The sequence below is a fragment of the Nannobrachium achirus genome (genome assembly GCF_963921795.1).
Source record: "Nannobrachium achirus genome assembly, chromosome: 16".
Classification (NCBI taxonomy): domain Eukaryota; kingdom Metazoa; phylum Chordata; class Actinopteri; order Myctophiformes; family Myctophidae; genus Nannobrachium; species Nannobrachium achirus.
This window is the reverse complement of record NC_137823.1, coordinates 42,244,630-42,316,718: the sequence shown is the minus strand read 5'-3', so window position 1 is coordinate 42,316,718 and position 72,089 is coordinate 42,244,630. Positions and strand designations below refer to the sequence as shown.

The 72,089-nt window shown below is 41.7% G+C and overlaps 1 protein-coding gene across 2 annotated transcripts; it reads left to right on the top strand.

Annotated features, from left to right (window-relative positions):
* Positions 1 to 21,532: 21,532 nt before the first annotated feature.
* Positions 21,533 to 52,887, top strand: map3k7 (mitogen-activated protein kinase kinase kinase 7). 2 transcript variants are annotated; one of them, XM_080744413.1, is made up of 18 exons: positions 21,533 to 21,821; positions 25,078 to 25,194; positions 25,336 to 25,446; positions 26,006 to 26,071; positions 26,359 to 26,404; positions 27,236 to 27,374; positions 30,084 to 30,212; positions 34,245 to 34,369; positions 35,387 to 35,517; positions 37,850 to 37,931; positions 38,259 to 38,389; positions 38,552 to 38,702; positions 39,816 to 39,896; positions 43,440 to 43,507; positions 44,715 to 44,814; positions 47,328 to 47,389; positions 47,766 to 47,881; positions 49,672 to 52,887. In XM_080744413.1, exons 2-18 carry the CDS (start codon positions 25,102 to 25,104, stop codon positions 49,850 to 49,852), a joined length of 1,812 nt encoding a protein of 603 aa, XP_080600539.1. In that variant the 5' UTR covers positions 21,533 to 21,821; positions 25,078 to 25,101; the 3' UTR covers positions 49,853 to 52,887. The 2 variants fall into 2 exon arrangements, with proteins under 2 accessions (XP_080600539.1, XP_080600540.1); XM_080744414.1 differs by lacking the exon at positions 39,816 to 39,896.
* Positions 52,888 to 72,089: the final 19,202 nt, after the last annotated feature.

Genomic DNA, 72,089 nt, shown 5'->3' with positions numbered 1-72,089 from the left:
CTTTAATTGAACTTTAATTTAAGTGTTGACATTATGCCGAAATAGTATTTTTTATAAAATAAGATGTCAGTAGAAAAAAAAAATTACTTTAGATTTCTACAGGAAATGTTGATATCTATGGAAGTCTGAAATGTGAAGTGACCGGCAAAGGTCATACTACCTATAAAGTTAAATGATTATAAAGTGATTAAGTGAAAACGTAATTTGTAATAACTGAAAATCAATAATAAACATAGTTCAGGGCATATTTATCTAACACCATTTAGCAGCGGAAAAATTATGTTGTTTAGTTTGAGTTACTCTTTTCATGAAATAGTGCCCATTTCTTTTTCCATTGTTACATAGGGGCCAACAGCACGAGTTTATTATTGTTATGTGTTCTTGGAATGGAATTCCAAACAAGATAGAGGCCTGCAGTGGTTGAAATGTAACTGCTGATATTTTTACTCAAATAAGTACATTTGGAGATGCATTTGTTCTTTTTCCAATCAGCCCATGGGTTAGTGACTTTCATTTGACTTTGACTCAGACTCATTTTTACCTTATTCGCTACTCGAACGACTGAGCAGGCAGGTAGGGAAACTGACATATTTAAAGGTTATAATAATATATTTTCTTCTTGTAATAATGCCTTTTCCTGTTTGATATATCATGGATTCAATCATTAACCTGAACTTTACTTTTATTCCCAGTGACCACTACGGGGCAATGATCAAATTAATAACCATATACTGCGCCTTATGGAGGTCCGAAGGACTCAAGTGTCTTTTGAATTTTGATTTACAGGGGATTTGACAGAGGACACTGAGCAGTCCAGCATTTTGTATGCCTTTTAATCTCAATTTTTTTTCACAGAGAAAGCTGAATCATGGATATTGTCCTGTGACAAACACAGGAAGTTTTGTGTTGTTGTGGTTGTTGTTGTTGTTTCCAATTACATCTTGTGTGTGCTAATTGAATAATGCAAATGAATTAACCAGCTTACTAACCTAACTAAACAAACCCAATCATATTAATTCTGAAAAATGATTATATACAGTATGCATGCAAAAGTGGCTTTGTGTGCCATGTTCATCAGTTTGTTTGACAGCGAGGGCCCAGCAGAGCAAAACAACATTCTGCATGTTAAAGTGTGCAGTAAATGGCTGGAAAATAAGGATCAGTCCTGATTAGAGCTTCAAATATGGATAAGGCTGTCATTGTGAATCTTCTACCAATCCAATGGAAATATATGTTTTCCACATGATGTGGGAAGTTTGAAATGGCACATCAGTCACCAGAGATATGAATCGTCTGGGCTGGATGCAGTTGAATGTGCCTTGCAGTCTCGAGCGTTGTTTTCGTGTGGAATATATCGTTGGATACCTGTTATTCCTCTTGCTGGCTTGTTTGAAGACAAAGGAGAAACAACCGTTGTTTAACCGGGCAGTGAGATTTTGAGGAAAAGGGGGGCTGCAGGTTATTAAACCTCGCCCCGGTTTTCCGGTCTCTTTCCTGAGAAGTGCAAGGAAGGGTGATGTCACCCTTGCCTCTGTTTCCAAACGTGCATGGAAATATCGTTGGAATATATCGGTCAAAATGGAGATACCTTCTTGTTCTTTTCCGCTCGAAACGGAATATGTTGTGACGGACAGTCATAACATGGATGGACTCTGAGCTTGTTTAAAGACTCTATACACACACACACACACACACACACACACACACACACACACACACACACACACACACACACACACACACACACACACACACACACACACACACACACACACACACACACACACACAAACACAAAGAAAACAGAAAGGTGGTGTCCCTTCCCCCCCCCCCCCCCCCCTTCCCTTCCCACTTACACACACACACACACACACACACACACCCCCGGCCCCGCCCCTGTCCCAGTTCCCATTATGTTTTTTATTTTTTGAAACATTCACACATACACAAACATGTTGTTGTTTGAAGGCTGATGTTTGTCAATTGATAGCGAGCAATGATAATAGACACTCTTGTGTACCTGACTAGCAGGTCACGGCTCGATTAAAATGGTGGTATAACGAGGGTGATGGGTGACTTTTCCCTGCAAGATAAAGCAGGTTTAGACCTCATCCACAAATGCGTCGATCATTATTGAACCACGATCAATTGACATTCAGTTTTTATTAATTTGTTTTGTTGTGATTAGTGTTTTGTGCTTTGTTTCAATAGTTCATGTACCAATTTTTCCCAATGATGACTTTGATGAGGTATTTTTTTTCCATTAGATGACATTCATTTATCTAACATATAATTTAGCGAATGTCTGTCTGAGTGTCTGAGTGTCTGAGTGTCTGTCTGTCTGTCTGTCACAGCGTTTCTCCTCAGTGGCTGGAGCAATTGATCTGAAATCGCATCACCATTAGCATATGAACACACCTGACACAACTGTGAAGCCCTTTTTTCACTTTCACAAATCGTTTAATTGATATTAATTTATTAGTGAATTAATTTTTCCCATTGACTTATAATGGGAATCGCAAAAACTCACATTCAATATTTTTTTTCTCGCAAACCATAGGGGCTACAGTTACAAAACTCTGAGAGGAGATTTATAATGATATCAAGGATTAAATAAAAAATAACTTTGTCAGTTGGCCTCATGGTGGCGCTATAACAGTCCACTTTACGTTTCGGCCTGTAACTCTTGAACCGTAGGTCGGAAAATTAAAATTATTTTTTCCCTGGATTCCGTGGGTCGAGACGCATCTCCCGATATAGGCCACGCCCATTTGCGCCAGGCTAGATTTTCCGCCATCTTGAATTTTCTCCAAAACACACTTTTTGCTCCTTTTCCTACATATTTTCTTCAAATGTCGCAAAAAGCGGTATACATGATCTATGAACCCATGCAATGAATATACTCAAGGGATATGTCGATAGTCTGTACCGTTCGTTCGTAACGGGCTTCCAAAGTTATTAGCAGGATGGGAACGCAAACAATAGCCGTAAAGCACAAACAAATTGTCGAGTCAACACTGAATTTTAACCAAGGGTCGCGGGTGGCATACTCAACGAATCCCCAAAAGCATTTCCACTCTGCCTCATGGTGGCGCTATAACGGCCTACTTGCCTTGTAACTCTTGAACCGTAGGTCGAAAAATTAAAATTCTTTTTTCCCTGGATTCCTTGGGTCAATACGCATCTCCCCATATAGGCCCCGCCCATTTGCGTCAGGATAGATTTTCCGCCATTTTGAATTTTCTCCAAAACACACTTTTTGCTCCTTTTCCTACATATTTTCTTCAAATGTCACGAAAATGGGTACACATGATCTCTGAACCCATGCAATGAACATAGTCAAGGGATATTTTGATAGTCCATACCGTTCGTTCGTAACGGGCTTCCAAAGTTAGCGGGAGGGGCCCGTTTTGCAAACAATAGCCATAAATCACAAACAAAACGTCGAGTCAACACTGAATTTCTGCCACAGGTTGCGGGTGGCTTACTCAACGAATCCCCAGAAGCATTTCCAATTCCACCCGTAGAGGGCGTCACAAACGCGCAAAACGTAACCGTTTCGTTCCAAAACGCGTTTTTCAGGCGGACCGACCCTCTCAAAAAGAAACACAGACTACTCTGCGGATGGTCTCACGGTCCAAACCGCTGCACACACACACACACACACACACACACACACACACACATAGCCACCCATTAAACGAAACGGGTATTTCTTACATTGATGCTCCTACATATTATCATGCAAGTACCAGTTAAAGTTACTTTCCATCCCTCATATACCGTGTGCACAGTGCACATCCCATAACCCACACACTGCACATCATTTCGGAGCTCATATCTTTGAACGGGTAAGGACTAGTTATATATTATTCATTAGATGTTTATAAAGATTGTAGTTAATTATCAAAAAAAATAAAAATAAAATACAAGTACAAAAAGGGAGGAATTGCAGTAGATTAGAGTTTATCATGATTGATTATGTATGACGTTATAGAGTAGATCATGTATTCATTGATTATATTAATATCTAGGTCTGTACAGTATGATGATACTAGTACTTGATAGTTAGGAGTCGAGAGGTCTTCAGAAGGCCTCAGTAACTATTGTTTTGGTAAAGCCTATCTTGTTATGGTACAGCTCGTTCCAGAGGCCTTGAAGCCACAGTATAATTCTAGTGTTTGACCATTCTTCTTGGCAGAATTCTTTTACCACTGACCAGAGTGTTAAACTGTACTTCTGTCCATGATATCATGTTATATAAACTTGACCACACACCACCTAATATACATTGTCTTGTCTCCTCATTTCTCATGATTATTGATTGATCTGAATTCCACCACAGGCTCTATGCACAGCAGACATATAGGAGAAAAGCTGGGTCTCTTCTCACTTCCTTCAAAGGTGTTACCAATGATCTCCATGAAGGCTCTGTTCCATTTCATGTAGCACAGTGGTTCTCAAACCTTTTATTTCAAGGACCCCCATAATAACTAAATGTACAAATGGAACCAAATGGACCATTGCGGGTCCAATTGGTTCCATTTGTACACTCTCAGGGTTACACACCTTTTTAAGGGGTCATTCGGAGCCCCCAAGGAACCATGAGGGTCCCTGGACCACACTTTGAGACCCACTGGTGTAGCAGAGTGTTTCCAGTGAGCAAACATGCAACAACATCAGCACCCTGACTCTGTTTGGAGCCTTCATTAGTATCATTGGTAACACTGATTCTGTTTGGAGCCTGCTTTAGTATCATTGGTAACACATGTGAAGGAAGTGAGAAGACACCCAACTTCCAGGCCCGGATCTACCATATGGGCTCTTTGGGCACGTGCCCAGGGGCCCCTGGACATCAAGGGCCCTCCAAGATGGTTAAAAAAAATGTTTAATCAGAATGAAATACATGATATCCGCCACCCCTGACACAAATGCTGTAAGAATGCTGCTGAAAAGTGCTGATTGTGTGTTAAGTACAATGTACAATATTTCATGAAAGTCAAATCAACTGATTAAAACTCCGCCGGGCCATGCAGTGCCAACTACTGCTGCAGATGTTATATTGGACCTACATGCCTACGTATGCCTACAAAACATTTTGCGTGCGGACCGGGGCCCTTTAGTGCTTCAGTGCCCAGGGGCCCTCTGAGGTGTTAATCCAGCCCTGCCAACTTCTCTCCAAAATGGCTGCTGTGCATATACTGTAGTCTATTACAGGGGTAGGCAACCTTAGGTACAGTGCCAACATTAGCACAGGGGAAGGTGATCACTGGCACACTGGCAGAAGTATGAGAGAGTACACTCCTATCTATATGCAATTTACAACCTGCATAGAATTCTGCATTCATTCAAACTGATAACTTTGACTGGGGAGAAAGTCTGGGAGAGAAGTGGGCTATTGCTTATTGTTTCTAATGATCATTAGGCCTACATCCTAATGTAAAAGAATATATTTCTAAAGAACAACAACAATAAAGGTTGTTATTTATAGCCTGTCAAAATCAATTGTAAATGTGACATTTTGGTGTCATAAATAATTAAACTAAATGTTGACATGACACAATGACTATCATAATTAAACTAAATGTTGATAATATGACACACTGACTATAATAATTACACTAAATGTTGATAATATGACACAATGACTATCATAATTAAACTAAATGTTGATAATATGACACAATGACTATCATAATTAAACTAAATGTTGATACTATGACACAATGACTATCATAATTGAACTAAATGTTGATAATATGACACACTGACTATCATAATTGAACTAAATGTTGATAATATGATACACTGACTATCATAATTGAACTAAATGTTGATAATATGACACACTGACTATCATAATTAAACTAAATGTTGATAATATGGTACACTGACTATCAAGAAGATACAAACATGGCACTTCATGTCAAAAAGGTTGCCGGCCCCTGGTCTATTAGGTATGGGTTCAGAATGAACAGAACCAGAGGCTGATGTAACAAACATGTCAAGTTTATGTAGAAAAAGAATGTTAAAATACAGAAGGGAAGAGGGTTTATTATAGCTGTGGGAACTCGTGATGCTAAAAGTGGGAGTGAAGGCTTCAGGGCCTACTGGGTCCTCTCTAAACCAGTGGTTCTCAACCTTTTCAGGCTGTGACCCCCAAAATAATCATATTTTAACCGGGGTCCTTAAACTGTCACTGTAGAAATGTGCAGATACCCTCCATACACTTAAACTTTGTGTTGGTTTGTTTACTGTTGAGTGAGAAAACAATGCTGCACATCTGCTCTAAACTAAACTAAAATAAACAGCAAATAAACAAATCAAATTCAAATATAATGCAAAACCAAAAGCAAAGAAAGTAATTCAAGTCATTAAAGTAACCACAGCAAACAACATCCAAACCATGCAATATGAATGGATGGCCTCCATACATCCATGCCCTCAGCACAACAAACACAATCTGACAAAAGCCAGTCTCAAACATACTATGGCAAGGTGGGAGAAACAGTGAAAGGCTGTAGGTTAGGTTAGGTTGGTTAGTTGTCCTCCTACATTAGATCACATACTAGCTTACATCTGGTTACCCCTCAATACAGATTCATTACATTACACAAAATATAGCAACATGACTCAAATACAACAAAATACCAAAACATACCCAGTCAATGTATTCAAGGCTGCCACTGGAATCAAACACCTCATGCTTCCAGGTCCACAACAAACATTCAAAACTTCTGGCCAAACAGTATGGCTGACAAAATGGCCGCCTCTTGTATGGACTACCCTTAAAGGGCCAGCGCAGGCAGCGCTACAGGTCTGTCAATGGTAGAGCAGGGACGTGCAGAGAATGTTATAGAGGCAGGGGCTGCCATTTCTAAAAGGGCCTTTTGGTGGAAATATCGAAAATAGCAGACCTCCAGGCTTGGAGGTGGGCTATTTTGGGTGCTTGATACCACACTGAACTAAGCATATATACAGGAGTCAATACTAGAGTCCATACTGGCATAGAGCATGGATTTCTACAAAGACAGGGCAATTATTTAAAGATTGTTTGGACAAGGCAATTCACTTGAATGCTGCCTTCAGATGGCATGGAAAGAGGGGCATTTGCATTTATTTCACCATACTAAAAACTGCATTCATGATGTGGAGAGGGTACTTTTTTACAGAAAGATAAAAGGGCAGGGGCTCAAGCCCCCTTTGGTGTCTATGTGTGCACATGCCTGATGGTATGTGTTGCAAAACTAAATTCAACATATTAAAAACAAAAGAAGAAACTTGAGTTGCAATGTGAGTCTTTTAACCCATTTAGAACGAGTACACATTATTGTGTATCATTATTTTATGCTTTAACTATTGAAAAATAGCAGATATACAAGCTCACAGCGCGGCACCGAGTGCCGCTGCGTTTCTATGTCAGCAATCTGGCCAGCCATCGTCAAAGAAAAGGTCCTTTTCACTTAAATGGAGCTCAGTTAGTCTGTTCTTGAGAGACTATATGTCAGTGGTTCTCAAACCTTTTCTTGTTAAGGACCCCCTAAATGATATTTATTTGGCCACGGACCCCCCATCTCAAAATATTTATTTCCAGGGACCACCCAGAAGCAAAATTTGAGTTACAAACGTTCGCTTTGAAAATACATAATATTCAAAGATTTGCACACATTTTCATGACTTTGTCAAAAATAGCAGATCTGCAGATCTGCTAAATAGCAGATCTGCTATTTTTCACTGATTAAAGCATAGGTGTTTGTGTTCAATGACAGTTCAATGACAGTCTGTTTCACTCTATGTTGTGGTATTGATACGAGGTGTGAGGTGTTCCACCACTGTGTGGAGCTCTTATTGCAAAAGGCCCGTATTTTTCTTTTAACCCAGGGGTCTTCAACAGGGGGTCCGGGACCCCTAGGGGGTCCCCAGAGTTACTACAGGGCGTCCTCCAAATCGTTGAATGATAGAAACTTTATTTCCTTCCTTTTTTATTTGCGACTGTCAGGTCGCAGTTACTATCAAAACCTCGACCAGCTGTCCGTCAGTCCGTCTGTCCATCAGTCCGTCAGTCCTCAATTCTCACTTGACCCTCTTCTAGCGTTGTGAGCTTGTGGATCGGCTATTTTTGGCAAAGAGGTTTGGTGTATAGGGGAAGAAGTGCAGACTAATCACAGAGTGAAAGGTGACGTTTTGACGGTTCAAGTGGTTAAATAACTGAAAACTCAAATTGACATGAATCCAAAATACACTGATGATTGTGCTGTCAAACAATGAAACTATATTGAATCTATGAAGAGGTTGTGGGGGGTCCCTGCTTCATCTCTCGTCTCCTCTCAACTAAGGGGTCCTTGACCTGAAAACGTTGAAGACCCCTGTTTTAACCCATTAAGACCTGTAATTATTTTATACTTTAGCCATTGAAAAATAGCAGATATACAAGCTCACAGCGGGCCACGCTTGTAGATCTGCTATTTTTTTTTTTTTAATCATGAAAATATTAGCAAATCTTTGAATGTATATTTTTCAAAGCAAACTTCTGTAACTCAAATCTCTGCCTCTGGGGGCTCCCTGGAACAACATGTTTATTCATGACCACATGAAGAGAAGTACAAGAATGCCTCGTACAAAAGACATAAACAATGCCAGTGCAGTCAGTTGATTAGGGAAACAGCCAAGTGCATGTAGGACACAACAATTACATACAATACTGATAACATAGGCCTACATGTCAAACACAGCAGACACTTTCACAAAAACATAATTTCATGCTTTTACACTGATTAGTGCAAAATATTTACCTAATGCCCTGCATGACAATAATAAGTTGACGTTTTTTTAACGTTTCTTAGTTTGTCATAACATATTTAAATTTGACATGTCATAAACCTAGAGGTCCCCCTAAACATTGGTCTTCTGAATATTTCCAGCGAAAATGTGTAGCCCCAACGGTTTACAAGATAAAGCCATGTTGGAAGTTGTGGTCATTTTTAAAAGGGTGTGGTCATTCTGGGTATTTTGTCCCGGATAAAGAATCTTCTCACAGTTTACAGTTTAGCAGACGCTTTGAATCCAAAGCGACTTACAACAAGCAGGTAATGCATCACTATAATAAGCAAGTCAACAATGCAACAAATGCATAGGAATATCAATCTAGAAAAACAATAACATAGGTAGACCATGCACCCAATCAGTAAAAACTTTTCTAAAACCTAAAAATGCTCCCTAGATTCATGTGTGGTCACCGAAGGAAGGGAAGTGTTACAGTAGTGCTTAGTTGGAGTTAGGGAGTGAGTCTGTAGACGCATTTCTGGTCCACGTTACACTGATAAGAACTAGATGCGTGCGCAGGTCGGTACCAAAATTAGCCAATGAAACCAGCGCTCCCCAAAACAACAGGTTTGGGGATTGGTGGGAATTGATTACATGATACAGTCACCTGTGCATTTAGTCTCAATGTTTGTAAACAAGAAACGGGTCTGTAGTTCTAATTCAGGGAGTTGGAAAGGGGGGGATACATTTTGGCTGGTTGAAGACCAGTCGTGCCGCGGCATTTTGGATCAGTTGGAGAGGCTTAAGTGCACATGCTGGGAGGCCAGTGAGGAGTTCTTGCATTGTTCCTTGGGGTCATATTAGTCAAGAGCAGTTGAGATATTCTCTCCTAAATGAAGTGCATAGGCCTACATATATTAGCCAGGTCCTAGACTACTATCTGACAATGCTTTTCAATGGGAAAGGAGTGTACAATGGATCTACAAGCTCACAATGGCTTTAACCTTAGCCTACAGTTGGCAGACCCCCTGTGGTATAACTCTGAGGACTCCCTGGGGGTCTGGGACCCCCTATTGAAGACCCCTGGGTTAGTATAAGCAGCGTGAGAGCAGGTATTGCATAAGGTGGTGTTTTATGAGGCAGGGGCTTTAATAGCTGACTGGAGCACAGTCCTTTGAATTCCTATTAACTGTCTGCTTAGCTGAGAGGAGTGGAGCCACCAATCTATGTGAATCACTTTATGTAACCTGTCTGTCTGTCTGTCTGTCTGTCTGTCTGTCTGTCTGTCTGTCTGTCTGTCTGTCTGTCTGTCTGTCTGTCTGTCTGTCATTACAGGTAATGCAGTTTATGAACTGTATTAACTGTTTCAAATGATACATAAAAACTAATAAAACCAAGTCAAACCTAAACATATCCAAAGGAAGTGCAGGTATTATATATGGGCATAAAAAGTATGTCATGTGACATCACTTCCTGTACAGACAGTCAGACAGACAGCCATTGACTCCGACCTAACAATAGCTACTGTCTATGACGGTAGTTCCATATGACATATTGGACTAGACTATCTCCATATATAGTGTTATCCACATCTCCATGTTAGGACTCATATATGGGCATAAAAAGTATGTCATGTGACATCACTTCCTGTACAGACAGTCAGCCATTGACTCCGGATTAACAATGGCTACTGTCTATGACGGTAGTCCCATATGACATATTGGACTAGACTATCTCCATATATAGTGTTATCCACATCTCCATGTTTAGACAGCCAATGACTCCGGCCTAACAATGGCTACTTTCTATGACGGTAGACCCATATGACATGATGGACTGGACTATCTCCATATATAGTGTTATCCACATTTCGTGTAGCCGCCCTGTACACGAGGTGATGTCACAACTCGCTGACATCACACTGACATCACAGAGGATACGGACGGTCACGAGGATACGGAAGGAAGGAAGGACACTCAAGCGACACGGTTCTTCGGTCGCAATTATTATTATTATTATTTTTGTGTGCACTTCATAGGCATGTTAGATAAAGGTCCTTAGATTGCGTGTAGAATGTTTCATGCAAATTGCTAAAAAGAAATCCTAGAATAAAAACGGGTTTAAGCGTTTCACAAACTGCTCAAAATGATATAGCGCCCCCCTTTGGCCAATTGGGGTAAGATTGGTTTTAGTGATATTTGGACTAACACTCTACATCTTTGCCAAATGCCATGAACATGTTACTTTGCATGTATGATTTAGAGGCAGAAGAATAATTTGCATAAAACTGCAATATTCATTGAATTATTAAAAAAGTATGTTTCAATTTTAAAGAAATCCGATCTGACATATCTTTAGATATTGGTCCAAAGTTCACGTAAAAAATAGTTTTTTGCACGTGACCCGAAAATTCCAGAATTAAAGTCGGGTTTACGCGTTTTACAAACTGCTCAAAATGGCTTACTTAACAACGACACAGATGTCTTCCGCTTGAGTCAAAGCACGCGTGTAACAAGTTGCATGTCTTCAAACGAAACGAGTCATGACTTATGCCCGTTTGAAGTTTGAATTTTCAAACGCTTCGTATAGCACCCCCCTTTGGCCAATTTGAATAAGATTGGTTTCAGTGATATTTTGACTAACCCTCTACATCTTTGCCAAATGCCATGAACGTGTGACTTTGTATGTATGATTTAGAGGCAAAAGAATAATTTGCATAAAAGTGCAATATTCAGTGAATTATTAAAAAATAATGTTTCACTTTGAAAAAAATCTGGTTGATCAGTTTGACCGTATTGGTCCAAAGTTCATGTGAAAAAGGTTTTGTGCGCGTAACGCAAAAATCCCAGGAGGAGATAGATTTTTACTGTTTTTCATATAATTCAAAATTCTGGGGGATCTAAAGGTAAGAGGTCAAAAGTCAGAGGCTGTACGTATAACAGAGCATGAGCTCTACCTGTTCAAAGTTCGCACTTTCGAAGGCTTCCTACAGCGCCACCATTTGGCCGATTGCTGTAAAAAGTAATAGCACACTTCGCCACTGTAAGCTGAACACATTGATGTTTTTATTTTCATTTTCTGTCTAAGTATGTAGGAGTGGAAAGGAACCCAAGTTTTGAGGAGAACTGTCTGACTGATAGACTAGAAAAATATTGTTCCTTCGAAACAATTGTGGGCTCGCTTCAAGCCAGAAAACAATGGCTATAAAAGTACAAAATGTCAAGATCGCAGGCAGTGCTCTCTTTGACGTTACTGACGTCAAAGATTGGTCCATTTTGTTCCAAAAATGTGTTGTGCAAAAGTTGACCCACTGGTGGCGCTATAACAGGCCAATGTAAGAAGGGTGGTATCTGTTCCTTGACCTATTGGGAATGTGCTTGCAAAATTTCACGCACATTGCAGGCTGTGTTCATGATTTGAGGTGTTTTTGGCTTTGGCCACTTTATCGCTGCTTGCAGCTATATTCATTATTTATTTTTATTTTTTTGTGTGTGTGCACTTCATAGGCATATTAGATAAAGGTCCTTAGATTGTGTGTAGAATGTTTCATGCAAATTGCAAAAAAAGATTGGTTTTAGTGATATTTGGACTAACACTCTACATCTTTGCCAAATGCCATGAACATGTTACTTTGCATGTATGATTTAGAGGCAGAAGAATAATTTGCATAAAACTGCAATATTCATTGAATTTATTTTAAAAAAGCATGTTTCAATTTTAAAGAAATCCGATCTGACAGATCTTTAGATATCGGTCCAAAGTTCACGTAAAAAACGTTTTGTGCACGTGGAGCGAAAATTCCAGAATAAAAGCGGGTTTACGCGTTTTACAAACTGCTCAAAATGGCGGAAAATCGAAGGGCGGAGCTTACTTAACAATGACACAGATGTCTTCCGCTTGAGTCAAAGCACGCGTGTAACAAGTTGCATGTCATCAAACGAAACGAGTCATGACTTATGCCCGTTTGAAGTTTGAATTTTCAAACGCTTCGTATAGCGCCCCCCTTTGGCCGATTGGAATAAAATTGGTTTCAGTGATACTTTGACTAACCCTCCACATCTTTGCCAAATGCCATGAACGTGTAACTTTGCATGCATGATTTAGAGGCAGAAGAATAATTTGCATAAAACCGCAATATTGATTGAATTATTAAAAAATAATGTTTCACTTTAAAAGAAATCCGACCAGTTTGACCGTATTGGTCCAAAGTTCATGTGAAAAAAGTTTCGTGCGCGTTATGCAAAAATCCCAGGAGGAGATAGATTTTTACTGTTTTTCATATAATTCAAAATTCTGGGGGATCTAAAGGTCAGAGGTCAAAAGTCAGAGCGTAAAAGTTGTTCGGCATGAGGAGACGCATACGTGTATACAGGTTTCATGGCTGTACCTCAAACAGAGCATGAGCTCTATCTGTTCAAAGTTCACACATTCGAAGGCTTCCTACAGCGCCACCATTTGGCCGATTGCTATAGAAAATAATAGCACACTTCGCCACTGTAAACTGAACACATTGATGTTTTTATTTTCATTTTCTCACTAAGTATGTAGGAGTAGAAAGGAACCGAAGTTCCTGTCTACTGATTGCCTGCCTGCCTGCCTGATAGATAAATAATGACAATATCTAAAGTGTGCTCGCCTTATAGGCGAGCCCACAATAAAGATGTTTCATCATGTTTGCATGTGGTAGTGTGTGTGTGTGTGTGTGTGTGTGTGTGTGTGTGTGTGTGTGTGTGTGTGTGTGTGTGTGTGTGTGTGTGTGTGTGTGTACCTTGAGGGGTTCCATCAGTCCCTCCACCTCGAGTTGTACCTTCAGCTCTCTCCTGCAGTGTGGACATCCTCTGACTGTTCCAGCTCATCTTTCTGATGTCTGTAACAAACACAAACTGTGCATTAGGCCTCCACCAATTAACACACACTTGACTCAGACTAGTGTAGGCCTATAGGCCTATCATTAGGTCTAAAATTAAAACCAAGACAAAATCATTTAAAACACACATTGAAAGAAAAGGAAAGGGGAATTAAATGTCACTATAGTGTGTGCCAGCGGCTACGTCATTGTAGTCCTTAGCGGCCATTTCTTGGGTCAAAACACAGGTGTTTCAATTGTTTGATTGCATAGAACTAATGCTATAGTCTAATCAGAACACCTGTGTAAGGCTGTGTTTACCCAAGAAATGGCCGCTCTTAGAACTACATTTGGCACACCCTATTTTGTCTCATGGTCTCCATTTAGTCCGGAGGCCAAAACTGATATAGCAAATTATGCTGCTTCCTCTGGGTAAAAGTTGGCAACCATTTTTTTTGGTTAGAGGGAACCCATAGAAGTAATTCTAGGGTGGTTGCCACCTTGAATTATTTTGCCTGACCCTCCAAAATCCAAGATGTCCGCCCAAAAACATGGTTTTCCATTTATAACTCGAAATGCATTGATTTTAAGCCCCATAAATGTATTAATGTTGAATATAAATTTGGGTATTGTGGATGTTTTGATACCAAGTACATGTCTGTATCTGTTACGGTTCTTGAGATACAGCATATAGGTATGTTTCCAGACTTAGTCAGGCGGCCAAAACTGATATAGCAAATTATGCTGCTTCCTCTGGGTAAAAGCTGGCATCTTTTTTTTTTTTTTTTTTTTTTTTTTTTAGAGGGAACCCATAGAAGTAATTCTAGGGTGGATGACACCTTGAATTATTTTTGCCGGACCCCGGGCCATGGCTGGAAGGGGCTTTGCCATCTGTCCCTTCGTCAGTCCATATATTTATGTTCTCACTGCTTATCCTAAATTACATCTGATTCACACCAAATGTAATGGGAATGTGTAGGGTAGGAAGGGAAATCTTATTTTTAAACCAATCCGTCCATAGGTGGCGCTATAGTGACAGGTTGAAAAAGGTGGCGCCATAACAAAGGAATGCAAAAAGCAAATGCATGGTATTGTGCATAATATCTTTCATTCCGAAGGTCCCACAGCTAAATCATGTGTTAGTTATACACCAAACCCAATGCTCTTCTTCAAGATATCATGGCAGGATCCAGACCCCCCCCCCCCCCCCCTCCCTCCTTTTTAACTTTTGGTTTCTTCCTAAATTGGCTGACAAACTGAAACTGAAAGCAACAGCACATGCACTTTGCACATCAGTGATGGAATAGAGGTTGGCTAGATTTGCTGCTCTGGTAAGAACATCAACTCCTTTTTTCAAACTTGGAAATGAATACCAATTGTTACACACATATATGTATAGCAAAAATATTGGCATATTTAGTGGCCATCACTCAGATAGAGTGATATCATAGCATCTAGCCTTGCTAGCTAGTAATGATTTGAGAGTGATAGCATATCATCCTGCCTTGCTAGCTTGTCATGATTTGTGAGTGATAGTATAGCATCCTATTTAGCATCTTAAAGTAATACATAACTGTAAATAATAATACAAATTATTATATGCTTTTCAGCCAAATAAATGAAAGATAAGAAGCAAGTGCCACATTTTCAGTTGAGCTGATATGTAGCCAGTAGGTGTTGTAGGGTCTAAAAAAAGACCTGGAGATATTAATTGGCAAAAATGTTTTATTTGTCAAAATGACTATGGAAGAAACAAGCAAGATACCCCAAACCCCAAAATGCAACAAACTTTGGCGATTATGCTGATGAGTTCACAAGGAGAGTAAGAAGTAACCTCCGTGAGAACACCACCAGAGTGGATGTAGTCTTTGATCACTATCAAGACAACTCAATAAAGAGTGGAACAAGAGCCAAACGCAGCACTACCCTGCGCAAGGTTCGTACCATTGTGAGTGGTAGGGAAGTGAAACTACCAGCAAACTGGAATAGTTTTATTGAAATGGATGAAAACAAATCCAACCTGACACAGTTTCTATCAGATGAGCTTGAGAAGCATGTGCACAATTATGGACAGGAAATTGTCATCAGTGGAGGATTCAAAGACCCCGAAAAGGTTGCATCAGCAGCTGGGATAGATGTTTCTCATCTACGGGCTATACACGAAGAAGCAGATACCAGAATACTTTTGCATGCAGCTGATGCAACAAACAACGGGTACCAGAGACTGATCATCCTTTGCAGCGACACGGATGTACTGGTGTTACTACTTGTGTTTGCACAGCAACTCAGCAAAGAAATCTGGATGAAGGCTGGCACAGCTAAGAAACCACGCTTCATCAAAGTTCATGATATCAACTTGCCCAAAGAGATCCTCAATGGTTTGTTAGCATTTCATGCTATAACCGGATGTGACACCACCAGCCAGTTCACCGGGATAGGTAAGAAGACTGCATGGAGAGTGTTTCAGCAGGTTCCTGAACTTCTCCACAACTTTGGTGAGGATGACCTACCAAGTCAAGCTACTCTATCCTTGGCAGAACAGTTTGTTTGCAAATTGTACGAACCAAAATCAACCAGCAAGTCGATAAACGAAGTTCGCTGTACAATTTTTCGCAAACAAAAAGCAAAGATTGACAGTCTACCACCGACAAAGGATGCCTTGACCCTGCACATGATGAGGGCCCACTACCAAACAAAGGTTTGGAAGCAGGCATTAACAAACCATCCACAGTTACCCTCACCAGTCAGCTGTGGTTGGCACAAAGTGGAAGGCAGGCTGGTTCCCCAGCTCTTACCCAAGGGGCATCACCAGGCCAAATTTGTTGAGCTGGCCATCTGTGGCTGCAAGCAAACTGGAAGTCGGTGCAGTACGAGGCATTGCTCCTGCCGCAGAGGAGGGATGTACTGCAGTGGAGCCTGTGGGTGTGCCCGTGCAGAATGGTGCATGAACTCCATGGACCAGGAGGAAATTGAAGGTGAGCTGAAGTAGAACAAGAGATGTTAGTGGAATTCTCTTTCGCTGCCTCTCACAGACTTTTTCTCTTAATGCTGCTACAGTATCTATATCTGTGTCTGTGATTTCTCCATTACAGGCTCATCATCATCGTCATGAGTTGAGAAGCTCTTCGCTACAGGAGCCACAGGAGGTAAAGGTAAGGAGGTTCACTGTTCATAATGTCACAGCTCAGCCTGAGTTTGTCTGGTTGTTTGTGCTTCTTATATGTATGTCTTTCCTGTCATTACAGAGGAGCCTGCTTGTGGAAATATGGAGCTGGACACCCTGACTGCCTGCCTGACATGGACATGGACAAGTTGTTTTGCAAATTATATTTACATTGTTTAATAAAGAAAATATTTCTAATATAAAATCCGTGGAGTGGTTTGTGCATAACTGTGCATTTAGTTTTTCAACCTGTCACTATAGCGCCACCTATGGACGGATTGATTTAAAAATAAGAGAGGTTATTTCCCTTCCGACCCTACACATTTCCATTACATTTGGTGTGAATCAGATGTAATTTAGGATAAGCAGTGAGAACAGAAATATATGGACTGACGAAGGGACAGATGGGCAAAGCTCCTTCCAGCCATGGCCCGGGGTCCGGCAAAAATAATTCAAGGTGGCATCCACCCTATAATTACTTCTATGGGTTCCCTCTAACAAAAAAAAGAAAAAGAAAATGGATGCCAGCTTTTACCTTTTACCCAGAGGAAGCAGCATAATTTGCTATATCAGTTTTGGCCGCCTGACTAAGTCTGGAAACATACCTATATGCTGTATCTCAAGAACCGTAACAGATACAGACATGTACTTGGTATCAAAACATCCACAATACCCAAATTTATATTCAACATTAATACATTTATGGGGCTTAAAATCAATACATTTCGAGTTATAAAGGGAAAACCCTGTTTTTGGGCTGACATCTTGGATTTTGGAGGGTCAGGCAAAAGAATACAAGGTGGCAACCACCCTAGAATTACTTCTATGGGTTCCCTCTAACAAAAAAAAATGGTTGCCAACTTTTACCCAAACATAGTAGCAAAAGTGTTAACGGAGGCACTTTTGTAAAGTGGCCCCCTGACTAATTCCTTATGGTAACCGGAATGCTCACCTTAAAACACGCTCTCCCTATTATTATTCTTTTCCCGCCGACCGTCCTCACGCCGGCCACTGGGTCGGTTCTGGTATTTTTGCATTTGTTTTACTGAATATAAGGTTAGAAATAGTTTTACTGGGCCTATAGGCCAATTATTTGTTTACAAACATTGAGACTGAATGCACAGCTGCCTGTATCATGTAATCAATTCCCAACAGATCCCCAAACCTGTTGTTTTGGGGAGCACTGGTTATTCAACCTCCTCTTGTGTGCTAGTGAGGTGCTCCCATGGGTGCGCCCTTATCGAGACATATATACTTCATTGCGCAACGGTGTTCCACGTCAACCGAGTAGCTGATATACAAAATCACATCGCGTCACCAATGCAACCCTTCTGAGCTTGGAGGTCTGCGCGCGACACGAGACAGCCCTGATTGCAGACCGCGGCAAGGGGCGGAGTGAACGCGGCAAGGGGCGGAGTGAACGCGGCAAGGGGCGGGGTGAACGCGGCGGTTGAGCGACAGCGTTCACTCCGCCCCGCCGCGTTCACCCCGCCCCTTGCCGCGTTCTGCAATCAGGTATACTTGCGCGACACCGTCGCAGGACGCGAGTTTAGAGACTCTACGCTTGCTAAGGGAAACCACGCCCCGCACTAATTTTTGAAGCTTGTGATTGGCTGAACCGGAGGTAGGGAGCGCTCCATTGTAGTCACTTGGACCGCGCGAGGTGCACCAAAACCCAATTATCATGGCGTTTATCGTGCGCTTGCCCAGCATAAATAGAACGATTGCATTCACCACGGCTTCGTAACTCGCGCGGCCGGCGGCCCTTAGCCTTACATTAATCCTCTCCTGTAGTAGCTTCTGCTTTGATGACGTCTATGGCTACAGGAGAGTCTTAACGCTTTGACAGACAGGTCGGGAGTATGGTCTGCAAAACTGCTACTGCGGCTCTACACATGCATACATGCGAGACATATCTTCCGTACAAGTTCTGCAAGGTGTATGCGACTTGTACGGTAGCCTTGTTTAATGTATAAGTCCGTATTGTTAAATAAAATGAGTTTTTACCAAGTGTGTGTCTTTTCCAAATCGAGCAGCTCTGGTCTGGTTAAAGATGGCTGCACTTATCACGTGACGTTCATCCATTCCCCCATTCGTTCATACAAGGACATGACGTATGTGTATACGGAATAATGCTTCCAGCCACCAACGGGCGCTGTTGCAGCTAACATTGTAGCAAACGAGGAAAAGCTGTACACTTGGTAAAAACGAATTTTATTTAAAAAATACGGACTAATACATTAAACAAGGCTACCGTACAAGTCGCATACACCCAGTAGTGCTTTGGGGGCCGGACGGGACCGGACGCCGTGTGGCCGGAAATATTTCCCCACATGCACGCGCACGGACGGCACCGAACGGTGCACGACCGTGTAAACGCGTGCATACCCCCCCGCGAGAGCCGCGACAACCCCCCACCCCGCGAATCCGCTTTAACTACAAGCAATACTTTAATCAGTGGCTACTATGCATAACAGGTTTCTAGTGGTGAATGTGTGAGCGTCCTCAAGCCTCTATTCATATGGATATATAGCCTACTTTGGTTTCCAGCTGTGACTGCATGTGCATGTGTCGATGTGTGTGTGTCCTCATCCATTACTGTGGTATTTAGTGTTTGAGATTCGTTCAAGGCAAACTTTGTTTCTCTATCCTACTGCAGCGCTGTATTTTCTAAATGAATTTAAAGAAAGTAGAACATAAAATCTTAAGTAACAATGCAAATGTAATTAAGACTAGAAAACTATTGTTTTCCCACCATTAGATCTGCTGACATCCTTTCTATCTAAATAGCCTCTAGAGGCGCGTGCACGCGCGTGCACGTGACGTCAATAAATGACCGTCCGCCCGGGGAAAAAAATCCCAAAGCACCACTGCATACACCTTGCAGAACTTGTACGGAAGATATGTCTGATGTCTCGCATGTATGCATGTGTAGAGTAGGGTGACCAGACGTCCCGTTTTACCCGGGACAGTCCCATTTTCAAGCTGCGTGTCCCGGTGTCCCGACAAATATCTCTAAAACACTAATATGTCCCGGTTTTCAACATTCACTGCAAAATTGTCCCGGTTTTCACCAGAATTAAAATAATAGTAGCTGTTTTCAGTGGTTGCATAGACATTTATCATGTTCTTTTCATGAAAACATACTCACCTAACCAATCAGAAAAAAGGAACAAATTCATTGCGTGTCTGAATTCAACGCTGAGGCTGTTTGTCAATCACTCACTGACTGTTTGCAACCCTGCGGTGCGTGTGTGCGCGTGCACGAACGTTAGAGAATGGGCACGCGCGTGCGCGGTAACGTGCGCATTGCTTTTAGGGTCCCAGTTTTAGGCAACAGTGTTTTGCGTCCCGGTTTGAGTGGCTGAAAATATGGTCACCCTAGTGTAGAGCCACAGTAGCAGTTTTGCAGACCATACTCCCGACCTGTCTGTCAAAGCGTTAAGACTCTCCTGTAGCCATTGACGTCATCAAAGCAGAAGCTACTACAGGTGAGAATTAATGTAAGGTTAGGCGGCCCTGGCCCGCTCTTCGCGGTCACTCGCGCCTGCGGCGCTCGGGGGCGAAGAGCAGGACCAAGGGCCGCTGGCCTTCACGCCGCTTGCAATGTCGTGGACAATAACTGCCGACGCTGTAGAAAACGAGCGCTCCTTCCCTTAGAAAGCGTAGAGTTTCTAAACTCGCTCGCAGGACAGAGCATAATTAGGCTTCATGGACTGCAGCTGGGCGAGCAGTAGACGCTCTGGTGATCCAGTGGATCGGGTGGGTGATCAAGAGGAGCGCTCCCTCTGTTCTGATGACGGTGAATGGAGGTGGGGTTTGAAGGACAACTGTTTTGAATCGCTATTATTGTTTACAATCAACAGAAACTAAGGATTATATATTTCAAGAGTGAGAATTTACAGTAAAAATCCTAAGCATTCTTCCTCCACACTGGGAGAAAAACGGCATCTGAAAGTTTGATGGAATGCATTTTTAAACACGAGTACCATCCATTGCATCCTATGAACGGTGGGGTTCATTTGGTGCCGACCGGCGTGCGCATACTGGTTTATATCAATGTGACGTGGACCATTAAGGCATCTATTAGGAAGAGAGTTATGTTTTGGCACCGTGAATAAGGTCAGGTTTAACCGTTTACGTTTAGGCCTCTAGTAGGCCTACCGAGGTTTGTTTAGGAATACCAGGCAGAGACAATTCTACCTGAGGCAACTGTTTTAGGGTGAGGCGTGACAGGTTGCTTTTACATTATATTATATTTCATATAATACAGACACGGACAATTTGAAGCACAATGTAAAACGGGTCAAAACTGTCAAAAATATGGTACTCTCACACACCAAACATGGTCGCGCACCCCCTGGGGTAAGGTTAACTTCGCGTCACGTCTGCTTACCATTTCCTACTCAGTGCTCAAATTAGGTCTAAAGCCCGTCTACCGTATCCGGTCATTTCCACACACATCCACACTACTCTCACGTCGCGTGGCCTGACTGTTTGTTGCCTCCAGCATCCCACAATTTGCAAATGCTTCCGTCATACATATCTATATAACATTACATTATACCTAGTATTCGGAGACTACAGAACTCTATGCTACAGAATCCACACATACGCACAAAGAGCGTTTCCGTATCCGCTATAGACCGGATAGACAAACCGCGACGCGCTTTTATCCCATCCATCCCTAGTAGGGTTATGAATGGAGGAGGGAGGAACTAACCGGATTGCGGTGAGCACACACTTCCTGATAGAGCTGCTGCTGCTACGGAGAACAAAAATACACACCTAACAGCAAGGCAAGCTAGCCAGACTAGTGGCACAAAGTTATGTCTGGCCGTCAAACTATTGGAAAGGGACACTGTTGGGAAATGGACGCCACCCTGCAGCTTTCCCGCAGCTGAACACTAGACATATCCATGTCCAGAGAGAGAGCCGCTGCTCAACAAACAGTGAACTGCGACGGCGTTGGGATTGATGAGGCTAATTGCTCTCAGCTAGCTGACGTTAGCATCCAGGCTAGCTGCTGTACAGCGCCGCAGGCCTCCAGTAAGTTGTGTTTTTTGTAACCGTTGTGATTCTGCTAATATGACAGGCCTTTTAGAACGTGTCGTGGAGGTCTGTGTTGTTATTAATGTTGTTTATTATTATAACGACTCAAGTAACCGTGTCGCATTAAGACCAGTGGTATAAAGTACATTTACTCGAGTACAGTACAATTGAGTTATTTGTACTTTACCTTTAACTCCACTACATTTATTTGACATAGTTACTATTTGATTATTATGACGAAACAAACATACATTAACCACTTCATCCCATTTTGGCCATTTGAAAATAGCAGATGAAGCTCACAATACGTGCGAAGCTTGTCGCACAGCACAAGAGCTTGTTATCAAAATATTTTTATACATTTGAATACTTGAAATGGGACATTATGCACGAGTACGTTCTACTTTTGGTGCCTTACCTTACGTAGATTTTGATGCCAATACGTTTGTTTTACTCAAGTATATTTTTGATTCTGGACTTTAACTTGTAAAAGTGTCTACATTGCAGTATTGATACTTTTACTCAAGTACAAGTTATGAATACTTTTTCCACCACTGATAGATAACAACTTGTTGTTGTAGTAGCAGGTATGCTGCTGCTTTCCCTCTGAACTCGGGCTTCGTGTTTCGTCGTACAACCGGGTCGCGCGCCTCAAAAAAAGCCGATCTGCAAGCTCACAGCGGGTCCCGGCCGCAATGTGCTGTGAGCTTGTTGATCTGCTGTTTTCCGGACGGATATAAGCGTGACAGCAGCAGCGTCGGCTAGCTGATCAGCTACACGGTTAGCACGGCGCGTATCAGCTGTGTGCTTTGACAGCCTCTACTTGTCGAGACAAAATCACAGCTGGAGACTCCCTTGAGGTCTTTTGCAACTAAATAGGCTATATCATTGGTTCTCAAAGTGGGGTCCGGGGACCCCCAGGGGTCTTTTATGGAGTTCCAGGGGGTCCCCAGCTAAATGATAGTTAAGAACCAAATGGCTGTAATTTAGAGTGTACAAATGGACCCTAACCAGTCCATTTAGTTCCATTTGTACACTCTAAGTTAAATTAACATTGATTTGACGAGTCTCAGAGATAGGAATACCATTAAATGGGTCCTGGGGGTCCTTGTAATTAAAATGGTTGAGGATCACAGCTAGAGCCCTGAAAATCTTCTCTTATAGGGTCCCTGGCACATCTTTTCAAATGGGTCTTTCAAGTTTCAGAACCACTGGGCTATGCTCACTTCCTTCAGAGACATTCAAGTAGAGTTGCGTCATAGTCTGTTCACTTCATGGGGCCAGGTCTTCTACATAGAGATGTTACCGATCAATCGGCAATGGATCGGATCGGGCCGATCAAAGCGTGATCGGCGATAATCGGTGGTTTAGATCAAAAGGTAAATTCACAGATCCGATCGGATCGGTGCATCCGATCAACCAGCCGTTCAGTATGCCCACTTGAGGCCATTTTGGGGTATTGATTTCCACAGTGATGAAGGAATAATTAGTTACTGCTATGATAATAAATACATAGTAATGCTGGTAAATAACTATAAGGCAAATATACCAGTAAAGGTGGTTGCACACTGCTGCGTTTTTCGGGCCGAATATCGGGGTGAATTTCGAAGCACGCAAATAAAAAAATCAACCTCACTTTATGTCAGTCACGTTTGCACACTGCCGCCCGTTTCGCGCACCACTCGGTCCCTTGCTCTCTCTATCTCTCTCTCTCTCCTTGCCCTGAAAAACGCATTTCGCAACGAAAAACGCAGCAGTGTGCAACCACCTTAAGACTCCCTAATCGGGAGATAAGCGACCGTAGGTCGCTTATCTCCACAAATAGGGCAAAAATGTGTTTTTCCAAAATCTTCCTGATCCATGAGTGTAGACATACTGTGTAGCGATTTGCGTGATTTTAGGGCAAAAACTGTAGGAGCAGTGTCCAAAAATGTGTTTTAAAAATCGGCCTCATGGTGGCGCTAGAACAGGGCCATGTGAGAAATGAGGGGTGGGGTGTCCGCGTTGCCTTGGCGGACGAATAGGTACCGGCCCCGGCTCTCCCGGACCCTCCTAGCCCGAGTTACAGGAGCACCAGGAGTCGGTGGTCCCCGGGAATTCCCCGTGAGCAGCCCCGTTGGGGTGGTCATTTGGTCATTTTTTACATCTGGGGGTCCCCCAGGGACCTGGGGGTCCCTGGAGCTCTGGGGTCCTTGGAGGTTGTAGTTTGGCAGCGAAGGAGCGTGTGTGCAAAATTTGGCATGGATCGGGGCAACGGTTGCGGAGATATGAGCAGGGCAATAGTGTGACGTGTGAGGTGTGACAGACAGACAGACAGACAGACTGACTGACTGACTGACTGACTGACTGACTGACTGACTGACTGACTGACTGACTGACTGTGCCGGTTTTGATAGTAAGTGCGACCTACGGTCGCAATAAATTAATTCATGAGTGAATGAATGAATTAAAGTTAAAACATTAACATTTAGAAAATATAAATAATAACTTGATCGGATCGGTGATTGATCGGTATCGGGTGATCAAACTTTTGTGATCGGTGCTCGCTGATCGGTTCCAAAAAACCTGATCGGACCATCCCTACTTCTACATAATAATAATGATACACCAGACTTGTATAGTATAGCGCTTTGGGTCAACATACATACACATCTTTTGGCAAATAGTGACAAAGCACTGAACTGGAAGTTTACGGAATGCATTGGAGTCTTTGGGGAAATAGCTACATTTCGAGTCACATGAACCACGTGACTGACTAGTGCTGTTTCTGACCCCATATTGGCACAACTCTAATCTAAGGCTCTGCTTCAAAGGTGTTACCAATGGCTCTGTTCCATTTCATGTAGCACAGTGGTACTCAAACCTAACCCAACTCTTGAGTGTACAAATGGAACCAAATAAGGGTCCATTTGGTTCCATTTGTACACTCTCAGAGTTGCACACTTTTGTGGTGAAACCCCCCAAGGAACCATGAGGGTCCCTGGACCACACTTTGATACCCACTGGTGTAGCAGAGTGTTCCCAGTGAGCCAACATGCACAATATCAGCACCCTGACTCTTTTTGACCAGAATGGAACAGGGCCTTCATTATTGGTAACACCTGTGAAGGAAGTGAGAAGAGACTCACCTGCTCTCTAAAATGGGATGATGAGATGGGGATTTACGGCCAAAGTGAGTCTTGATAGGTTATGTATAATATAATTGACATATTAACTTACGTTTCGTCTTTTATTTGAACGTTTTCCCCTTCAGTAAGTTACTGGCTTTCAGCTGGTAATGTCTCTTGGGTTACCATCCGCCGACATGCACGAGACTCCTCCTGGATACCCCTTTGAAGAGATTGAATATGTGGACATTGAAGTCGAGGAGGTACAGTAATGTTACCTATCAATGCTCTGTCTTAACATCCTTATACTGGAAGGAATATATACAACTTATTTAGTAAAAAGAGTAATGTGTGTACTTCAGTTTGTATTATTGACAGCTTCTTTTTTTTTTTTTCGTTTTCAGGTGGTGGGGAGAGGGGCCTTTGGTGTTGTTTGCAAAGCCAAATGGAAAGGCAAAGATGTTGCGATCAAGACCATTGAGAGTGAATCGGAAAGAAAGGCCTTTATTGTTGAGGTATATTGTTGTTGTCCTTAGCGTTCCACCAGTTCCTGTTATGTTTACCTTCTTATTGTCATTGTTTCAGCACTGATAACTGTTTTCACAAGGGCAAATTGTATTTTATTTAGATATTGCTAAGTAGTATAAGTGTTTGAGTTTGCAAGCACTTGTGGGAAATCACTCAACGGTCGAAATTGAACATAATGCCGGAGGCAGCAGGACGTTGCGTTATTGAAAATGAGTGCTTCCAAACTCCAACACTTAGAAAAATAATCACCTGCACGTAATTTATTGACAGAATGTAGCTCATAACACGACTACAGTGTATTTTTATGAAACAAACCCTTTTCAGATAGAGGATAATTCAAGCTTTCCGTACAGCTGCAGTGTTAGTGAGTTAAACATCGTTTAATACAATCAGATAGGACTTTTCTGTTTGGATGTATGGGCTGTCAATGGTTGACGTTGCAACTCTAGATCGAACATATTAAAAAAAATCTAGCAAGTTGTGGCTACGTGTTCTGCAGCTAAAGCAAAGTGATCTGAACCCTTTACCTTATCCCTTTGTCCATAGCTTCGGCAACTTTCACGAGTCAGTCATCCCAACATTGTGAAGTTATATGGCTCTTGCAATAATCCAGTAAGTTGATCATGCATCTGTTAGGCTAAACAAATATTCTGACTGCAGTTAAATGTTTACTGTCTGCAAGATAATCTTGCACATTTTTCTCTAATTTTGGGAACATGAAATGATTATTTATATATTATATTATAGGTGGCCCTTTTCAGTTACATTTCAGTACATCATTTTTGAATATTGATTCATCAACAAGTACTAATTGTGGAAAGTAAAATCCGAATAGACTACATTTAATGAAGGCAGTGGTATCGTTTTATGACTCCCTCATGAATGTTTTCTGCCCTAAGGTCTGCCTGGTGATGGAATATGCTGAAGGAGGGTCATTGTATAATGGTGAGTCTCTCTTTTTGCTGGACCACTGAGCCAATGATTATGACCCTTTACAACCAATATCACTTGGGCCTGCATAGTTGTTTGTGAAAGAGAAAGTGTTACTTTGAATTTGGCCTTGTTGGGTGTTTTGCCCGGTTTGCGGGTGTCCTTGTGGTACAATTGTTTTATTATGTAAACCCTAGTAGTCGTCTAGATTCTTGTTTATCCTTGTCACAGAGATCAAACAGATGGACATTACTTAGGCAACAAACAAATATATCACAGAAGTACTTCTCTAGGCATTTATTGAAATCTGCGCTAAAACCTTTATCACTGTGATAAAAGTTTGTTCGCGCTGCCACACAAACTTTTATGTGTTATACATTTCCTTTTCTCGTATTTCTAGATTGTCAGATCTCCACTTACTGATGCATCTGGGGGAAATCAAAATTAAAGTATTATGGCAAAGGGATCTTGATCTTATTGAGAATATACTGCATTCCACACCTTGCCAATAGTCCAATTTTAGTACACGCTTTGGTCTCCTAAGTGGGCACTGTGTGAAATTTAAAATGTACGGGTTTACAGGTGTAAAGAAGTGGGTGAAATCTCAGGTAAGGGAAGGAAGAATAGCAAGGATAGGCTTTAAATATATATTTACAACTTTTATCCTACTGTATTGTTTGGGCTAAACAATACAGCCCACAATTAGTACTTGTTGAGGATTTCAGCAGTGCAACGGTTAAGCGATTTAATTGATTTAAAATGCTACCGAGCCCCAGGTGACTTGTGTACCTGGCTATGTCTGTTGTTGTGTTTGTTTGTGGTTGTGATTGTGTTCTCTGTCCACAGTGCTGCATGGTGCTGAACCCCTCCCCTATTACACTGCCTCCCATGCCATGAGCTGGTGTTTTCAGTGCTCCCAGGGTGTGGCCTACCTCCATGGCATGAAACCAAAGGCTCTCATTCACAGGGACCTCAAGCCTCCCAAGTATGCTCATCGTCCTCACTGATCACTCTCTCTTTCTCTTTTACCCTGTTTCACTGTGCTGAAATAGTGTCTTTTGCATCCTTTCACCACTTAAAACCCAAGCGTCCCTTTTCTCATGTCACGATAGGTAAGCGTTTTGCAAAAATAGCAATAGTAGATTGCTATTTTTCAATTTGTTATAGAGGGAAAAAAAGGAGAGTTCCAAGGATGGCCCCTGTGGGACCACGGTCAATTAACGCTTTCAGTGCCAGCTTTCACCACTAGAGGGCGCCCAATGGCCATAGAATTCACCATAGAGATACGCTGGTATATGCACAAGCCGTGCGCAGCCATGATGCACCTGAACACTTTCCTTTTAGCATGTACAGCAACAGGATGAAGTTAGCTTGAAGTTAGCTATTGGCTACCAAGCATTTTAGAAGCCCTATTTTTGGCAATTTAGCCATGATTAAACCTTGCACACCTCATGGATATGCATGGAACAGAGAAAATGAGCTCTAAAGATCCTGGATTGCATTGGAGTGGATGGTAAATATCGGCGGCGCGACGCTCTCGCGGGCCGTGTAAACAGATGACGGCCGGCGGCGCGGCTCGAAAAAATAAAAAAAAGTAGTTCGGGATAGGCACCCAGGATGTTAATAAGGTCCAAATTATCCCGAACTAGTTCGGGATAGGCACTGTATGAGTTAAATATATAGGGTTTAAGTGGTTCATTTGTTTCACTGCCAGCTTGAAGTCAATGTGGCAGGCATAACAGGTGGGGAATGTCTTAAAAAGTATATATTCAAAGGAGAGCTGGACAACATATAGGGCTGGTCCACGATCGGCATGTTGAGGCATGTTGTGTCGTTCCGTTATGTGAGAGGTTATCATTTGTTCCCCTTAGCAGTGGACATGAAGTCGGTAGTAGGAAATCCCTAAGAAAAAAGGCGACAAATGACATTAGGGCTTGATAAGTTAACATGCCAGTCAATTGTACATAAATCTGGTAAGTAAATGCGTGAATGACATTTACACAGGCACTAGACCAGAGCGGAGGCAGGATAATGGACAAATTGAGAGAGAGAGATCTTATCTCACTTGTTAGTGTGTATGGAGAGAGTGACAGAGCGAGGTCTCAGTCTCAGACCTAAAGTCTTATTTGATATGCTTATGCAAAAATTAAGACAATATTTCAAACTGGAAAATTGTCAGTGGCATTTGCATCAACATGTTTCAATTGAAAATAGACAATTGTTGTCGAGTTACAAAGCATAAAGGATGTCCTGGTCATATCACCAAAAACATTTGGTGCAAGCTTTGCAGACACTTTTCCATGCAACATTAGATTAAACTTCCTTGCCATACTGAGTATGAGCGCAATGGTTTTTGTCCAGGCTTAGCAGATACTGATTTATCTGTTAGTCCGTGTAATGGGCAGTTTAGCATCGGAATTGAGATGTTTATTTTTCACACACAAATGTTTGTCTACTCTGAGACCCAAAGCGATTTATTGAGTGTGTATTGGTAGCAGTGACTAATAATGTCCGTCAGTAAATATTCAGACATGCTTTTGTTTTGGGGCAGCCTTTTCAGTTCACTCTGAAATCATTCATTGGTACTTTCTCTTCTGCTGCAGTTCCTACCAAGATGTAGTTCCTACCAAGATGTAAAACCAATCATTGAATACCTGCTTGATGAAGTTCTCCCTCTTGCACTGTTCGGCCAGTTATGAAACCTTGCCAAAGATCCTGGACTGGTTTAATGTGAACCATTTCAATCAGAACCGAGAATGTGCAAATGGATGCCATTTGCCTTGCGTGCTTGTAGATCTGCTGTTTACGCACGCGACACTTGCAAGCAACAAAGTATAAATCAAGCTTTACTTGCATGCATAGAACTATTTGGCCTTGCCATGGAAAAGCATTAATAGCAGCACCATGAAAACGTCAAACCTGCAGAAAAATTACGTCTAAACACACAACGTAAAAATAAAACGGATAAATCATATGCATTGTCCAGCAAATGACATACTTTTTAATTTGGTTAGTGATGGGAACAGTACTATGCAGTTTTTGCTGTTGGCCTCTGGAGCTTGGTTGGCTCGTCTTTTGTTCCTCCTGCTCCACTTCTGTGTGTCCCTTGTTGAGAGGTGAGGACTGTTTTACATAGTGGTACTGATGGATGTCTACTGCAGTTCAGGCTCCAGAGGTTATTTATTGGACTCTTGTGGAAAGAAAAGCCCCTGGCTGACTCTGTGGGAATGACCAGCTGGTCCGTTTCCTAGAGAACTCATGGCGTTTCTGGGAATAACTGGGCCAATGTAGTCTGACAACTTGACAGCTCTGGGTCATTGTGCTGGTGGCTTTGTTACATTGTGTTTTCCTTTCTTGTAGATCTTAATTTGACTATGCAATACTCTTTTTCTCTTAGCTCACATTATTCCTGTACCTGCTTATTGTCTAAAGGCTTTAGTATTTTCAAAATAACTTTCAACGGATCTTTACAATCAACAAGCAACACAGCAATATATTTTGATAAGTAAACTATTACAAGAAAGACGTTTTGGTTTCAGGGACTCCTCCATTTCCAGCTAAGGTTAAAGTGAAGGTGGCCTATTCATTGCAGCTTGCCTGTAGCTACTGTGATGGCTGCTCTGCAAATCATTCAACAAACTTGAGAGATGTTGTTTTATCCAGACTCAGTTTATTGTGGGATTGTTTGTTGCAGCCTACTGCTTGTGGCAGGTGGGACTGTGCTGAAGATATGTGACTTTGGAACAGCGTGCGACATTCAGACCCACATGACCAATAACAAAGGAAGTGCTGCGTGGATGGCCCCAGAGGTATTTGAAGGCAAGTATGACTGGCATCTTGAGTATTTGAAATGCTTCAGCTACCTGTCCCAAGGGCTGGGCAATATATCGATATGCTGGCCCTGGCGGCTGGCGTAAGACGTCCGGGCACCTGGGCTCAATGTAGCCTGACGGCGTGTTGTGGGTTCGATTCCCGATCTTGACGGCCTTTGCTGCTCGTTACTCCCCATCTCTCTCTCTCTCCCCATTTCCTGTCAACATACTATAAATAAAGGCATTAAAAATCCAAAAAATAAATCTTGAAAAAAATGGATATCGATTTGAGACTACGATTTGGGATATTATAATATTGTGATGTGCCATATGCGTATTGCCATACTAAGCCTATATATTCTCGTTAAAATACAATATTGTCACAATATCGATTTTGAGGTATTTGGTCAAACATGTTGATGTGTTTAAGCATATCTTATTTGATGTGCATATCGCCCAGCCCTACTGCCACTGATAATGTTAACACTGCCTAACTAACACGTCCAGGAACGTGATAAGGATTACCCGCAGCCCCGTTATCACGTTCAGGGACGTGTTAACTGGTGACCATGGTAAACAGGCGCCGTGGCGGCCGGTGGTGAGCGGAAAACGTAATCTCAAAAGTCGCTGCTGCCCGAATTCCACTTCAGGGTTCCCGCGGGTCCTTAAAAAGTCTTAAATTGTCTTAAATAAAAAATTGAGAATTTAAGGTCTTAAAAAGCCTTGAATTTGACCAAATCTGACCGTAGGTATTAAATTTGATGATGGTGTTTTTAAGGCTCATGGGAAAACTAAGCCATAAACATTTGTGCATATTCATTTGATTTGTTTATTTGAGTTATTAATATTAGACGATGAGAAACTGCGAACAGGCTGAAGCGAGCAGCAGTCAGTGAGAAGAGGAGCTTGTTTGTTGTTCTCAGCTCCGCCCGTTTTGTCAGTACTGTGGTAATGTGTGTGGATGCGGAAGAGGGTAGTTTAGTTTTTTAACAAATCAAGCGCTCCTTTTCTCAAGCCTCCCGTCACATCAACAGCCTTCCCTGTACTTTAGCGCTCACAACACTGAGTGAGCATAGACGAGAGCACACAAGTAAACATACTTGGCGTGTAGTGGAGTTGTCGTGGGCTGTGGAGTGGACTTCTTAAAAGTTTTATATTAAACAATTCGCTTGCATCGCAAATCGCGATGCGGCCGTGCGTTTCTCCATTGATGCGGGGATGTGACATAATCGATGTTTGTTGTTGATTTTCCTCAACCATGATGAATTAGCTACATGCTAAGGCTATTGTCCCGTACTCCCGTTTCTTCTGCCTGTGCGACAGAATGAAGCTGACAGTCATAAAGTTATTAGTCAGTCCGTTTTCATAGAGGAGAATCCACTAATCATCTGTGATTTATAACAGCTGTTCTACCGAGCGTTTTTACGTTCTACACGCTCATCAATACACCGCGTCTTCCCTCAATCCCTCTCCTCTCCTGACTGGAGTGCCGTTCAGTAACCTCAGTAATATAATCAGAGTCTGAGATTAACATTGAGGGGTGGCATTTTAAACTATAATGATATGCCTGTCTTCTAAGACAAGTCCCTAACTTCGCTATTTGGATCTGTATATCTGTAGGCTGCTTTATATTTTTATTGTCAGGCCTATATGTTATTTCTGTAAATACAGCATCTTTTAGTTCACTGCAGAAGCTGGGTTTATGTTTTGTTATTGAAAACTGAATATTCTGTTTCTCACAATAGATGTAGTCAGGGAAAATTTGCAGAATAGCTGTCAAATCTGGGAATAAATTCCTTACCAAACAATTTCTTCACCAATGTGTTGGTAAAGGTGTCTAGTAACATATCTAACAAAGATTGAAATTCAACATCCCTAGGAAAATCTTCAGCTAGGGTAAGTCTGGGTCTCATTCACTTACTATACACTATACTAAGTGTATAAGGAAAAGATGACTCCCAAAAAATATGCTTTAAGTAGGATGTGAGGGGTCTAACTAGGTGTTTTTAATTATTCTGAATCCATTGCAAGCATTTGTTTTGCACAAAGAATTCCTTGGGCTAAAAATGTACCCCTATACCACTGAAAAGTGATGACTCATCACTAAACCATAATTCTTATTACCTGTTTTTAGCCCAATGAATGTTTTTCGTGCAAAACAAATGCTTGCAATGGATTCAGAATAATTAAAAACACCTAGTTAGACCCCTCACATCCCACTTAAAGCATTTTTCCCCCTCATAGTATAGTGTATAGTAAGTGAATGAGACCCAGAATGACCCTAGCTGTCAAAGATTTTCCTGGGGATGTTGAATTTCAATCTTTGTTAGATGTTACTAGACACATTTACGAACACATTGGTGAAGAAATTGTTTGGTAAGGAATTTATTCCCAGGGTTTTATTAATATTCCCTGACTAATGTCTTATCGTGACATAACTCGGACGGCGCTGAGTTGTCTCATGCGACCTTCGCAACGCTCAACACGGCTACTCGCTCGCTTTAGCTCGCTCGGCGGTGTCTCACATGGATCAATGTTGCCTGAGACGGCGCACCTCCGTCAGCGCAGTGAGTGTGAGGTTGGCGGAAAAAGGCAGAGCGAACGGCCCGGGAGGGCGATTTGGGTCTTAAATTACATTTGTTGAGGTCTTAAAAAGGTCTTAAAAAGTCTTAAATTTTGCTTTTAAAATGGTGCAGGAACCCTGCACTTGCTCATTCACATCCATTCTATCTGGCTGCGGTAAAATGGCTTTTTCTCCCTTTGTTTTCCCACATCGCTCATTTTGGTCAAGACGGCCCCATTTTCATGTGCCATCACACTATATGCAATGCATCCAATTGTCCTATCACTGGTGATGATGGCACTCTCATCTCTTCTCTTTACTTGATCTTTGCTTTGTCACTTTTTATCTTTAACTGCTGTCTTGCACAAACAGTTTTAAGACATTAATTCTTAATTTGTAGCCAGCCACAGTCTCCAGCTTTTATTGATGGTACTCTCCCAAGCATACTGAGAAAGATGAATGGAATGATGCTTGTGGTTTTATTTCCCCCGAGAGACTAGAGTGTAGCGCTAGTGTTCTCACTCAGCCACTAGCCTAATGCATTTATACATTATGAGACATGTTCTTGGCAACGGAGGTCAGGAGCAAACATGAATTAAGGCAGTCATTATCTTGTTTTTGGTGGGGAGTTACATGACTCCTGTGCAATTAAGCAACTCGCTTTGCCCCTATGTTGAACCCCCTTACAGCGAATTAGCATCACTGTGCAACGCTATCATAATGTCCCCATGCAGCAGCTTTAACTTAGGTCTGTATGTACATGTGTTTGTTTGTGCATGTTTGCGCTGGTGCTTTTTAATTCTGCAATAACGGGCATTGTAATTAAGCAAGTTGGGATCACTCCTGTGTTAAAATTGCTCCCTTATTTTCCGCCTCTAAAACAGAGCAGAGGGGATACAAAGTTCCCAGAGCTTTCACAGGCACTTACTGAGCCCTCATCTCCAAAAACATACAATTATTGCTTTTGTCATTCAATCAGCCATGTCAAACCAAGCCCCCCACCCCACACACACACCGACTCTAATGTATACTTTGTTGCACATTGTGTCTTACTGAAATGGCCGCTCAACGCATTGCGAAGCGTCATCATTGATCGGCTATATTCGATGTGTGTCACCGGTCCGCAACAAACTATAAATCTGAGCATGAGGAGTATCCATCGCGCCTCTAGCCTAGTTCAGGCCGGTCCGGTGCATCTCAGGAACAGGACTTGAATGTGTAGAAGGAGCGTACTGGAGCAAACACAGACTTTTAGAGCCTTTTTATTAATACAGGGTGCAGGCAAGAGTGACAACGTTTCGATGTCAATACATCTTCGCCAGGCCATGACCCGACGAAGATGTATTGACATCGAAACGTTGTCACTCTTGCCTGCACCCTGTATTAATAAAAAGGCTCTAAAAGTCTGTGTTTGCTCCAGTACACTCCTTCTAAACTATAAATCTGACTTGTGTTGCTCGTCTTTACTTGTTTCAGGCAGCAACTACAGTGAAAAGTGCGACGTCTTCAGCTGGGGGATCATTCTCTGGGAGGTGATAACGCGCAGGAAGCCCTTTGATGAAATCGGAGGGCCGGCCTTCCGTATCATGTGGGCAGTGCACAATGGTGAGTCTGAGAGAAGGGTGGACAAGGAGTGTTCTCAGTGAAGAAGGGTACGCAAACACAGGCGCTTGCCTGTCACTCGCCGTGCTCAACTCAAGGTTCTGATGCCTGCCTCTGCCTGCTGGTGGAGTAGATGAGTTGAGAGGCTGGTAGGAAAGAGCAATTAAAAGGCAGGTTCACCTGTGTAGTTTCTTTCTGTACAGAGACGGATGGTGTGGAATACTAATGAGACACTGAGAACATCTGGGGAGCAGGCAGTCTAATACGCTGTACTGCTGAATCTGTCTCGCTGACACATTACCACTTGCCAGCTTCAGGAAACCTGGGATTTAGCATAAATTAGCGGAATTGGACTGATGTAAATGTCCTGGTGTTATGCCTTAAGTGTTCAAATTACAGTGAAAGCACACAATTGGGTGCGTGTTATCGGTGTTATATGCGTGTCTTGGTCAGGCACATCATGGCCACCTCTAGTCAAGAATCGACCCAAGCCTCAGGGCTGTCACAATTATTACATAATCACCTAATCAGTTCACCTGAACTGTTCGCAATTATTTTTTATTTTTAGAAAAAAATCATCTTTCATCCATCCATATAAAACAGCTGGATAAAATGATAATATCATTAGTCCATGCATTTTTGACCAATTTAAACCTGGTGTCCCTATTTTGGAATTTGAGGAAAATATTTAAAATGTTGAATGTTGAATTAATACTTTTCCACAGTTTTGAAAACATTACAGACAATACCAGATCTACAAGCTACTACTGAATATAGCATTTTGAAAGGAGCCTAAATAAATAACATTCTTCATTCTGTGTACTCATGCGTATTTCAATTTGAGTTATGTAGAGAGCCATAACTGCATTTCAACCGTAGTCTGCTAGCCTTTTCACCTGTCTGCTTACTTTTTAAGTTGTTGCCAAACCATCCGTTATTCCGATCCCTTGTCTGGTGTGGTGCATGCAAGTAGCTGTGTCGTGGTGTGATGGGATGTGTCTTATTTGTGTTGATATTCAGGCACACGTCCTCCCCTAATCAAGAACCTGCCCAAGCCCATTGAGAGCCTAATGACACGCTGTTGGTCCAAAGATCCGTCTCAGCGGCCCTCCATGGAGGAGATCGTTAAGATCATGACTCATCTAATGAGGGTAATCCTTCACAGCAACACTCTGTCTTTTGTCTTCTATATCGGGTCCAATGACATGCTGAACAATTACATAATTATGACGTGAAATTATGGGGGGAAACCTGTTTTTCAAAATGCAGTCAATTTAATACAAGAAATCTGATTCTGTAATTGTTGAAATAAACTCGTCACAAAAAGAAAGGAAACTTGACTTCGGTCAATTACTGTATGTTTCCCCTTTAATAATACCAAATTGTATTGTGTTTTATATCCTTTAACAAGGTACAGCTTGTAAGCATCGGGCATTTGAGGCATGAGCTATACAGCCAAAACGTGTGGGTAGCGCCAACCAAAATATTGCCAAAATGGCTTGCAATACTGTGCTGCTGGCATTGTGTGTAAAGTGTAAAAAAAAACATATTGGCCATTTTTTCTTTTTTTTTCCTTATTACTGTGGGAGAGTGCAATCATTCAATGCTCCAAGCAACAAAGGTGAACACCAAAAGAACAGTATTGCTGGCCTGCCTGGACATTTTGACAATTTTTGGAGGGACGCTGCCCACACGTTTGGCTGTGTTGCTCATTCCACGAATGCCATATCCTTACAAGCTGTACCTCGTTATAAAGGTGACAAATCAATGATAACAATGATATCAAACACAATACCATTTGGCATAATTGAAGGGGAGATATAATGGACCGAAGTCAAGTTTCGTTTCTTTTTGTGCTGAGTTTATTTTCTACAAAAACATAGAAGACATTCTGTATTGTCATTGGATTGACAAGAATCGCTTTAGAGCTGTGAAATTAATAAACATGCTTTTCGATTCTGCTCATCAACCTGCCAGAGGGTATAACTCGGTGTGTTCATGTGCCAATCATTTTTCTTTAGCAGCATCATGTTGCTCTCTAGGATTCTGGTTCACTGAGGGCAGAGAATCAGAATTCACATATAAAGATCCAGAAATAAATTGATAGGTTAATCGTTAAGAATTTATCACTAATTGATAGTTGCAGCCCTAATAGTGTGTGACATTTCATAATGGCATATCCTCCATGCATAGGAGCTAGATCAAGCCTTCCTCAGCAGATTTCATTTTATGTTTCACCAGCGTAGAATGTCACATTTATAAATGCAATATGTGCTTTGGTGGGATCTATAGAAACCTTTTGTGGGGCTGTGGGCAATGTATTGATATGACGATATCGTCGTCATAAGAGGCTAAATATCATCCGAAATTTTGGACATTGATACATTGATATATGGCCTAAGTGTTTTTTCTTTCTGGTTTTAATCACGTAAGCCCCATTTCATTCTTTCAAACATGTTATGAAATCTTAGCGGAAATAGCTTATCTACAAGCTGCGATACATGTTGTGAGCTTGTAGATGGGCCTTTTTTGCCATTTTCAAAAATCCTTAGAGGGGGGGATAAAATATTACTACGATGGTAAATGGTGCATTTACATATATAGTGCCTTTATCGAAGGTGCTTTACAATGATCATGCATTACATTTCACCCATTCACACACCGATGGTGGAGGAAACCATGCAAGGCACCAACCTGCTCACCAGGAGCAATTAGGGGTTCACTTCGACACTTAGACACGAACTCTGGGGGAGCCAGGATCGAAGTGGCCGCTCCACCTCCTGGGCCACTGTCGCCCGTCATACCTAACGATGCATATTATTGTCACAATATTACCGTAATATTAACTCATACAGTGCCAGGCGACTTTTAGAGCAACTTTCTCACTATGGGCTTCCCTGCCAAGCGACTTTGGGCGACTTTTACTTTTTTTTTTTTTTTTTTTTTTTAATCTTTTTGGACCCCATTAAATCTAGTAAACATGATTTCAATCGCGATTTTGCATGTTCCACCCCCATACAACCCCATCTTTATACAGGGCAGCCATCTTTGTTTACATAACATGTAAAACATAATGGCTATTATCTCAAGAATGCCTGAACGGATTTCCAATCTTTTTTTTTTTGTTTGAAAGCTGTGAACAGCCTGCACAAACATGGTGCATGATCTGTGCATGGGTGTGCATGATCTGTGCACTACAAATTACATGGAAGTCTATGGAGAGGGCTGGCACTAATGCCACTCAAGGGCATTTTTAATTGGCAGTAAGTGAGTTAATGTATTAGGTCCAAAATATTGTGACATTTGATTTTATTCATATCGCCCATCCCTACTTTAATGTTTGCATGAGTTATTTCTTACCGTAATAAACACGATACGAAAAAAAGCTGTCCTAAATAATTTAAACACTCTGAATTGAATCAAATTGATCAAAAACCCGGACCATTCCAGCATACAGTAATTCCTTTCCGCCTCTCTTTGCAGTACTTCCCAGGATCTGATGAGCCCCTGCAATATCCATACCAGTATTCAGATGAGGGTCAAAGTAACTCTGCAACTAGTACAGGTACAGTAGTAGTTTTATAAAACAGATACTGGCCTACTTGGGTATTTGGATGTTGATGACTATTCTTTGAGTTATTTTCACTGGAATTATTTCCTTAACTATTCTTTTCATAATAATACTAATAATACACAATAATAATAATAATCACAACTTGTATAGCGCTTTTCATAGTACCTAAAGACGCTTAATACCAAAACGAATGAAAAATAAACAACTTTATTAGGAGAGAAAATGCATCTGTTATTGCTATTAAACTAACACATAAGCATTTAATTTAACTTGTATGTGAGATTGAAGTGATCTGTCTCCCATCTTGGCCGACCGCAGGTTCTTACGTGGATTACACTTGCACCAGCACGAGCAACAAAAGCGATGCAAACATGGAGCACGGCGACTCCCAAGGAAGCAATGACACTATCAAGATCACAACTCAGTTTGCACCTCACTTCAAACCAAAGGCAAACTATTTCTATCTCCTCCTATCCTTCAAAGACATTGAAGCTGGGGCTTTTAATAATAAGACTGATAAATTGATTGATTAATGAATGATCATATTTACATATGTAACATGTCCCCAAAGTAAGAGCTGTTGAGTAAGAGTGTTCTTTGTGCTCTTTCAGGGAGACTCTTTAATGAGGACCCTACCTCTGTCCAGAGGGGGCAGTGTTGAGAGCCTGTCAGCACGGACGCAGTGCCTGGCATCCACTGACAGCAAACGAATGAGTGCCGACCTGTCAGAATTGGAGCCCAAAATGCCTTTTGCACCTGCAGGTAATTTCAGCCACCTACACTGTGGCACACATAATAATCTTAGCTGCGGGAGCAATATCATCGGACATTGTCGTGACCTTTTTTGGAATTGAAAAGTAAACTTCATTGTTATGCAGCAAGGATAATATAGGAAATGCTATACACTTTTGTCAGCTGTCTTAACACTCCCAGCTCTCCAGTCAAGATCCATTTCATCTGCTTTCATCACTAAGTCGGGAGGTGATGACTCACTCATCATGCAGATGGCATCCGTTTGACACCCCCTCCCTCACCCCCCCATCCTTTCCCAAACACTTGAGACGCTGTCAATCATCTCCCTTCCTTCAAAGGCTTGAATTGGAATGCAGCATCTTCTGCAGCCCTGTCATGATTAAAGAATACCTTCGACATTTTTCTATGCTCAGTTTTTGTTTAGATTGATCTAATTTTGTTAGAATTTAACCACTTGAACCCTGTGTACTTCGCGGACCTGGGTCCCCCATGTGGTATCTGCCATGTCCTTTCCGCTCTACACCCAATCTCTTTGCTGATAATAGCAGATCTAGACCTGCTATTTTCAGCAAATATTTGCCTATTTTTGCAGAATGTTCGTCCATTTGACGTGCCCAGAATAGGTATCCGTGGGTTCATGTGGTTATGGACGCTTTGTTTTTCAGGTTTGTTTTGTTTTGTTTTCCTTGTGGAATCCTTAAGGTCAGAGTTTCATCAAACATATGTTAGATTTCTTAGTAGAAAGTTGGAGTTTCAAAGATTACCCTAGGTTTTCCAAATGTCTCTTTAGCATCATTGCCCTCCATAGCTATGCCCTTTGTTTGCTTTATTATGAACGGCTTCTATTCAAACAGCTTTTTTGAGCCGACTGGCATGGAGATATTTTATTCTGTACCTGCCTGCCGCATGGAACGCCCTCCACAACCGCTGGTACTGACAGGGTGCATGCGGCCCCTTTGCATGTCCAGTATATGCTATATACGCTACATGCATGTGTGTCCTGACCTGGAAAAACGGAAGCGAGGAATTTAGACTTTTCTCCGTTTCCAGTCCAGCTTGTCCTTGTCCTTGAGTCTTGCATGCTTGTGTCGCAGCCATGTGTGTGTATGTGTATTTTTGCAGCACGCCCACAGTATAAACGAGGCCACCGTAAAACGGCGTCATTCGGCACCATTCTGGATGTTCCCAAGATCGTCGTCACAGGTATCCGTGCAGGACCACCGGGCTTCCTGGTTGCCTGGGTTGTGCTGTCTTGACTGAACCAGCAGGCTTTTACTGTGCTCTGTCCCGTCCCCTCTCCTGTATGTCACTCCAGATGATGCTTTATATCGGTGGTTCCCAAACAATTGGGTTGCTAGTAAATTAACAATTTGGGGGTGTTTTCAAACATTAAAAAAAAATGTTTCAGGGAAAACAAAATCTAAGAAATTATGTTAATGTCAAAACTTAAGAAATTGTGAAAATAGCAGATCTAGTATGAGCTTTTAAATCAGCAGCTCTCAAAAAAGCTCTCAAAGCTCTGATCAAATCACACAAATGTGTTTTCAGTTCTTGACGTGAGCTTGTAGATCTGTTATTTTCACTATTGAGACTACACTATAAATATGGCATGCCCAAAATGATGACACCAGGTTGAAAGTGTTTAATATATGAAAACGACTTGCACTGTGTCAGTTACAATACCATATGCTGGAGCAATGTGTGTTCATTCTGGAGTAACATGCATCAGAGCTGCCTCAATCTCATGTATGCCCTCCTCTAGTTTGTACTTTGTGGTTTTATGAATGAATGAATGTCGAGAGAACATAAGCCTGAGTTAACATTCTTTCTCATCTGTAGTCATTTCCTGCTCCGCGATTCATCATTAAGACTTAGTTTAGTGCTGAATCATTTGAAAACGCACAAAAGAAATTACTCATTTGTACTAAGGCTGGGCAATATGCCAAAAAAAGGAAACTATATTTAAGTTGACGATAATATCCTATTGTTCAGATGATGTATAACATTTATTGAAAAAAAAGGAATACAGTGATGCATTCCATGCTGGTACATTTGCTATTTTAAACCGTTTTTAAATGATAAAATAAGGCTTACATGATTAAAACCAGAAAAAGACAACTCTTATGCCATATCACAATATCCAAAATCTCACATTTATTGTCTAGTCTTGTATCACCATATTGATATATTGCCCAGCCCTAACTTGTAGGTTACACTAGTTTTAAAATAAAAACATGGCGCTTGTGGGAGGAAACTAGGGCTCAAAACAAACCGTTTTAAAGCCCTTGGGGTAATTTAATCAGCATATTGCATTAGATGGGGGTGACGCGGATGAGAAGGTTCATAACTCATGGACTTAGTTTTTTTTTCTCTCTCTCTCTCTCGGTCATCTTGCTGGCTTGGCTACAGATCATGGTGAGAAGGGAGTAAATCAGTGCCCCAGCTCTCCGCATTTAAACTTGTCCTTGCCTTTCATGCATAGAGGACATTTGTAAGCTTGGCTAATTTTCTTTTCTTTTTCTTCTTTTTTTTTCTTTTACCACACATACACACTTTTTCTCGCTCTCTTTACATCCATTAACTTTGGGAAAAAAAGTCATTTTGATTAATTTCGTTCACATTGAGGGGTCAGAGCTATTATTACTAGCATAGATAGGGGATGAGAGAAACGGGGACAGCACTGGATGTCAAAAAAGGCTTCTATTTTGGAAGCTGCATGAGACACGTTGAATGAGTGGCTAATTAAATCCAGTGACTGCAGGAGGCGACTGATGTACGTACAGCACGTTGTTAGTGAGATGGACATTATCGCTGCATGTGCACACCTGTATATTGTCATTCTTTCCCACGTTGCATAAATCTCCATTTCTTTTTTAGAAATAATTGGTTTAACAATAATGGCTTTCAAAATTAGATAACTTGTTTTATATAGAATTTCAAATACTCCATTGGGATGAAAAATCTAGAACACATTTTTCCACGTTTTAAATTGTATTTTTTAATGTGGAAAATAATTATTGACATTTAAAGGAGCTATAGTCAACTTTTTCTTGAAAAACGGATGCTAAAATAAAAAATATTTCAAAAATATCTTCATATATGTGTTTCTATTCAAAAATGACCACAAAAAGCGTAAAATAATGATAAAATAATCATTTTGGCCATTGTCAGACCGACACTTTGTTTACATTCTAGTCTATAGACTAGGATGTAAACAAAGTGTCGGCCCTACAATGAAAAAGTTGACTATAGCTCCTTTAAGTTAAGTCCAAATAATACTGGTTTATTATAACATGAAGAAAACGTGTTTGGAGTGCATATGTTTTGACTGTGTCGTGTGTTCTTTGTGTATTGCAATGGCTAAAAAAAGTATTTGACTAAGTAAGTTGATTCAAAACATCAGGGATTGTTGAGTCCTATGAAGTTGAAAAAGTGAAAAAGAGATTGAAATATGTGGAAGTAAAAGAAACAATATTATCAGATTTGTAACATTTTAATGTTTAATTCAAACATCTAGAGAATATTCAGGAACTTTTAACAGTATTTTCCTATTGGATAATTTAATTTTAATTTAGTATGTTTTGATAAAGTTAAGACAAGCAGACTGTTGCACCGGCTGTGCATGCAGTGAATTATAACTAGGCCTAGATAAAACATCTTACCAAGTCAAGATTTGCGCAATTACACAAGTAAAGCTTCGTTATGACTAAATATTTACACCTGCCGGGCCGGGTACTAGTCAAGTTATTTAAATTAATTTTGCACAAAGAAACAAAAGCACTGCTACATCCTACATTATACAAGCGACACTGTGTGTTACACATTTTTGGTTGGGCCCAAGATATGACTAAAGCTAATATATAGTATATTGTATATGATCAATGTTAGGTGAAATGTCTTGTCTTAAGAATTACAACCCTAATAGTACACAGATTTTATTGAAATCGATTATAAATCGTGTATTTGAATACAAATACACACAAGCAGATGATCGACGACAAAGCAATTTATTAACAACAAAAAGAACGCTAAGGTTAATATGTTAACTTAACTAGTAGTTATTAAAAACTTGATAATGAATTTAAGAATCTCTTGACCTGATCCTTGTCCTTGTACATCTTAAAGGGGCTTCAATTATAGATTCCTGTCCAACCTTCTTTTTTCACTTAGTGCAGCATTGTATCAAAAGAAATTAAAAATAAAGCTCATCAGCTTTTATATTTTTTAAATATTTAAAGACAAGGTGTTTCCCGATCTTTTTCTCCCGATTCCGATCTTTTGAAAATCATCCCGATCTCCCGATCCGATCAGGACATCCCTATCCCTTCCTATCAGCCCTGTCTAAAGCTTTGTCCCTTACACTGTGATCCTTAAAATAGTTCCTAGCCTCACTCCCGGCCCCCCAACCCAAACAAACCACTGCGCAAACACCATGTCCCGTAAGTAGGCTCAGCTATTCGTGTGGTGGATCTGGTCTGCAGCGTTGTATGTATGAGTGATGTGCAGTGTTGGAGTGTGGTGGGTGTTTGTGCTGTGGTCGCATTAGAGCCATGTCACGGCACATGTTGACAGGGCCGGGGCGTAAGGGGTAAAACCCGAGCAGCTGGCTCTGCTGATCGGGATTCCCCCCCTCTCCCCATCTCTCCCCAACAAGCAGACACGGACACGGCTCCCCTCATCTTGAACCTCTCTTGTCGGTCTCATGCTTTGTTTCTGTCTATATTTGTCCCTCTGTCTGGTCCACAGCCACCTGTGAGGCCCAGAGACGTCGGTCCGTGCAGGACTTACCGGGGATAGGCACAGAGTCCAGCCAGGTAAGCTGCAATGAACAGAATTGAGTTTTTGATAAGAGAGCTATTTGTCAAGCCTAGAAACTATAATTGGGACAATGAGCTTAAAGTCTATATTTTTGGCTGTTCTATATCTATTGACTTTAGCTTGTTTTAACAGTAAAGGCTTATTGTATTAAATTTCCGTCTCACATCTTGTAGCATTATATTCATAAGCCAGTAGATGAACCAATTGCAAAAAAAATCTCAATACTTAGAATATTCCCTGAAGGTTAGTTTGAGACAATGTTTTGGCTCTCACAGCTGGAGAGCATATTCCTAACATTAAGAGTGTATTTCTTTTCCCCCGCCATTCATGTTTTGGATGGATTTGTGATGCTGATGCCATTTAATGAGAAGGGAGCTTCTCTCAAAGGATTGGGATGTGCTTCGTGAAGTGAAGCAATTCCTCTGAGAGAAATGTTTGATATGTCAACTCATGGATGAGGAAGACATTATGCATGTAGAAACCCTACCCACCACTCTCCTCTCATACACATACCCACGTGTGTGTGCACAGATAGACAACCTTCAAACCGTCATATATAGAGCACCCCCTTATCTAACAACATTCTCTCCTTCCTTCCCAAACACTAGTCTCTTGTTTATTTAAAATTAATGTCTAAACTCTGCACAGCTGCAAAGTTCATTCCAAGTTCACGGAAAAACTTGAGTCTTGGTTCTGGAGAAATAAGTATAAATTGAAGATATTTTTGTGCTTCGCTGGCAAGCACTCAATTCCCAGAGGTGTGACTGTATGACTGATCATATAATGTTTCATTTCCTCCGAGCTTATGTTCTCTGTATACTATCTATTAGACATTTGTTATTGCGTGTAGGTTCAAGATTGAGAGAGATCACAAATATCAACGTCTTTGGTATTTGTCAGTGTATGCTTTCAGACTCTGTATATACTTTGGGCTTTTTTATTATCATTATGTTTTAATTACTTTTAGGGATGCACAATATTGAAACTTTTGCAGATAACTGATAACCATATTTCTGTGGCAAGTTCAGAGACACTTGTAGCCGTTATCTCCTGTGTTGGTAACAAGCTCTTTTTACACACAATGCAGCAGCGTGGTTTGCACATATATAATGCCTATCAGCACAACATATTGTCAACATCCACTAAACCAACAGATGTGATTTGCTCTCCCAGTTGATTGACACTGTCTCTGTCCTTCTGCAGGGGAGCAGAAACAGCAGCAGGTCGTCCAGTCCCAGTGTGAGGATGATGCCACCGGATAAGACCAGCAGTAGAGGCTACTTCTCACCTGATGACCCCACAGGTAGGTGCTTAGTTACTCCCATCTGCACTTTCCTAGAAATTCCTTCAGAAAGTCGCTTGGGTGTGGAGGAAATGGAAGGATTGCACATGATACCTATGCCTCTATTTCTATCTGCTAATGGCTCATACATTAGGCAAACTTGACCAACCCAAGTGCAGGTGAGGTGGCCAGGTCGGACGTTAAGCAGACTTCTATATTATTATCTCAATTAGTGTTGTTAACTTTGTTTCCTCTTTATGCGGTGCAGCTATGATAACTGAATGTCCTTTGCTCAATAAAGGTCCACCTATTTATTTATTTAATATAGCAAATCTATACTATAATTTTGCGAATGTCTGTCTGAGTGAGTGTCTGTCTGTATGAAACAGCGTTTCTCCTCGGTGGCTGGAGCAATTGATCTGAAATCGTATCACCATCAGCATATGAACACACCTGACATAACTGTGAAGCCCGTTTGTCACTTTCACAAATCGTATGCTGTATAATAGCATTTTTATGGTGTATCTATATCTATTTAGCCTACAGTACCTTTTGTGACCACACATGTTAAGGGAGGGGCGCTGTTGTTCAGGCCATGCACAATCACACACAAACCCACACACACACACACGCACACGGGGGGGGGGGGGGGGGGGGGGAGTGTGTGTGTGTGTGTGTGCAGGCGGGCAGGCGGGGGGGGGGGCCTGGGGGGGTTCTGGCCCTGTTACAGATGTTGTCCAAAATCATGCAGATCGGTACACAGTATCTCTGTAGCCGTTAAATGGAACGGGTATTTCTTACATTGATGCTCCTACATATTAGCATGCAAGCACCAGTTAAAGTTACTTTCCATCCCTCATATACTGTGTGCACAGTGCACATCCCATAATCCACACACTGCACATCATTTCGGAGCTCATATCTTTGAACGGGTAAGGGCTAGTTAGTAATAAAGATGCATTATACTTTTGACTTAAGTTTACCTAGACTGACAACTTTTTCGCTTACGTCATCATCACGCATCCATTAAGCAGTGGCAGTCCTATAATTGTGTCCAGTTCACATCGATATGCGTGCTTACAATGCAGGGATTGCAGTGGTGTGGGCGAGTGGTCTACAGTTGACACCAGTTGTCAAAACGCTGCCTCCTGGTTACACTACAAACTATGTTCGTGCTAAATAGTTACGTACCAACTATCATAATTTGCATATTAGGCTCACTTAATGTCAGTCAACAAGATGCAGAAAGAAGTTACCAAATACAAAGTGATCGGTTGCTATGCAAACTTAAGTCTAGACTATGTGCTAGTTGTCATGTAACTGGGGCGTCACCAAAGGGCACAGACATATTATGTTATACACCCTTTTATACAGTATGAATTGCTATACTTTGCATTTTATGTTCACATACTTGATTTACTTTGATTGTTAAAAGCTGCCAACAACCTCCACAACCCGCTTGGTTAATAGGAACGACAAAAGGGAAGGTTGACTTTCATGGCTATATTTATTGATTGAGTGATTGATTGAAGTTGGCCTTCGTCCGATCCATTGTGTCATGCTTTCACCACTACAGCTGTAATGCAGTCTGTGTCATTGTGGGCGTTTGTGGCTGGTTGCGTAAATCTCTCGAGCAGTGCTCCAGACGTTACGTAATCTTCATCCGTGATTTACGGTGTCAGACTCTTGTCACACTGAGCCAGGGGGGTCAAGGAAGGGGGGGGGGGTTCTGGTGTAAAATGACTGTGTGTCATTGATAACCCTGACCCTGTACAGTACGTAGCCCTCATAGCAAAGAGAAATTCAGCATTTTACTAAATCAGTAAAGACAAATCCAGCATTTTACTAAAGCAATAAGCCACAAGAGGCAGTGGTTTACCTTGATTTTAGAACACTTGAGGAGGGTTGTGAGGTACAACGTGGAGCAGAGTGGCTTAAACCCCTTTAGCTGTTCTAGAATCACAGTAAACTCTGGCTTTGCATGGCTTATTGCTTTTATAACATGGTTAGTACTAAATAGTGTGCATATTGAGTGAGTATTTTATGCTCAATAAGGTCTTGGACAACCAGAATCAAGCAACAGAACTATCAGTTTTTTAATAATAATTATAGTTGGATCCTCTGCATTGAGAGTGTTGTGGTACATTCTGCATTCTTGCAGTGGAAAGGTCCTTAAACTAAACGGTTTAGATTGTATTGTTCATGCAATTAATTTACCCCAAAAATATATATTTTTGACTGGTTTGTGCCATGAGTACAATCACACAGAATGAATGATTTACAGTGATAAAGAAGCAATTTTTTATGAAGAAAATATACAATATGAATTTACCACTTAAACAGTGCAGTGCAATACTGCATTTAGTGGGGGGGGGGGGTATGCTTCGTCCCTTCCTTTTTTCCCACTACACTAAATCTCTTAAATGAAAATATTTTCGCTGAATGTTCACCTATTAAGACATGCCCTGAATAGGGATGCTGAGGTTCATGTCGTTAATATGTAAATTTACACTGTAGTATTTCCTTTATTCCAGACACTAATGGCTCAGACAACTCTATACCCATGGCCTATCTGACCCTCGATCACCAGCTACAGGTAAATGGCTTACTCTGCCACCATTATGATACTTGTTCATTCATATTCCCTGCTTCTCGTGTCAAGGGTCCTGCTCTCTGCAATTAAAAATTCTAAACTGCACTTGGCAAAGTCAATTTAGAATGTGTAATGGCAAAGAAAGTTGTAATAGTTGTATAAGAATTTGTAATATCTTTGTTAAAACGGCATGGTTGGAGTAGTGTTATGCAATGTGACTGTACAAATGTGACAAAGTGAACATTATATGGTATTCTAAATACCACATCGACAATGAGACATTAAGTGTCTTATGCGTATTAATAATATGCATACCGTATATCGTGCAATATGGTCCATCTAACTAGCTTAAGATATTGATTTGTATCTCTGTTTCCAGCCCCTGGCTCCCTGTCCCAACTCCAAAGAATCCATGGCTGTGTTTGAGCAGCATTGCAAAATGGCTCAGGAGTACCTGAAAGTCCAAACAGAGATTGCCTTGTTGATCCAGAGAAAGTAAGTTGAACCCATTTAAAGACAATTACAAATTTCCAATTTAAAATGTCTTGGTTTTCTCTAGTTAAATGAAGATCGTATTCAACAGTGTTAGACATACAGTATTTAGTTTACTTTCCCAACCTTTCTGCCTACCTAAATACAAAAATGAATACAAAAAAATGTTAATATTACATTTTGCTTAACTCTTACTCTGCCCTTTAAAAATAGCTGCCAAAGTACCAAATTCACCCATAGTAACTAGTAAGACGCCTCAGGGCGACATGCGGCCTCGAGGTCACGCCAATTCATACAAAGGAAGTATGCAAAAACTCGGGCGTGGCGGTGTCAAACAACGGGAATAACTCGGGGAAACTCAGGATAGAGCAGTCAATGACTTCATAAATGAATGTACTGTTACAGTGTGACTTGAATGCAGAATACAATCAGTCTTGGAGGCATAATTGTCATTGTAAGAAATGGGGGAAATGCAGCGCACAACCAACACGTTAAGCCAGTGTTCAGCTTCTGTAGTACTGTCTGTGCTTAGAGGCTAGGGATGAGTTAGTTTTCTTTTCTATTTTTTGTGCCAGTCTCCAAACGTCACAGGCCAAATATACTACAGTACAGTAATGGCTCTTGATTTATTGTTCCCCCAGTCGGCAGTTGGACATTTAAATTTAAACTAAGAGTGAAGAGAGGGGGCACTGCAGCCGCACACGTCACAGACACTTTTCACTTTTAGTGAGGACAAGCTTGCAAAAGAAACCACATTGCTAATCGCAATGATGGTATGCTTAGGCTGTGATGGTGTCATTTTGATTGATTGTCTGCCGGTCGAGCCAATCAACGTTATGGATTATTCTCAAGTGCCTATTTCTGTGCGGTACCCTGTCATTTTAATGATCCAGTCTAGTGACAAGAATAACATTATTTATTTTACCGTAGAACAGTAGATTTTCTTTATATACAAACACACATGCATGCATAACGTTAACCACAGAATGCCAGCAGCATAAACAAGGCCTTCTCAAAGATCCTTCAGATAATGGGGAAATGCTTTTTAATGTCTGTGTGTGACTGTTACTTTGCAGGAAGCAAATGACCAAATGTAGATCTGGCAACCAGCCAGAACAGAAGAAGAATCAGAATTAAGAGTGTAGGGGAATCACTGTTTGACTAAAGTCATGTCATTTTCACTGGCTATGTCCACTCTCACACACAGAATCAGCATTTTCAGGCCGCTCACTCATTATTTGCCGTTACATTGGCCTTATTTGCCTATCTTCCGTTAACATCCCTTGAAATGAGCATGTTTCTTTTTTGGAAAGATTAAAAGGGCCCAACTTTAAAATGGATCCCAAATTCATTAAGCAATTGGATTTTTAATCTTTGGGTTAAACGTTTTTCAAATGCCTACAATGTTACTTTGATGTGTTCGGTTTTTGGGCGGTACCAACCGCTCCTATTCATGGGTTTCAAATGTAGTCCTACACGACATGTAGTCCTTATTCTCCTAATTTTTTTTTACCAACAGTACAAAGGCAGGGCCCTTGGCCAATGAGGAACAGCCAAAGGGTAGATCTTTGTGCCCATACATGGTGTTCCATGCGAGCCCACACTGTTTCGTAGGAACAGTATTTCTAGTTTATTTTAAGACTTATCCATTCCAGAGTAAAATAATACTCAAAACATCATGACTACATTAGTACATCTCTTTGACTAAGGTGCAAGGTTTTCCAGCTCTATTGGCTGATTTTGTGCTGCTCGTGTGTGTGTGTGTGTGCGCGTGCGTGCGTGTGTGCACGTAGGAAGGAGCTTATCGCTGAGCTGGATCAAGACGAGAAGGACCAGCAGAACACGTCCCGTTTGGTGCAGGAGCACAAGAAGCTGCTGGAGGAGAACAAGAGTTTGTCTACGTACTACCAGAAGTGCAAAAAACAGCTGGATCTGATCCGGGTTCAGCAACAGAAGAGACAGGGCACCTCATGATCGGACCCAAAGACCGTCCCACTTTCCTCCTTCGCCTCCCCCTCCTCCTCCTTTCCCCCCCTCCCCCACATTGTGCAGAGACACATGAGGTGACACCCCCTCCCCATACCTTCTTCTGTACTGTCCAAGGTTAACAGAAGTCTGACTTCAGACTCCCCCACGAGACCTGCACTAGATATAACACTACCCCCCTCTTTGACGCGTTCTACCGTCTTACCCCAGATGGCACCTCCCCCTGTGTGTGTGTCCCCCCCCGATCCAACCGGTGGACCCTCTGTTGTAAAGAGACCTGTTATACTGTGCCCCTCCTCCGTCTCCTCCTGCATGATATTGACCCTGACTCTTGTTCATCATCAGCGAGCGACGGGAGATGTGCGCTCAGTTGGGCGACAACGATAGCCAGTCCTCCTTCTCAAAATGTCCATACATTTGCACAGCTTCACAGGAGAGATTCTCTGTGACGGCAGACCAAAACAATCACGCCATCCATCCCATTTTGACCCCCCCCCCCCCACCCTCTCCCTCCCCCCCAAAAGAACATGCTGTTATGTTTTGTGTGGCCCTAAGGCGTGATTTATACTTGGTAGCGTTCGGGTGTAGTATAACAGAAATGATCTCCAACCTCACATTGAGCTTGAAGATTGCGTGTTTTCGGTGCAAGCACACCCACAACCAACGCAGTATAACTCGGGCTATATATAGGGCAAAGGGATGTCTTTAATGTTTCTCTGCGTTTCATCATGTTGTCAGTGGACTTATCGGGTCAGAATGTCTCTGTAGCTGAGGGGAACTGCAAATTCTGTGTCCACTGGGTTCAGGTGGCATGTGAATGTGAGGGGAGGACGTTTGAGTGTGTTTTTACACTTGTTTTGTTCATCGTTTTATTTTTGTGCTCTCATGGCCTCCCAGGGCCAGCCTGGTCAGTGAGTGTGTGTGTGTGTGTGCGTGCGTCTCCCCTCTTAGCACTGTCCCTCAAGTCAGTGCATGGCTTGCCCCGTTTGACCTGTCCTTGTCAGCCTGGCAACGCCGGGTCACCAAGTCAGCCCTTGAGAATGTGAAAAGGAAGATGAGGCTTTTTAAGAAAAAAGTTGTAAATCATGTGCAGAAGATATATTTGAAGCGCTCTGAGAATTTTTTTTTGTTTTAATTAAGGTTGTTTTAACAACTTGACCATTTTAAACCTGGCGTCCCTATTCTGGGCATGTCATATTCCAAGTAAAAAAAAACACAATTTGTCAAATAGCATTGCAATCGAGTATAAAATAGGGTTTAAACCCTATACTGTATAGTCTCACATAGCCAATCATGACTGAGATACCTACTGCTTCTTGTCACTGCCTTTAAAGTCTTTGCATTGGTTCTTCAATGCCGTTGGCGTTTTTGCCCCCATTTCTTGTAGCTCTGAAACATCAAACCCATATTTTGATTTATATACTAGTAGGTGGGATATCTCAGATATGTCTGGCTATGCCTGACTAAGCCCTATATACAGTATATACTACTGAGTGAAAATGGCTCATGTACAAGCTCGCAACACGTTGCATCAGTGTGATTTGAGCTTATAAATCTGCTATTTTCCACTATTTTTGAAAATTAGAAGAAAAGAAAAAAGGTTAAGAAAATGTGCAACTTAAAAAAAAACATTGGCCACAATGGAGACACCAGCATTAATGTGGTTAACTACGTTTTATGCATATACGTATACTGTATAGCTTATGCTTTCCCTTTCCTTATTGTGAGCTTGAGCCCTTAAAGAGACCATCATGCCTGTTGACCTGTCTCAAGGTATTTGATTTTAGCTATATTCATTATGAAGTGGGATGTATCTGCAATATGACCTGTACATCCATCACAACTGTGGAAAACAAATGATGTGGCGGGGGGTGTTCAGCTGTTAAACTGGGTTTAATCCTCAAACAGGGATGCAGTGTTTATAATTTGCTCTTAATGTTTTATGTTTTTTTTTTTAAATGACAACTATCTTACTCTGTTCCCAGTTGGAGCAAGTAAAAGGAACGGTTGAATTACTGAACGGTTAATTCAAAGCATTTTATCAAAACTTCAGTATTGTTTTGTGTGTTGGATGATTATTTTTTGTCTTTTCTATTCAGTAGTTCACTTTGTATGATATTTGCTAGTAAGTGTTGCCATTTTTTGAGTTAGGAAATATTTTATCTGGTATGGGAATGCTGTTATTGACGAAGCAGAGGAAGCCTGTACCTCCATATAAAGTATATTGTTTGTATTTTTAGTTCACATGATGCCTTAGGATTTGCCTGCATTTTAAGTGCTTGACTTGTTTTCTTGCTACGTGTAGAAGAGAAGAGAAAAAAAAGTGCAAAAGGTTCACCTGTTTTTAATGTAATGGACACTTTGTTTGTATTATAGGGGTTTGTTTCAAAGATGTCATTAATGCCCCTGAGAGCATGTACGTATGGTCAAAGGAATTAAAAGAACAAGCTGCAGAGGTTATCATGCTAGAGATGAATCTTATCTTCTCAGTGACTTTTTATTTTTTTAATTTTATTTAAAGTTTTTCATCCATAAGAAAAGAAGAGTTGTTCGCAAAACAAGGGAGCTTTTAAGCTTACTTTTTAATGTAGTTTCATTTCTGTTTTATCCCTCAAATTGTTGCACAATCGTAGTCAAGCTGCACAATGTTTCCTGGTTCTGTATGACAGTATCAAAACAACACGTTTCATATGAGCAGTTTTCTTTTAAAAATGCAACGCTTGACGAGTAAGACTTGTCAAGACTTTGCACCCGGCATACACCTGATTTTACACTTTGTTATACAACGGTGTTGCGTTCTAAAAGTAGCAGATCTACAAGCTCAAAACCGTTGACACATTTGAGCTCGTAGATCTGATTTTTCCGGGGCTGAACGCGGTTGTACGACAGCATATATTAGACATTAGTTAATGGTCAATATGAATTAATTTACCATACGGTTTCCATTTTTTCCCTAAGTTATAAGGAGAATAGGAATGTGACGGTGACTGAGGATTTAGAAAATAAACTGAATGCTGAAAAGATTTGCTGTCTTTTGTGTGTGGATATTTATCACAGAAGTGAAAATGTATTATTCATTATATAGATATTCTGTAGTTGTATGTTACTTTATTTCTGTCATATTAATGGCTTGTTTTAGCTTGTTTTACTGTGTTTTACTTGTGTACAGTCTGTTATGTAGATGCATACTTTAAAGACAGTTTTACTGTGTAGTGTCTAACTTCAACCAGGAGGTGGCGTTAAAGACCCAGCCATTCTTAGCACTTGGAAGCCCCAAGGAGGCTGCTTGTTCTCAGACAAAGAAAAATAGTTCTTTCAGTTCATGAGTGGTGGAATGATCAAACCTGATCCTCATGTCATGCTTTAAGGTCCAGGCTGACCTACTTTATTGATTGTGTGAATAGCCAGCCACTCTTTTGAATTGAACTGGTGATTTATCTAATAAAAACATGGCTTCAGTTACAAGCCTTTGACCCCATCTGGTCAGTGTTAGTTTGATAGCGAGGGGGGCTCTGAAAACGATCCATTTCTTTGTCAAACAAGGAAATGTCTTCCACATCTTTACGGTTTATGTTTCACGTTGAAATGATACCGTTCTGCTGACAAAGGCTTTGTTTTCGGGCCTCACAATAAGAGGTTATCTGTTTAGTCTGCTTTTGAAGTTGACAGCTAAATGGGGAACAATGAGTCATTTCATTGTGGAGAAATGATGTCATGTTCCTTCTCCAGCCAGGTATTGTGTGTGTGTGCGTCTGCTCTGTGAGTGCACTCCGGCTTGGCCTTGTTGAACTGGTGAGCGCTTGGTGGAAATGAGGAACAGATCACGTTGTTGCCAGCCTTGTCCTTTTGTTCTCAGAAGGACGTTCTCTCTTAATGTTTGGCCTGCTATGGCAGGTAGGAAGTAGGTGGTGAGGGTCTGTGTGTGACCCTGTGTCTGAAGGAGGCAATGTAAACATATGTTTTCTCATGCCAATAAAGCTCCTTGTATTGTGAAGGACCAAGACTGACATCTTGGGCAGTGCTGATAACACAGTTGACACGTGTGCATGTGTTTGTCTTTTTGTGTTTTATTCTAACATGCTCAGATGTGACCTCAATGACAGAATGATAGATTCTGACAACTTAACATGTGCATTATTTGTTCCAGAGCCTGGTGATATGGACCAAATAAACCATGACCAAACACCTCAATATTAATGATGTGACAATAGTCACACCATCAATGACTATTCTATCATTTCACAAAATATTTACACAATGGGATTTTTGATACATAATCATTCATCAGTCATGCCTATGTAATAACTAAGTGTAAAGGCAAATAATAGAACAGATTGAACAGTCAGCTAAGTTCAGAAAAATCCCAGATGATATCTCATGTCACAATAATATGACAGTATCCAAAATCCCAGATTATATCTCATGTCACGTATCAATGATGTATAATATGATCTATTGCCCATTTTATCTATCTGTACAAAGTCCAAATACACTGTAAATCTTTCAATATTTTGGTAACTAAGATGATGTACAACTACATTCTGAACTAAAACATTGTCATTATTAGTCACGTCTAGAGTCTTCGATTGAAGTGCAACACTGAGGCAATATCATCCATCTTCTCCCTCTCTTTGTGAGGGAAAGTTATGTTGCACTTGAAACGTGTGCATTCGATTTTTATCTATGGCATGGTAGCCATGGAAACTGGATGACATAAATAGGCTAGCGATGGTGAGAGAGAGATGGTGAGCAGTTTTTAATAATGGACAGAATTTGGGTCATAATATCTTGTATGTTGGTCTATAAATTGCTACTGCGTGTGCCAGTTAGGATTCCATTAATCTGCGCGAATCCCCCGTCGACCTTCAAAAGTGGCTGTGGGCTTTTATTTAAGAACCTTCTGACTTCCTCTCCTGAACAGATATTCAAAGATGTTATTGGGGACGGGGTGAAACACATTATGTCCCAGTCTGAGCATGTTTACTCTGTACCCTCTTCTTTTGTTATGTAATTACATTACTTCCTTGTATCTACAGTTGGGCCATAAGGACTGTAATTGGGGTCATGAATTAATTTATGTGGAGAGGCGTTCAGCCCTGTCATTCTTCATTCAGAATTTCACCACGGGTTTCGACGACGCGCTAATGAGGGTGAGGCGAGGGAGTGAGTTTCAGCATCTGCTGCATTTTAAATAAAAACCTAACTGCCTGACAAATATTAGCTAATAGTTTTTTGCTCAGAATAACTGCATTCTTTATTGAGTTGGCATGGCATACGGTGGGTATTTTTGTACACATTCTTATTGGTGTTTAATTTTCAGTATGACAGCCCAAGAGTCAAGAGGACATCCACAACTAAACTTGTCAGTGTCAAACTCTGTTTTATTGTTATGATTGGGACTATGGATGAAAATAGGGTTAGTGTTAGGCTTGCTGATTCCGACATATTTACACTGCATTCTAACTATACTGTAGGCATATACTAGTGTCATTGCTGTATTATGTTCTTTCCCCCCCAAATAAACAAATACCTATAAGTAAAGTGGGGGAAAAAAGAAGGGAAAAAAACGAATAATAAAACTACTTTTCATTATCTGGCGTCCAAAATGTATTTTTGAATTTGGACAACATCCGTGGGATGTTCTGTTCTCATCCTATTTATTCTGTTCCTTTCCCATCAGTCCATGAAAAGGAGTGATGCTGTCCAGTCCCCACAGTTTGACATGGACACCAGAGCAACAGGATGAAGCTCAGTATGCTGCCGTGTCCAAGAGGTGATGTACAATGAATGCGATGATTCAATTCCCACTCCACTTTAAAGACGCCGAGATGCACAGGTGCATAAGGGTGTCTCCTGAGCATATGGCATCATACACTATTCACTGAGGCTCTTGGACGGGAAATGATATTTACTCTTGCTGTTCACCTGCCCGTACTGTGCTGTGTGACAAACCATTGCATCATGCAGTGAAAACACTGTGAGTAAGCGATGAGGTGTCTTCCTTCCACCTTGCATGGCCATTCGTGAAGCTCCTAGATGCCCTCAGGTTCAGGACCACAAAGAGAAACAAGAGTAGAGAGGACACCATGAAAGCCTTTTGTACACAATATCTTCCTTGCAACTCGGATACTGGATGTATTTACTCCAAGCTAATAAGAACAATCCACACATCAACACGATAATGTAACCAGAGTAGGCTACGTCTATTTTGTATGCACAGTGTGCATATTATGTGGCGGCACATGTTCGTGCATGAGAGAAAAATTGACAAGTTGAGAGAAAAATATACTGCACATATACCATTATATACATTATGTTTATTATAAGATAAACCTTTATTGTTTCCCGGAGGGACAATTCAGGTCTGCAACAGCAACAAGGCTGAAACATGGGAGTAAAAGCTGAAAACAATTAGTATAAGCTTAGATTCTGGTGGTAAATATTTGCTAGATGAATGTATGTTACATTGAGTACAGTATGTGATAGGAAAGAAGGGAGGGGTGTACATGAGTTTGTGTATGCATACATGCATGTGCATAGCCTACAGTATGTACATTAGCAAGAAGATGGACAGAGAGAGAGAGGCTGAGCTAGGCTCTAGAGCACTGGTTCTCAACCTTTTCAGGCTGTAACCCCCCAAATTAATTATCATATCTTGCGTAGGAGTTGGGGCATTCATAGATATCGTGAAAATAGCAGATCTACAAGCTCGGATTGGCTTGTAGATCGTCTATTTTTAAAATGTTTGCCTCTTTCTCATATTATTTGACAATTTGGCCAATATTTGACCAGTTTTTATAGTGTAGTTTCTTGATTACATTTGATGCAGTAATGGTCTTTTTTCGTTTATTTCTTTTTCTTTTTGAGGTATTAAAAGTCCTTCAATTTCACTGTCACCGGGGGAAAACGTCTGGGGACCCCCATGGGGGCCCCGACCCACAGGTTGGAAACCACTGCTCTAGGAAGAGTGCTGGCAAGTGGGTTTCTTTCTTTCTTTCTTTTTTTTTTTTCTTTTTTTTGTGCACTGCGGGACGGCAGAGGCGACAGCCTGTTATTACCAGGCCCATGTGACTGACAGCGTGTGGGCGAAAAAGGTAATTGCTGAAGTATGCCTGGTGGTGCTGAGGAGCTTCAGGGGGGGAGCGGATGTGTAACAGACTGGATGAGTTGAAACGGAGGAAGAGAGAGAGAGAGAGAGTGAGGAGAGAGAAAGAGAGGGCAAAGAGCAACAAAGAGAGAGAGAGAGAGACACACACACACACACACACTGAGCCCAGAAGTGATGACTCATCTCTCTCACCACACCTCTCTCTCTCCCTCCCTCCCTTCCGTCCTCTCTCCCTCATTCACTGCAGTTTGTTTACTGGGTTCATCAGCAGAGTGACTGAGGAACTGTCAGTGTCTCTGGCTGATGAGGGCTGTCTTAAAGGATTGTACCTGTTTAGACGTGGGGGCAAGCGGCTTAGCAGGCAGATCCAGGTCCCCCCACTTTATGCGGGGGGGTTAGGCACGTAAAGCCAGAGCTTCTGTTTAACGACCTGTACAGAAGGAAAACAAATCGTATATATGCGACCGACGTGTGTGTGTGAATGCTGTATAAATACAGTGAGAGAGAGATTGTAACCCCTCCAATAATCCAACATGGGAGGAAATATATTTACGCCACACAGCACTGCTAATCTTATTATGACTGAATATCTATTCGTTGTGTCAGATTCGATTCCACGGCGCAGCATGTACAGCTTAGAAGCCAAATTTCCAGATCAGTAGCCAAACCTGCCAATAAACAAAGCTCTCTGATGGTTTGTTTGGTTTCTCTTCCGCTATGCCTTTGTTTGTAGTAATCTGTGAGGGTGATTCAGGCTTGTTTATTGTGGAATTGAATTGGCTTGTCATTCTCGGTTTGAACTCTGCAATGCTCCAACTCCCCAACTTGCCGCCCACGTACATGCACAAGCATACACACACGCACACACACACACACACGCACGCACACACACACACAGACATTCGTACACATGACATGCATACAATAACAACCTGTCATCTGCGGATGTTGTGGCATTTTTCTCTCGGTCTCTGAGGTACTGAGGGAGAGAAAGCTGCAAAATAACTAAACCTCACTGCCAGATGAGTATTGTGGCCAGCCGGAGGCCGGGATTGACCTTAAGTTACCGGTACTTCCAGCCACCCGGGCAAACAGTAGTCCTTTTTTTAAGGTGGTTTCGTGAGACAAAGTGAGTAGTGACAAGAATGACAGGAGGGAGATAGAAAGAGAGGGAATGTCTTGAGGCAAAGGGCCCAAAGCTGCAGGAAGGACTTAGCCTAGGACTTATGTTATGTGCTCTACGGGGTGAGATATACCTGGGCAAACAGCAGGTACGTGCACACATAGACATCAAAGGGGGCTTGAGCCCCAGCCCTTTTACCTGTCTGTTAATAATGCCCTCTTCCACACCATGAATGCAGTTTTCACCATGGTGAAAGAAACGCAAATGCCATACACGAAGGCAGCATTCAAGAGAATTGCCTTTTCCAAACTCTCCTGAACTTGAAAGCAGCATCTTATGTTGAAAGAATTGCCCTCTCTGTGTAGACATCCATGTCGTTACACCACATATCCAGTATTCACTTGATTATGCTTAGTTTTGTGTGGTATCAAGCACCGAAAATAGCCGACCTCCAAGCGACGCGTTGTGAGCTTGGAGATCTATTTTCGATATTTCATTCTCTGCACATCCCTGCCAAACAGTAATCCTAAAACGAGTTTCTGGAACTTCCGGCTCCTGTGATGTTCCACAATACTAGAGCACAGGCATAGTGTTCTGTGATTGTTATGTACTTGACTTTCTATCAGCCAGGATGTTGCTGTGTATCCATAATATGCATGCATACTGTACTGTACTGTATGTGTGACTGTATGATCCTGTCTCTTTTTTTCCGTGCATGCATGCTGTGTGTGTATCTCTGTCTGCATTCATGAATGTAAAGGTGAGGATTGCACCGACACTGTGTGTGGTTTTCATGTATGACAACATCAGTTGTCTGCGTCCGCGTGGGCGACATGGACCAATGCCTGTGTGTCTCTCAGCTTCCCATGTACTGTACTACCACAACATGTCGGTTTGTTTCCTTTCAGGCGGAAAGAGAAAAGAATGGTGACCCGTCCTGAAGGTAACTGGAGCCGGGGTGAGGGTTCGTCGTCTGTGTATGTGTGTGCGTGTGTGTGTGTGCATGTGTGTGTGTATGTGTATGTGTGTGTAGGCCGTTGTTATGAATGGCGGTTTGTGGACGGTCCCTGAGGCGCTGTCGAGCAGCAGTAATTGATGTAATCAAAGGCATTTGGATCGGGGTCCCACTGCTGGCTCGCCGACTGACAACAGAGCTCGGCATTTACGTCTTTGTGCCTCTGCCTGGGCTTGCCGCTCCCCTTAGCCAGCAAATTCGTGGAAGTTTCTTTGGCTCCAAGTCCTATCGCTTGCAAAACCGCAAAACCTCAGACGAATCACTTTGAAATGAGTCATTCTGTCTTGCATCTCAGAGGGTGGGGGGAGGGAGGGGGGGGGCTCTGACTGACTTTCTGCCACTCGTTTTACACAGGGGCTTTTTTTCTTTTCTTCTTTTTTTTTCTTCTTTTTGGACTTCGAAACACTTTTGATGTGAGTCATCTGTTTGAGTAGAAGCAGGATATTACATGTGACTGGGTTTCTTGCAGCCTGAATGTACTAAACTGTTCTGAATTTAAACAGTAAATGACATGGCTGCTACCAGAAACCTTTGTCTCACCAAAAGGTCAACAATTTGGAATTCAAGACTAAAAACTTTGCTTCTCAGTTTGAATACCACACATTTTTGGAGCGGTGAAAGCGCTCCCAATAGACAGGTATGTCCGTGGGTATGTCCGTGGCTGGGTGGCTGGGTGGGTGGCTGGCTGGCTGGCTGGCTGGCCGTGTCCGTAGCCTGGCAATACCTTGAGTGGCCACACACAACACACTAGTTAAAGGAGGGTCGCTGTTTTGTGCAGGCCAGGCACACTCACCCACTCACTCACAGGCACAGTTTACAGTTTAGGCATTTAGCAACACACACAGGGTATAGCTGCTCAGATTCACCGCTCCACTTCGAACCGAGGTTTGATTTTATTTAAATGATAGTTCAGTTCTATGGGTTGCCCCAGGTGGAACTAACCATTCTCTGTGTATAAAGCCCATTGTGTAAATTAAAAAAGTAAAAATGGAATATTTTATGGATTTTACTCTCAACTTTGTCTGCGTTTGTTTGTGCACGAGTGTGTGTGTGTGTGTGTGTGTGTGTGTATGTGTGGGTGTCTCTCTATATATCTTTGTGCATTGTGTCGCATGTGCAAATTATTTTCTAAGAACAATGTTATGGAAAACCATACTTCTTCTCAAGTTGCAGAAATGCTAGCGTCAGTGATCTGACTGTGCTGAGTTGCGCAATCGGGTACACTGTACAATAATCACAATACATAATGGCAAAGAGGAAAATGTCTGGAAGATTTATTGAAGAGGAAAAACCATATGTATCTGGTTATAGATAATGTTATTTATGAGTAATATCTGGCTCCGGTATCCAAAGAATGCACTTTGTCCTGTTAGCTCTCATCCACAGCGGCACACAATAACATTCCATATCTGTTAGTGTTGAGCAACTTTAATGTACTCTCGACATGTCCTCAAACTGAAAGGTCACAGTTTCACTTCTCTTAAGGCAATGGTTCTCAAAGTGCGGTCCGGGACCACCAGGAGTCGTCCAGGCGGTTCCAGGGGGTCCATATGTTAATATAGATCAAAATCAGTTTTAACCACTTTAACCCTATATGCAGTACAACAACACGTCACATCAGCTTGCAGATCTGCTATTTTCATGACACATTTTAACAACACAAATCTTGTATGGGGAGGTCCCTCCGGGCACAAAATATTTTCAGATGGGGGTACGAGGCTAAACTCATATCAATTTGGGGGGTCGTTGACATGAAAAGGTTTGGAGAACCACGGAGCTGACCTCGTCTAACCCGTAGCGCGGAGGAGCTTCCTCCTCCTGACTTTGGTGCAACTCGCAGACATTTCACATGCTGCTTTTATTAACTCTAATGGGACTTCCTGATCATAAAAACACAGTATTTGTCCACAGTGTGGCTGTGGGAGGGAAGACAAGTCAACGCAGTGCCATCCCACTGAAGACTCTTTCACCCCACCTTGGCCCCTCCCACCCAGTGGTGGAAAGTAAACAAGTAGACTACATTTACTACTAAGTAATGCACTTGAGTACACATTTGAGGAATTATTACTTTAATTGACTATTTTCAATTTGCACTTACTTTTACTTCCGCTCCACTCCTTACTGGAAATATTGTACTTTTTACACTACAATTATGTGAAAGCTTTAGTTGCTAGTTACTTTGTAGATTTGTAATATTATTACAAAGCATGCATTAACCTTATAACCACTTTATCCCTAGATACTTCGGCTATATTTGAAAATTACATTTTGATACCAATGCCTTTGTATTTTTACTCAAGTGCATTTTGAATTCCAGACGTTTTGCTTGTAACAGAGTATTTCTACATTGCAGTATTGACACTTTTGAGTACTTTTTTCCACCACTGCTCCCACCCACCCTGTGTGTCCCCCCCCCCCCCCCCCCCCCCCTCCTTTCCTTTCACCCTCCTCTCTCTGGTCAGCCGCGCTCTCCCATAAGGCCTGGAGGCAGGCGGAGGGAGGTCATTGAGTCCAGGAATGCCATCACTGCACCCTGCTTTTCTTTATGTGTGACATATACGCGCGTGCACACACACACACACACACACACACACACACACACAAACACACTGTGTGCGCGTGTACTTGTAGTTGTATTACTATACTTGTGAGTGGAAATTGAGAAATAAACAATCTGAGGACAATTTTCCTGGTCTGTCACAAGAGAATTTGTTTACCATGATCATTAACAGTGATCAAAGGTTGCAGGTTGGGTGGGGTTACAGTAAAGTCTTAATTTATGCCAAGTTGTGTGAAAACCGAAAATGCATGCAGTGAAAACTCCTGATCCACAAGCTTTCATAAAATTGCTGTTAATTTTTTATGTCCTCACAAACGTAGTAATACCAACTTTGGTGTGTGTGTGTGTGTGTGTGTGTGTGTGTGTGTGTGTGTGTGTGTGTGTGTGTGTGTGTGTGTGTGTGTGTGTGTGTGTGTGTGTGTGTGTGTGTGTGTGTGTGCTCTCCCATGCTCCCTGCTCTGTAATTAAATTCTCCTCATGCATTGGGTGCATTCTGAACACGGGCACGACATTGCCTGCATAAGTAGTACGTAAAGTACCACTGAGACGAAAGAGAGTGGTTCTCAACATGTGGGCCATGAGGATATTGCAGGCCCCCAACTAATTGCCAAAACACTAAGATTTTAATGATAATATAACAATATAAATTAAAAACTTTAAATTGTTAATTTTCACTGTGATAACGACAAATGGGAACTTAATGTTTTTCCACTGATTCCAGCCAGAACACAAACATGCTCTGAGAAAATGCCCACCCATCTGACCACTTTCCAAGGGCTGCCGTGATAATTGGTCAGAGATTTTCAACCCTGACTTAAAGCTTGCCCCCTCCGAACATATAATCCACTACTGAAGTAGCACCCCTCCATCACCAGCTCTGCTCTGGGGACTATCTAGGTACTTAACACATATGGTGCCAACCCCGAGTTTCCCGAGTTTGTATTGGTACTAGTGCTGTGCCAACCCCGAGTTTCCCGAGTTTGGGCCGTTTTTGAGAAAAAATTTGGACCTCCAGAAATGTATTAGGCATGATCGCGATCGCGAAATTGCATGTTTAACCCCCATACCAACCCATTCTTTCAAACATGGCAGCCATGTTTGTTTACATCTGAAGAAAACATAATGGCTGATAAATCATGAATGCCTGAACGGATTTCCAAGCGGATTTTTTTGTTTGAAAGCTGTGAACAGCATCTACACACGTGGTGCATCATCTAGGCATGGGCGTGCACTTTTTACACACTTGCACAATTACATGGAAGTCTATGGTAACCATGGCAACGCGAGACATTGAAGAGAAAAAATCATTGCAACATAAGTGTTAACAAACATCACTTTTACAGACTGTCTCTGTGTATGTGAGAATCTTCCCTTTTTGCATATTGTTCCCGGGAGTTCTGGAGTTTTTACAATGGCATTTCATGTGAACCCTATAGGAATCCCTGTTCTGGATATGTCGTAATAGGCAGACATTGGTGAGAATATTCAGTGAAAATAGCCTTTTCTACATCTACATGCTTTTTACATGATTTCACCAAAGAGATTTTTTGTTGAAGGGAAATAGAGGATAATAGCAGGGGAAATAGAAAATCTACAAGCTAACTTTGCGTTAGCTGGTAGATTGGCCATGTTCGAGATTTGGGGAAAGGGGTAAGGGACCAGGACTATTTGGTTCCATTTGTATACAGTCAGAGTTATTTAGTTCCAGAAATGGTTCCATTAGTGATGGAACCGATTCTGGTTCCTCAATGTTGGATCCTGTTCCTCCGAATCCTCCGGTTCCTGATCCCAACCCTAGTCAGAAGTAACAGTGACTACGCATAGCATCCTTTTCATTGAAGAACATGCATGTACAGCAGGGTTCCCCAATAGGCGGCCCGCAGGCCATTTGCGGCCCACGGGGGACTACTGTCTGGCCCCCACCAACCCCAGTAATAATGGTGAGCAGCAACAACACTAGTATATCGTAGTTGTCGGGTGGAAACATCGTATCTCCAAATGTGTACGTTTTTTCGCAAAGTAAAGCTCTGCTTCATCATACAAGACCGTTGCACAAAAGTAGTGAAAACAGCAGATCTACAAGCACAGTGTGTATTACAATCAATACTGGCGTCTTTCAATGAGGATACGCAGTAATATAGATTGGTTATGTAATCATTTAGTTATGGTTTTGATCATCTTTTTTTTCTTCTTCTCTTTAGATCTTTCTCAGAAGATAATAAGGCTCTTTATCTAATCTGTAATGTTGTGTGCAGTTGAAGAGAGAGAAAGGGGAGAGAGAGAGAAAGAGGAGGGAGAGAGAGGTGTTAACAGAAGATTTTCTTTATACAGTAGTTCATAGTAATTACAAAATATTGATTTTGGCAATAGTTTTGCCAAACATAATTATGTTCTCTGATATGTTCTTATTCTGCAGGCTCTAGGCCAAGTTTCTACACCGTGCATAAGGGATATGCATCAGATCTGCATGTGTAAATGTGTTCCTGCTCCTTATTTCCACAGCTGTAGACAAAATGGCAATAAGCTTATGTGATGTTTATTACCCACTACTACGAATACACACTGACACACACGTGCACAGACACGTTTTTGTGCGCCTTTTTAAGCTATGCTAATTCTATGTAGTAAACAAATACTTGTTTGGCGTCAGAAAAAGAAAACATGAAGGTACATAGTCAGTATAGCGCCCTGAATGCCAAGAAGGAGAATGTTGGAGTGTGCAGTGAATACTGAGGAAAAACAGATTCTGCTGTCTGCATGTGAATGATAATTCTTAATTACATGCAAACGCCTTGAGGGGGAGTTTTATACATTAAGAAATGAAAATATGTCCAATGGGGCTTCACTTGTCCATATGTGAGATGATTCTGAGCGAAACAAACCTTCATAGATCATGTTTTAAGCCGTTCTCCTGTCTTTCCGGAAAATGTACATTGTACATTCTTGGCATTCTCCTAGGGTGCATTTGCATTTTTGCTCGAACTTGTCTTGATAATATGAATTTTACCTCGATCTCTATCTGCAGCTTTACATTGCTGTGTATTTCCATAACAGTGATAACAGCCCCATTCAAATGAGATGAGAAAGTGGGTGACGATGGTACTCATTAGGTGGTGGTACATACTTTGTGTACTGTTATTAGAGTTACATATGGATAAATGACCACTGATAACTTTGCTGTGTATAGACCTACTCAAAGAAATATTGTGGCACGAGTATAGTTGGCACGGGTGCCAACATTGGCACAGATGAGAGGGTAATCACTGGCACAGTATCATATAGTGTTTGAGATTTTTATCCTAAAATAGAACATACACATATAGACCTATACATATCTGAATTCAAATTGCATTCTTCACAATTTTTTACATTCATTCAAACTGAACTCTGGGAAGGGAGTCGAGATAAAAACATAAAGGTTGTTATGCATTATGGACAATAACATATTTAGGCTATTTTGATGTGGTCATAATTCAACTTGTTAATTTGGTAAACTGACTATCAATACAATAAAAACATGGCACTTCATGTCAAAAAAGTTGCCGACCCCTGGTCTAGATTTATGATGTTTGCTACTCAACTGTAGGACCTATAGATTTTTTTTTTTTTTTTTTTTTTTACAAATTTTAATTTACATAGCCTATTAGGCTATTTTCCTGAATATAATGGCTTGCTTGGTGGTGTCTACTACTGTACTGTAAGCTGTCGTTCTTCAAGTTTATGACGTGTCATAATGTCATTGCATTGCCATAACAGCGTATAATGCACAATGAGTTATTGGCAGCAATTCATTGCGAAGCAAAAAAAAGGGGGAAAAAACCGGAGGGATATCGACTGTCGAGCAGCAACGTATACAGGGGCGTCAATTGGGCATGGCAGGGGTATGCAGCTGCCATACCCTGGGTCCAGGGGGGAACATAAAATTTACTTTTAAAAATAAATCCATGAATGTCTCCAGGGGCGTCAATTAGGTATGGCAGGGGTATGCAGCTGCCATACCCTGGGCTGGGGTCCACTGGGGGAACATAAAAGTTACTTTTAAATATAAATCCATGAATGTCTCTTTGACTTTGTCTATCTGTTCTGCTTATTATGTTGTTAAATTACAGTAAAATAACTTTAATGCAACATTTTACAAAATGGTCACTTTAACAAGGTATTATAATGATATTCTCCACACTTGAATTCTCCCCATCTTGACAAAATGGTACAGGTGTTAATTGTGGCACGTTTACTATAGCCTATATGCCAAGTTTAGCTGCACTTGAACTACCGTTCCAGGCTGCCATATCCAGCCCAAGAAACCGTAGAAACGGGGGAAAAAATGTAATGTACTTCTTAAAATGAATGTATCATGCCTGTTGCTAAGAAGGCGCGCGTGCAAGACACCAGTCATGTTGCCATGCCTTACCTTTTTCTGAACTGACGCCACTGAACGTATATTACTCGCTAGAGCGATTCTCCAACGGCGGCTGCGGACATTTTTGGGAGTGCGCGCATGCTGCCCGGGGGCGCCAACGCAACCCCAGCGCCGCGTAATGTTGTGAATGAGGGATAGCATGACGTCAGCGGCCGAATGTCAACAATGTAGCGATTGAGAGTAGGCGTTCCAGTCGAGTGTAACAAACAGCGGAGACGGAGCGGACACGCTGCACTGGATCATCACACACACACATACACACTCACATACACTGCACACACACACACACACACACACGCGCACACACACACATACACACACACACACATATATACACATACACACACAGTGACATTTAGACTTTATAATCACCAGACGCTATTCTTGGCGACCAAGAAGAGATAAAGCGAGTTTGTTTGGAAAAGGGGGGAAAAAGAAGAGGAGGAAAAAAGTGTTCTCCTTGCAGAGCCGGGGGGCTTTATGAAGCGACAAGCGGAGTCATCATGTGAACAAACTTATTTGGGGAAAAACGGACAAAAAGGGCTGCGGAATACCAGCAGAATAGAACGTAAAAGGTAAGAAAATGCATGCATTATGTTTGGTGCGTTAAAAAAAAAAGGAAGAAAGAAAGAGAAATCAATGTTGAATCTGAGCGTGTTAATTGGGGAATGTGTGTGCGCCAAGTGTTTGTCAATTTCCCAACGCAGCCTAATTGTCATTAGGTAATTAGTATGCTTTAATGATTTAATTGATAAACTTGCATAAAGTGTGCAGTGAGCGGGTTATTTTACTATAGCTACCACCACAGAGATATGAAGAAGAGGAGAGAGAAGAAGAAAAAAAGAACTCATATATTAGAAAACCACATGCATAAATCTTATGAAAGCTTCGGTGGTGTGTAGTAATAGTGTGAAGGGCTTGTATTGTTTTGGGGTGTGAACTCTCTGGTTTAAAGAGTGAAACAGAAACGCCACACATGCAGCCACATCCTGTTATGCTTTGAGTCACAGTCACTTGCTGTACTGAGGAGGGAGGCTATCAGGGATGCGACTCGATTGCATGCATTCACTCGCACAAAACACTTTGCAACAACAACAAAAAAAACACTCGCATGAGAAAATGGATCGCGATTTTCTTTTTCCCCCCCGCGACGCATTGTAGATCATTTTCAATGAACACATCACGATGATCCCGATGGTTTAGAGGAGGAGGAGGCAGTAGTAGTAGTAGTGATGAAGAGGTCAGGCAGCATTCATACCTCTGTCTGACTGTTTCTGTTTGCTCCGGGAGGAAGAATTGAAGAAATGCACGGCGAAAAGAAGCTGTCACTTGCAAGCAGCAGCGGCGGCACTGCATGGTTCGATTTGTTTGAGCCTTTTGTGGAACGAATGAACCGCCGTATCATGCATGCACTCTCTCGAAATCGATTTGAACCTGCTTCACAATCATCAAGACTTGTTATGCGGACTATTGAAATAAATCAATGTTAGACTGCACGGTGCTATTGTTGCTATAATTATAACAAATAATAATAGTAATAATAATAACAGGCCTATACACTATTACCATGTAGCAAAATGGTCGTTTATTCCTTAAGAAATAACCGGTAGTTGGCCAAAAGAAAAGCCTACAAATTATGTAGGACTATTGCACAGCTTTCCGACCGCTAATAGTCGATTAACTAAAATAAAGAGGCTTTTTTGCATAAATTACAACTCCTCGTTGATCCCACAGACCTGCACTGATTAATCACATAAAATCAGCGAAATATTTGCTGTGTAAGGACGAGCCTTATTTGGTCATCCAGCCAATGGAATCGTCTCTACTCGAGTCGAGGATGCCATTTAAAGAACCAAAACGCATATTTTGTCAAAGCCCATTTTAATACGATTGGCGATTGCTTTAGTTATTAATGGCACGGGATCAGTCGCGCCGAATATCATACGTTTTAAATGTGCAAGTAGCCTACAGCTGATAGGGCTGGTGGAGATTTACAGTCAGCGGTGCATTGATAGGCTACTACGCTCGGAACAAGACAAACAGCTTGCATTGTCATTCTTAATGGATGCTGCAGTGGTGGCTTAGTCAGTCCCTGTCACTGTTATTATGCAGCAGCCCGCATTGATTGATGCGTTTTATTACTACGCATAAACCTACCTAATTAAACGTGTCGGAGTCTCAGAGAGAGAGAGAGAGAGAGAGAGAGAGAGAGAGTGGGAATGTGGAGTTGTAGAGGGATGGATGGAAAGATGGATAGCTACAGTATATCTGTACAGTGAAGACAGCTCTCAGCGTCCACGTTGGCTTTGCTCCGGCGTTCTTTCATAATGTAAGCAGCACTGTGTCAAAGTGCTGCAGTAGAGTTGATGCCACACTGATAACAGCCATCCGGACGTCGGACGAACATGTCAATTTGTTCAGTTCTCCGCGTGTTGGTGGTGATGGTGGTGGGGCTCTGCCTCTGTGATGAAATGGCTGGAATCAGAACAGAAAGGCACTCGGAGCTGCAGTCAGAATGATGCTGCCATTAATGCGGTGATACAGCATTTTGTCGAGCTGCCTGTGACACACGTTCACAACCCTTCCTTTGTCTGCTGCTTGTTGTGTGGATCGCTATGGCACAGAGGGATGAGGGAATCGCATCCTGTCACCTTCACCCCCTAGTCCCCTACATACCCCCCCCCCCCCCCCCCCCCCCTCCGGGAATAATTTATATTTCTGACAGATGATTTTGCGGAGAAGTGTAATGATGATATCAATTATATAATTCACTAGGTTGATTGATAATGCATGGCTGCCTGCCTTAATGTAGGCCTATGGGATAAAACATTAGGGTTAAAAGGTGCAATTGCAAATCCTTTCAAGTGTCATTGCCAAAGAATATGATTAGGATAACAAACTGATAGAAAATGAACCGGTTCTCTCTGTGTTCTGCCTGCAACACATCACTACTGTACATAACACGTGCACACAGCGTTAGCACTCATGCACATACTGTAGCCCACTCCTTTTGTTCTGTACAGTAGCCCTCTACTCTGCCTCCCTTCTTCTTCCCGTGGCCGTGGCAATGCCCTTGATTATTCACTGTATCTGATCCTCAGTGTTAATCTAACTCTGAGGGTTCCGTGTGTACACTCTCAGAGTGAGAAATGCATTAATGAACACAGGGGATTAGCCTACTACAGCATTGACAGGTGTAGTCCTAATCCAGAAAGAAAAGAAGTCAGGGATGGGATACAATAGCCTACACATGATGAAATGTTACTTTCATTGTCTTTTCTTGTAATGTTTTGCTCGTGTTTTTTGCACGATATGCTTAGAACATTATGATTACTTATTTTCACATGGTAACTGTAATATTATGGTTTCCAACTGAACAAACAAACAAGTGTCACGCATGATGGACAGAGGCTTAGGCAATCCTGGCAATTATTTAATTACTAGACCTCCATGACTCATGTTTTGGCTGTGTGTGTGTGTGTGTGTGTGTGTGTGTGTGGGTTCTCGGTTTGACCCAATCTGTTTTGGGGATCCGCATAATAGGGTTCCCATGCCACAGCTGAAATCCCACACGGCAACAAGACACCCTTCATGTGACATGGCCTACACCCCCCCGCCTCCCCCCCAACAAGGGTTTCCATGCTGAATAACTACGCAGCAAGCCAAATATACGCAGTGTTTCCATTCCACTGTCTGCATCAATAAGCTTGAGAAACGGTTGTGTTTTTCTTCTCTCAAGCAAAGGGTCTGGGCCCTGAGAAGTGGTCCGCAAGATAATCTGACAAGGTTTTCGAACACAAAAGGTCACAAAAAAATACTCAATTAGTGGCAAAAAGGGAAAAAAGGCTATATTTGCGTTGTTTGCAAAGCTGCCATTTAACGTAATTAAAACCGCAGTCAAATTAAGAGCTGTTGTCCTTAAAGTAGCCTAGGAGAAGCGCTTGCAGTGTACACTACAGTATAGCTAATGAGTCATGAAATTGCCAGTTTTCCAATTCTCTGGAGAGGAGCAGGAAGTCTATAGTATTAGCAGCATCACATGCTGTGTTGTGAGTTGAATATCTGTTGAAAACAGATAGCATATCGTATTATTAATATCATCACATATTCATCCCGGAAGGCATACAGAGGCACCTACACAGCAAAATCCTGTGAGTTCATTAATGAACTCAGAGAGAGTTTCAGAGTTAAATGAAGACTTTGACTGTGACTTTTCTGCACATTCTGTAGCGTTGCACTTTAAGGGAGTAGATGGATGAACAGTTTATGAAGTAGGCTAAATTAGAGAACTTATGCAAATTCCTTTTTCTATAACTGATGCCACTCTTCCTTGTGCCCTGTTTTCCATACTGGCACAGGAGCACCGTACCCTTTGCTTAGTTTTTGGCGATCAATGAAGTAGGGATGGGACGATAAGCGATATTATCGTTTATCGCGATAAAAAACACTCACGATAATCGTATTGTGGCGATTTGATTTATCGTGAAATCGTCCTCCATCATGCACTGGGATCAATTCACCTTTTATATGCCGAGCCGCATATTCCAGTGCCACTTAAAACCTCTATAATTGGTAAAAGGTACTTATAATATACGTACTTGATACAGTCTTTTTTTGTAGATCTTGTAGATCTGCTATTTTTTGGCTAATGTTCCGCCCGAGGATAATGGATTTGGATTATCGCGATAATATCGTAAATCGTGATTTCTTTTGTCACAATAATCGTGATATGAAATTTTCATATCGTCCCATTCCTACAATGAAGTCAAAGCTTATTCCATGGTTATAGCCTATACTTCTCAATCTGGATAAGAGCCTCAGCTTCCCCTATGTTATTATTATTGTTTGCATCACTGAGGTGCAATTTAATTACCACTGCCAGCGCACAGCTTCAACGTCTCATGTCAGTTTGCCTCCACTAGGGAGAAAAAAAAAGAAAGGGAAAAAAAAGGCATGTTCCCATAGTTCTCCCACGTCAGCACAAAGGCATGTTTGACTGGGCCGCTGCCAGTGTGTGAGTCGTAGATGGAACAGCACTGCTGGGAGAAATCTTAGATCCTGCTGCTTAGACCAAGGCCTTTTGTTTTCTTCTCTCTCTCTCCTCTCTCTCTCTCTCTCTCTCTCTCTCTCTCTCTCTCTCTCTCTCTCTCTCTCTCTAGCCACCCCCCACCCCCATCCCACACACACACTTTTCCTCTCTCTGTGGTGGGGGGGGGGTTTCATTCTTCTCCTGTCGTCCGTGGTGGTGGCGATGACGCGATGCGGCGTTATCGCTCACCTCACCGTGTGCAATCTTGACTTGTAGTGTCGTGCCAGGGCGCTGGATCTGTCAGCCGTGGATGCTGATTTGAAGTCGCTCTGTGGAAGCAGAGCGATGCCTCTCGTTCGACCCGCCGCACTCACCCAGGAGCGTCACAAGGGGGGGGGGGGAGTGGGACTGAGTTACTAGGACCCAAGGTGGAGGGGCCTGGAATTATTTTATACTTTAGCTATTGAAAAATAGCAGATATACAAGCTCACAGCGTAGCACTCGTGAGCTTGTAGATCTGCTATTTTTGAGAAGTCGTGAAAATGTGTGCAAATCTTTGAATATATGTATTTTTTAAGCGAACATTTGTAACTAAAATTTGCTTCTGGGGGGGGGGGGGGGGGTCCCTGCTGGAACTAAATATTTTGAGATGGGGGTCTGTGGCCAAATACATATCATTTTGGGGGTCCTTCACGTGGAAAGGTTTGAGCACCACTGACATAGAAACATAGGTTTTTCAAAAAACCTTTGAAGGATTTGAAACATTCAAAGACTCGCACAAACTTTCATGATTTTTCAATAGTTAAAGCACAAAATAATGCGTAATAATGCGTTCCCAGTTCACGGGGGGCCCACAGTGAATCCTTGTACACAGGCCCCAGAATTTGGTGCGACACCCCTGGCAGCACGGAGAGGCTGCCAAGAAGCTATCACGTTTGAAGCAGCTACAGGCACATTTTTTGATTGCCCT

Coding starts and splice junctions, on each gene's coding strand:
- map3k7 (XM_080744413.1), top strand. CDS start 25,102: ATGTCTCTTGGGTTACCATCCGCCGACATGCACGAGACTCCTCCTGGA. Junction 25,447..26,005: donor GAAAGGCCTTTATTGTTGAG/GTATATTGTTGT, acceptor CTTTGTCCATAG/CTTCGGCAACTTTCACGAGT. Junction 30,213..34,244: donor CCAGAGGTATTTGAAGGCAA/GTATGACTGGCA, acceptor TGTTTCAGGCAG/CAACTACAGTGAAAAGTGCG.